Genomic DNA, 72089 nt, shown 5'->3' with positions numbered 1-72089 from the left:
AGTTTCTTTTGACGTTTTTCCACACCACCACTTAGCACTTTTCTCCCTTTTTGTTCACTGATTGTCACTCACATCTGTGCGTGCATGAAATGTTGTGGCAAAGTTCTAAATGTGACGCTTTTCACCATTTTTCTTGTTGTTCACAGGGCGACCGCTACTTCTTAGACTAGCTAGATGCGCAGTCCAAAGAGTAAGTGACCGAAGCCTAGTAGATTTACATTCTTAGACACATGAAGGTCTTCCTTTTCTAGATGGAGAAGTATTTTTGATTTTTTTCGTTGGTCCTGAAGAAGCGTCACCGGGTCCTAGTGACCCATGAGACGCTAAACATGTTGACCCATTAGAGAGGCTGGTAGGTAATATCCTTCCCCCAGGCCATTGACCGATTAGAGAGGGTGTTAGGTAATGTCCTTCCCCACGTGTGACTTATACTGAGAGAGTGCTTGAGCATATCAACACACTCCACCTGCTTTTTAACCTTGGCCTTAACCTCCTGCTGATCCAATAAATTTATGACGAAAAGTTTGGTTTTGAGCCAATTTTTATTTTCCTTCTCTCCTTCCTTTGTTGATCTTGTGAGGTGGCACTGCCAGCCTCGCTGCTTCTCAAGGCACTTAAGGAGTGAACAAGGGCTCCGGTAAAGAGCCCCCTTTATGGGGGGCCCGTCAGACATTGCAGCACTGGTCTGACGAGGAGCATGCCCAATGATGAAGCATGACATCCAATTGGATGTGGGAGGGTACTTGCTCCTAACAATAGGATTGCCCTGTGTCTTCTTTTTTCTGGAACAATGTACCTTATACTTGTACAGTATAGACTAAGCTTGGGAGGTAGTACACTGGACCACTAATCTCCCTGTCACTCTTGTTTGTTATAGTAATTACTGCCAGCCTGTTTGCAGTATTAGCACCACTTTATCACTCACCGCCAGTGTCATAATGAGGGCCATAATGTGTTCCAACATCCTCATGGTCAGTCATATGTTTTATCCATTTTCTGTATATGCAAGGTATGCAGTCTGATGCTTTGACTCATTGCCTTTGTTTTTTGCAAAAGTGCTTGTTCACTGTTTATGCTTTACGTTTAAGTCACTCACAGCATTTCAAGTCAGTGAGAAAGGAATGAAGAGGGGCTTAGCAGATAGTGTGTTGTGTAATATCTGGGATTGCATTTCCAATGTGGACTGAGTTCAGAGCTGGAATGCAGACTCTCACTAGTTCACCTTTCCATATTGGATTGCATTGGAGTCAAGCATCAAGTGTAACCTCTTTCAGGGTAGAGCAAACTATCTGAAAGTAAGATTTAAAATTATCTAACCTACTGTTGGCAACCAAGGAAAAACTAAATGCTGCTGTGCTGGAGGTTTTAAAAAAAATCTTGCTAAATTCCATTAGTTCTACTTCACTCTTCCTCTCCTGCACCAGCCGAAGTTGTATCTCACTTAATGTGTTAATGTGCATGGTGAGTGACAGCTATTCTCAATTCTACAAAGGCTAAAAAAAGGCACTCACAAGCATTCTTTTGCTGTATAAAGAGAAAAAGAATTAGAAAAGTCACTACTTTGCCAGGAACAAGTGTCTAGGTCTAGTTTCCAATGGAGTGACACATTAAACTCTGTCACTAGTCTGGGAGAATGGACAAACTCAGCTGGTTCTTATGCTCTGTCAGGTATATCATAGAGCCTCCAAGTGACCAGTCGTTGCAACTGAGTTTGATTTAAACATATATAAACATATGTTATGCCGTCGGCTGTATTACAAGTGGAACAATTAATGTTGGAATTAAAAACAGAAATAAATAACTATATTGCATTGTGTGTAATTGCACAATATTTTAAGTAGCCCCAAACTATGAATCACTTGTAACTTTTTTTTTTGCACACTGTATGGGTTTTTAGAACTAGTACATTAAAATATAGAATATTTTTAAAGAAATATTTTATAAAATTTTACTGTTAAATATTTTTTATTTGAAAAGTGCTACATTAGTAAAATGTAACCAAGTAAATATGTGCTTATATATGTATATATATATATATATATATATATATATATATATATATATATATATATATATATATATATATATATATCATGATATCATGTTAATTATGTTTTGAATTTAAAAAGTGGACCCATCAGGGTTGAATATTATGGAATATTCATGTTCCTAATTGTTGAATATACTATGGAGTACATATGATACAGTATCATATCTATGATAGGCTTCTGTGGCTATTATCTCCAGGTCAAGAAATGAATGAGGAGGTGTCATTTATGCCACACATGTTTCTCAAAGTATACCAACTTGCGCTACAATTTAATGAAGTATGTCTGATTTCCTGGTCAAATGTGCAATGGAGCAACAATCATGCTGTATACCCAATGTGGAGAGACCATGCAAATTCATTTTTATTTTTTAATATTCAATATTTTTCATTTTCCAAATAACTTATAATTTAGGCAAATATTATTGCTATGATATTATGAGTAATTTGTATGATATAATGAAGTGTGATCCTCTGTTAAAACAGCATCACAATGGTCCGTTTACACTGACTGTAATGATGTCACATGCTGTGGATGTATAAATACTTTTTCAAAATGGCGCCTCTGTGACCAAAGCTGCAGGACAGCCGAAATGCATCAGATGTTGTTTTTTTTGTTGGTGGCACAATAAATTATTTGTGAGAAGCAATTACCAAGAATCCTGCTGTTCTTTCATCCAACATGGGTGCCTCTTCTGGAATTGAGGGGAGAAAGAGTTAATATTGTATGGAGGTGGCTATCTAAATTTCAATCCAACTAACCCTTCGATCTGGTGCACAATGGAAGCCAGCAACTCCAGGAAAAAAAGACACACACACGCACATACACACACACACACACACACACACACATATATATATATATATATATATATATAAATCTTACCTTGTGGTGGTCGCCACTAGGTAGTTATAGTTAGGACTTAGTTTCAACAGATAGAGCACTTTTTGTTTTGCCTATAACTTTGGAACACTTTCATGAATCTTCACAAAATTTCCAAAACTTATACTTTGGTAAGTTCAGGTGCTGTCTTGAAAGTTTCGGGGTGATCCATCAGGTGGGAGCTGAGTCAAAGGGGGTGGTCCCAGAATGTGTTTTTTGCAATTTGGTGTAAATCTGTTCAGTAGTGCCTAGGATATTAGCGTTTAAAAAATATAGATATCTAGCACTGCGGATTCCGATTCGTATTCACGGTTTTGGATTTAGAGGGAAAAGCAAGGCCCTGATTGGCTGGCCCCAACCTGACAGAAACGTTGTGGCCACTACATTGTTTGTCATGTCACCTTGGGGGTGAGAAAAGAAGAGTGACAAAACACATAAGGGGTCAGGATACAGGTATCCTGACCCAATAGGACACATAGAGGGGACCCCTCATGGCCAAATATTGCCCAATTTGTTTTTCATCTGATTCACAGAAGTACAGATCCACAAATCCAGAGAAAAATTGAGAAAAAAAAACCCATTCACTACATCCAAACTCATGATGTGCATGGTCAAAGGCAGCTTTGGTTTGAGTGTGTGCACATGGGCTGGCTGCTTGGCCTGGCCGTAGGCCAGGTCCTATGGCCAACCCCGCCACTCACTACCTTTGGCCGTGCACAGTGATGCTTATATTTACGTCTGTGACTGAAGACCATAGAAATTCACTCAAAAAAAGAAAGGTTACATGGATGTTATAGTTGAGTTCTGCATTTCCTTGCACAAAACCATAGAAATTCTGCAGTTATAATTATGGTTAACTCAAGTAACTATAAGTTGCACCCTAAGATAACTATAACTTGCGCTTTCACCATGCACAGATGATTACTTCACATGTTAAATCATTGATGACACCTTCTATGGCATCATTAACACAGTGTCATCACATTCTGTCCATCCTGTATTGTTTCTAAAATATATTGTATATTGCCCTGATATAGTGTTTTTTCCATGATGGAAAGTATTCACGGAACAAGACAAAGTGCATCCAGAAATCGAAATTAGGATAGCAGGGAAGTCCGTAATTAAGGTATTAATTTTCATGTTATCAGGAACACTTCTTTGTATCATTAGACATAAATACATATTGACCATAGTTACCCAAAGCATCAGCACAGCCATTGATCCACAATTTGAACAAAACTTAGAGTGCACAGCTTGATATATTAAAATCTAAAACAATATTGATTTACAGTCCGGAATTGGAAGGTATACAAATCTTTCAAATTCTGTGACTGTTGAAAAAACATTCAAGCATTGGAAACATTCATGTTTTCAGCAGTGACTTACAGCAAAAAGAGCAGTATATGGCAAAGTCTCATTAGCTGTAATTTCAAGACTAGCCATGGAAAATTCTTATGCATCTTGTTGCCCATTTATTGAGAAACAAACTGTCCCTGTACACACATCAACAATAGCTCGAATATAACTTGTCGATTTGCAAAATTGTTTGTGTGATTGAGGAAGGGAATAGAGATAGGTTACAGTCTAACAAAAAGGCTTATCTGTATTTTATAGAAGCAGTTCTTTTAGTGAAGATCAGTATGTGGCAAAGTCACATTACCTATAATTTCAAGACTAGCCATAGAAAATTCTTGGGCATCTTGTTGCTCATTTATTGAGAAGCAAACTGTGTCCTGTACACACATCAACAATATTTCAAATATAGTTTGTTAATTTGCACAATTGTTTCTGGAATTGAAGAAAAGAATAGAGATGAGTTACAGCCTTACAAAAAGGCTTATCTGTATTTTCTAGAAGCAGTGCTTTTAGTAAAGGTAAATATAAAATCAAATTAGCAGAAGCATTACTATCACAGTTAATACCATTTGTATTTGTACAGAACTGAAAAGGTGCTGTTCTTTTGTCTTTTTTTTACACAGTTGTGTATTTTCCAATGGCTCAGTAGTTGTGAACCGTTCTTTCTTTTTCATATTTTTTTTTTTAGATTTACAGGCTACCGGAAAATTTCTGTCAAACAGTTATATTAAGATAACGAGATGTGTCTGCATGAATTTCAGTGTCATCTAGATATATAATAATATATTCTCCTGGTAATGTTTTAACACATGATAAAGCAACCCATGCCATCCCCTCTTTAAAAACAGTAGAACCCATGTTAAGTAGTGCACAATCTGAGCTTAAACCTTTGGATTTATGTATTGTTACAGCATAAGATAAATAGAGAGGACATTGTTTTCTTCAAATATATGTCTTTCATCGGTAAAAATCTTACCATTGCTCTTGAAAATGGTTTGGGATCCTCAATATTGTCAAAATTTGCAGTACTAAATTCCATTTCATCATTACTTTGTGCTTAACAAAATGTAGTATATGGCCCATTGCTCCAGTTACAAGAATGTGTTCCACATTCATATTGTGACATAAAACGGTAGAGCATTTTTTGCAAAGAAAGTAGTCTTTTTCCAATCCCGCAGTCTGTGACACAGAATTCTCAATTTTCATTAATTTAGTAGATAAGGATTTAGTTATAGGAATATTTGTTCCATACTTTTCAAAACAATCTTCACAAGGTAAATGTATAGTAGTTTCATTTCCCATAGATAACATTTCCGTATTAAAATCACAGCATTGTTTTAGCATTGGCATCAAACATACAAAGGGTATGTTTCCAAAAGAAGATAATGCGTAACTTCAGCTGCTGTTTTTAAATGTTCCTGTTGAAATAATACATTTTGCTGGTCATTTACAATTCCTAGTCTCATATATATGTTAATATTTTACCATATTCGTCATCATTTGCTTGTCTCTTATTTTGGGTAAGTTCACTATATGAAAAATGTAACCAAATAATATTTTAATGTAGTAAAGTGCTTTATTCAGTACTAAGACCATAAAGGTGCAGCAGCAGCAGGAAATACATACTCATGATATAAAATAAATAATATATAGCAGCAATATGGGAACTTATAAAGACCCCATAATAGGGCACTCAGAAGCACCACAAGATATAATCCTGAGAAGTAGCTACCATAAAAAATAAGATAAGCCATATATAAAACATAGCAGCAATATGGGAGTATTATAGAGACACCATAATTGGGCACTCACAAGCAGCACAAGATCACTTAGAAGGACCCTCTCTCTGTATACAACACACAGTTATAAAAGGTGGTGACTGGTCAGACTTTGGAGTATTAGGGCGGTCTTTTGCTATACTTCAGACTGAGACAAGACAAAATGAAAGGAAGGCCAACAATGCAGCACTCTTAGTCTGAGTAACAAATTTATTAAGTCATTTCTCAAGGTTCGTACAGTTAAAACCTATAGGTTAACAACGAAAGTACACTTCTGAAAATAATCACAGCAGCAGAATAATAACGATCATATAAACAAACTATGAAAATACACTTCTTCAGTCACTGATAATATATCTACATATAGCGATTATATATTCATGTACAACGCAAAGCTAAAAATAAGAATTAAAAATACATCACCATGGGGCTTACCCGTGACATCATCTCTTTGCCAACTTCAAGTCGAGAACCCAGACAACTGCCGAAAGAGAGAAAACAACCCTCAATGGGAACCAATGGTGTCCTCTTCCCGGAATGAGTTCCGTCTCACCCCAGTCATCAGGCTTCCCTCTTAAATACCTTAAACAACCTGGAGAGGAGAATTCTAGAAACTCACCCATCCCATACTGTAAGTTGTTCAAATACTGGCCGCACAAGGTCAGTGCTGGAAAGGAGCACGTGTGAGACTGGCCAACTCTCACAGTGTTTTTCTAAGACCGAGCTGTTCCCTGCCTTACCTTAAACATTCTCAGCCTGGTACATCTTATCATCAGTGTTCTTCACTCCTCCATGTTATGTACCCATCCTTCAGTGAGAAGAGTGAAAATATGTTGCAGAAGCTGTGCAAGAAAAAATACCTGAGGGTGTCTGAAGCTAAGCTAAACACAAAATGGAGTAAGTGGTCGAGATGGAGCTGTGGTTAAATACGAATAGCATTATAGGTGGTTAACCAAAAACAGTGATGTTCATTCAGGAAAATCAGCTTTGGTAGTCAGAGGGAAGTTTTTGCATATCACATCATTGCTTTATCCCTGATATTCCAGCTCCAGTAAAGGTATTTGGTGACAGCACAGAGAGTATGCTCTTTTGTCTCTGCCAGGCGCAGGACGGGCCTGCCCTTAGCCTGGGCTTTGCCCGGGTGCATCCTGCATGTGTCGCAAGACGCAGGAGGTGGTAGGAGCTTTAATAGTGTGTGGTGCAGGGAAGCTGTAGGAAGTTTTAGAAATTGTTTCTCCTTTAACTGGAATTGAATTATCACCAAAAACTATCATGTTTCCCTCCAAACAGATTTTCATGTGATGTCTTTGGTATTTCTGTCATACATAAGTGAACAAAATCCATCTTTAAGTTGGAAACCAAACCAACCTCGTCTGTAATCAAAGAGGTACATTTACAATATTTTACTGCAGGGCAGTGCAGCAAGGCTTCCTGCTGCACTGCCATGCGTCAAAAGAAAAAGGCAGTAAAGTTTCCTCACAACAACATGCCTAACGGAAGACATGAGATTGTTGAACCTTCCTTTAGTTCAAATCGGTATTGGGAACCCAAAACAAACTTTAGTGTACTGTTTAGATGTGTATTTTTTTTAATTTTTTGTAAGCAGTATTTTCCTCATTTGTGACTTTGAAATGTAATAAATTGTTCAAATAGATTTCTGGTTATTTCTTTATTTGGGATGTCACAAGTAACATGTTGATTAATACCCTAAAGAACAGAGTCATCTGAGTCATATCAAAATGTGGGTGCATTTCTTACCCATAACAGCATATGAATATAAGGTGCACCTCTCGCTTGGTACTATTTTCTCCAAAAGAAAACAACAACCTCTCCTATAGGATTTTTTTTTTTTTTTTTTTTAAACTTAAGCATTGGTTTGGAATGTGTGATTACAAATCTGAAAACATTGGCTGGATCTAAAGAACATAATTCCCCAGTTGTTTTAAATGCAACACCTGGGAGAATATTGTTACCTTCAAGTCCAAAATGGTATAAATTATCCTATAGGTAGTCTGCACAACTCAAAGTAAGAAGCCAAGTAAGTGGCTACATCTTTCTTCTCCATTTCTCTTGAACAAATATTGATTTGTACCTCTCTGACATGCCATGACATTCATTAAGTTATATTCCAGGTTTTCATCATTGCTTTCCACCTTGTTCTTGAAATCTTTAGCTGTTAAGTTATTAAATCCTGTTCCAATTCACATTACATGTGTAGCAGCATACGAAGTGACAAACAAGGCACTTTCATATGTTATGCCTAAAATGTGGATCCTCTGAATAGAGTCTTGTGGAATGATATCCCGATGCATAAATTTGACTATGACAATCATCAAATCGCCCTCCTTTTCAAGTTAGAAATAAAATTGGATAACATCTAGCCTCTGAAGTTAGCCTCTTAAGTCATAGATTCTAATTGGATCTCCTGTAGCCTCTCTCATTTGATCCAGTTCATACATCATCACCCAGTAATTCCTTAGAATGCAGTGGGTGTATACTATGGTGCTCATATATTTCTTCTGTGTTCTTTAATAATTTTCTGGTCAACTTTAGTTTCATGTGTAAATACCAGGTCATTGGTATCTATCAAGTCATTATTTTTCAAATTTTAGTAATGTATGTTATTTTTTAACAGGTATGAAATAGCATCTTTCATAAATGCTTATTAATTAATTTGTTTACTTTTGTTGGCACTTCATTAACTTATACAATGAAAGGTTCTTCTAATATGTACACTGCTTCCACAGTTTCAATCTATTTATTTAATCTAATGGTAGAAAAGCAATATTTCCTTTTAGTGTATGGACTAATTTTGTGTGGTTGAAATTTCCCAGTTTTAGGCTACATCCAATTGTAGTGCTGATCCTTTAACAAAGTATAAAGTTTGTGCAAGTTTTTGTACACTTGAATGATGAGTTGAAAGCATTTTAATGCCATGAAAATTGAATTACACATTTCATTTTGAAGACAACCTAAAGAATGGCCTTGTAGCTGTCATTAGCTCTTACAGCTTTCCATAGATTTCATCAGAATCTTGCATATGAAGTCCAAATCCATTGGTGAACAGGATTTTTAGCAGCTTTCTCCTCAAAATCCTGTCTTGAGTGTTCTGTTATATGTTTACCTTTTTTTCTAACTCTACCACAGATCCAGGCATAACATCACAGCAACATCTTTCATTATTTACAGATAGGACCCTATGTGTACAGTATATGTATAATAAGTTGCTTCCTGAAAGTATGGTTCAGTACTGGGCATGTGCCTCCAAATATATTTGAAAAGGTTAACTGATTCATTTTTTCCATAACATATAATTTAGATGTTAAAATTGAACGTTAGTGCTTTCATGCAATTTATAGTTAAAATAAATAATTTTCCTTTTACAACAAACACTTTTTCCACAATTAGTTGAACATATTGTTTCTGTTTCAGTTTGTCAGTATGGTAATTTGAACTGGGATAACTTTGGAGTAAATTCACAAGTGCTCTATTTGTAAACTGTTTACATATAATATTTCTAATGCTCTCCTTTCTTGTACAACTGTACAAGAAAAAATTATTTTCTGATTGTTTTTTGTAGGTGTGTTTTCCATACATATTAGCAGTTGTAGGAATCATTTTCACATGCATAACTATATTATCAGAACAAACAGTTTTTTAAGTTAGCTAGCATCTACTAGTAACCTTACCTTTTTTATTTTGGAGCACCCGCTTTCTCCTTTTGTGGCCGTGGTTAAGTTTTGTCTAATAAGTAGTGCATAACAAGCCAACATTTGTTCACCACAGACGCTCAGGGTCAACAGAAACTTAGGGGCCAACCTTGTCTCAGAAGTCCTGGATTTTTGGGCATCCCCAAAACTTGTGGACTAGAGTGACTCTCTGCCAGCAGCTTCGTTGAGAGAAATCGTTGTCAGACTTCCCTGTGGTTCAGCCGGGTCTGTGTGATGGTGGCCCTGTGGAGTAGTTTCAGCAGAACTAATTGGAACCTTCTGTGTATAGCCACCTCCTGTGGCTAATGGCATGTCGCTCCCCAGTCATCATCCTCTAATCTACTCAGGTCCCTTTCCAATTTGTCCCAAAGTCTGTCCAGTAAGGGAAAACTATTATATAGGAGTGTAGGTATATTTGGGACACTCAGTGCTGGGTTAGTGGAGAGTCTAACACCCTGTATTCCAGTGGAGAGTCCTCCATTCAGGTCAGGGAATCTGTCCCCTTTCATCTGCATTAGTGCCTCTGATATTTCAGTCTCTAATCTCCTCCTCCTCCAGAACCTTACTTGCCTCCGGATCCATTTGATGGCCGGGATGCTGGCTACAACTCTCTCCAACTCAGGGGGTTATTACAACTTTGGAGGAAGTGTTAATCCGTCCCAAAAGTGACGGTAAAGTGACGGATATACCACCAGCCGTATTACGAGTCCATTATATCCTATGGAACTTGTAATACGGCTGGTGGTATATCGGTCACATTTGGGACGGATTAACACCTCCTCCAAAGTTGTAATAACCCCCTCAGTCTCCTCCACATTTTTGCCTTCAGATGTACCTCAAGTACAGAACAAACACCACGGTAACTGCAATGGGAGTTTCCACTAACGCTCTTTTCTCAGTCCGGATAGCTTGAATCCATCTCTGCACTTCTTCTTTTTTGGCTAGCCAAGCTAAACGCTTCTCCGCTTTATTACCTACCTTGTAGCCTTGTTTTGCCCTGACCTGTGATCACGCTTTCTGGTGAAGAAGATTTGGCAAGTCCTCCATAGTCTTCACTAGCCTGTGGACCAGGTTTGGGGAGGGAAGGCCATTTATTCCCCTCTCTAGGAGGGTCAGTTTTGTCTCTAACTCTTTACACTCCTTATCCCTCTCCCTCCTTTTCCTGATCACATGAGTGATCAAATGTCCCCATATGACCACCTTATATGGCACCCAAAAGTACTCTTCTGAGTCCATATTACCTGCATTTTCTTGCAAATAAAGCTCAGTATTTTCTAGCAGCATTTTCCTGGAGTCACAGTCAGTTAGAACCAAGGATTCAAGTTTTCATTCACCCCTAGACCCTGGTGTAGACATCAGTATGTGTGTGACCACTGATGAGTGGTCTGAAATGCCTCTCGGCAGAAGGAAGGTGTCCACAAAACTCCCCAGCTGAACATCCGGCACCAAGATATAATTTAATCTTGACTGGAAGTGTATGTTCTTAGATGCATAGGAATATGGTCATGTTGCAAGGTGTTTTTCCTGCCACAAACTAGCCATCCTATGGAGTCAAGTAAAGAGACCAGTCTCAGGTCTGTTCTGGGTCTGTCCCCCATGCCATCACCCTGTCTAGGTCTTGCTGTAATGTTAGTTTGAGGTCTCCCCCAATGAGCAGCAGGGCCTCTGGGGTTTCCGCAACCCGACTACCAAGTTTCCCCAGTGCCACAGCCTGAAGGCCGAGGGGGGCAGTTCCATGATGCTAGTAGCTAAGACTCTCCAGTTCATCTCCGCTCACTGCTGCCTGTACCCAAATTCATCCACCCATGAACAGGTGGCCTGCAGTGGAAGGGACCTGTGGACCAGAATTCCCACCCTCCTGAATCCAGAGGAGAACTCAGAATGAACCAGTAGTTTATATCTCCCAGGGTGGAGGACCCTGCAATTATTACCCCCAAGATGGGTTTCCTGAAGCAGGATGATATCAGGATTGTGTCTAGCCAGATATTCCCACATTACTCCCCTCTTCAGCCTGTTTCATAGGCCATTGAAGTTCTGGTAAAGTATTTGAGGGTCAACCCTAGGGTTACACCCGGTGTTAAGTGTATTGCCATGATGGATGAATTACTTGACACTTGAATAGCCGTTCCAGTCCTTAATGTGAGCAGAAATGAGGAACCATTCACTATTCTATCCCCAGCATTGAGATTCCTTCTTTCAAATGTTTCATCGCAGGTCCATGAATGTTTTGAGGAGGTGTTGATGATATTTTAGCTTTATCCCTTTCACTTATCAGTTATTGGAGGATTTCCTACGCCCTGCCCTGACAACTGTCCCCTTCCCATTGCAAAACTTCCATTCCAAACTTACTGTAAATCTTGTCAGAGACTTATTGCCTTCTCAGGATCTTGCTGTTCCCTTTATGATACACTCCTATTGAAATAAAGGATCCTCCCCTTCCCCATGCTGGAACTAGTAGCCCCTTCTGCTAGAGCTCAGACAGAAGATCTAGGGAAGATTTAGGAATCATTTGCTTCAGTTCCTAAGAGCCCATTTGGAACCTATACTACAAAATGAAAGAGCTAAAGCAGCCTTTTGTATGGTCCTTTGTTCCTGTTTCCCTCCAGATGACTTATTCCTGCAAAGGAATATCAATTATTTAATATGAGACAATGACATCAGGACTTCAGGAGTCATTAGATCTTTTACATCTTTAGTCCTTTACTTCACAGGTAAGTAGGTAAGTATAATTCCTGTGACAATTAACTTGACTTGTTGTGGTAGCAGAGAGAAGGTAGGTGATAGGTGAGCACAGACTCACAACTCAAAATACATCCTGAAACTCCAAAAAATGGCTAGCCAGTCAAATCCTTGATTTTATGTAAAAGTCAACATTTATGTACTACCACAAGGTACACTACAACACACTGCAAACAATATACAACGTTTTCTAAGGCAAGCTCAGTTACGTTACCTGGGTCAACTTTCCTTTTCCATTTTGGCAGTTATAGCTGATGGCTATTCTGCATTCACATGTGGCAACATCTATGCTAAGCCTTGCTGATGCATTCAAGTGTCACAAATTCTATAAAGCTCTTTTGGTAAGATCCCTGAACCCCACTCTGGAGCGCGTTAATTCAGAGCAAGTTACCCCAGGGCTCTGTGGCCTGTTTGTAGGTCTTACTTGATCTCATGGAGTGGCAGTTCACTGCCCCAGGGTACCTCTCTGCCATCTGGCAGTGCCCAGACAGCGGGAAGCTGCAGTCACAGTGGCCGCCATCCTTGGTGCTCCCCTGATTTGGTAAGTCTCTCCTGAGGTCCGAGGCAGGCCTCTAATGCTCCCAAGCAGGGAAGTTTAAGCTGTTTCTCTCACGCTCCATGGGTCATGGCCTGTGGTGTCTTCTCTGCTGGATATGGGGGCAGGGTGATGACGCTCTTTCACCTTCATGGCTGCTCCTTCCTGACACATAGGCAGGATCCCTGCAGGCTATACAGGGTAATGGCTCTTTCTATTCTCTGTGGCCCCCACCTGGCCTACAGGGGTTAAAGGCAGCACAAGCAAGGTGACAGCCCTCTGCACACCACATCGCTGTACTGAGCAAGAAAACTCTATCTCTCACAATGCAGAACAAAGGGTGGTAACCTTTGCTCTTCAAATTCTTCATCGTGGCCCCTCCCTGACGAGGTAGTTATGGACTTTGGTTGACAGTCCGATGATGCACCAGTCCCAAGGAACCAGAATCTCACACTCTGCTCCCGGGATCCATGCAACAGGATCCCAACTGGAACTCCTTCCCTCAAAGTGAACCTCTTTACCTCACAGGGCCCACTGGTCTTGGGTAAGGCAGAAGCTGGTGCTACTGGCTTGAGGTCAGTGCTCTTGATCCTCCTGGGTGATCTCCCCTCACCTAGTTTGGGAGACTGGCAGACCAGTAGCCCCCATTCTTGGTCACAACAGGAAGAGCTTGAGCTGAGCTTCTCCACAGTGATGCACAGCTTCAGTTTCATGACTTGGGAGTCTCAAGCTCCCCTTTTTATAATCCATTTCCAAATACACTTGTGATTTAGTCTGCATTTTAAGTTCAAATTCTGAGAATGTCTCACTTTGAAGTGCCCACTCTTTTGTTGTGCTCTTCATCCAGAGTGCAGTCTATCACAGCAGGACAATCTCCTATCTTGAAAGCCCTGAACACAGACCAAGGGAGTGATTGGAGATTCCCCCCGAATGTCAGCCTCAGTGACATGTGCTTTAAAAGGTTACCACCTCTCCTCTTTATGATTCTCTTATCAGTCCAGTCTCTTTACTCAGATCTGTCTAGGTCCCTTTGACCAGTGACCTCTTTCCGGAATCAAAGAGCTAGTATTGAAGTGCACTGAAGAATCTGACATTTCCTTTGTCCCATGTGTGCCCACCCATCTCTCAGAAAAGCATAAATCGAAACATCTATCTGGGGAGGCCTCCACTATTCCCTGCTCCTTCAGCAAGACCTTGAACTTCCAAAATGGAACCAAGTGTCTACCATGTATAGTGTCAGTCACAAGTGCACACAAACTCCAGTGCACACATTGATTTTATCAAAAGAGTTTCTTGTGAAAATAATTATAGGGCATTACCATGTGTGTATTAAGGATTGCTTTGGAATATGGCTATTGATGAATTATTGTGGTGGGTTTTTGACAAAGTCAACAAATTTACTTTATATAGTTTGATGTGAGGACCCTAGCTAAAGCTGATAGGCCAGCCATTTCTATATTGGTGATATGACTCTTTGACTAAGCCATGAGGTTTGTCTTACTTAAAATGACATCTATTTCTATTCTTACTTTATCTAAAATAAAAATAAAAAAATTGGAATCTCACAGATCTAGGAATAATATAATATTTTACGTTAAAAAAAACTTCAGAAGTTAAGGTTAAATCATGTTATAGTTAGGTGAAGGTGTTAGTTAAAACGGAATGTTTTGCCTGTAAAAAACACTGAAATTCACCAGGTGTAGTTGACTGAAGTAATTATAACTCATGACCATGCCATGCACTGCTTCTGACCTCACGTGGCGCATCATTCATGACATGTACTATGACATCATTGATAACATCACTGATGATATCTGAAATGACATCTTCAAAGACAACTTTGTGCAAGGTGGGAGCGTAAATTATGGTTAATTCAGTTAACTATTGTTGGTGAAATCAAGTGTTTTGTACATTTAAAAGGCTATGTTTTAACTGACATTTTCTAAAAGCTATGTCACTTTAACCTTTACATTTTTTTGTGACTATTTATTTCACAGAGTGGCAGCTGCCACTGTGTGGTTATACATAAGTCAGAGTTTCCATAAGAAACACGTTTTTGTGTTTTGCAAAAACTTTTGGTGCCATTTGAAGAACCTGCATAAAACTTTCTGAAAAAAAGTTCATTCACATCCGCTTCTTCCTGGAAAGTTTCTAGGTGACCCGTCAAGGTGGGGTCCCAGTAAAAAAGGAAATCCCAAAACACATTTTCCTCATGCAATTTCTCATTGGGATTTAAGTTTGTGACACAAAAAAAATGTTTGAACAGTACTACATCAAATTTGACAGAAACCTAGATACTCATATCTGTGCTTATAGTCATTTGGTGTAAATCCATTTAGGTGTTTATGAGAAATTAAGATTAAGATGTTAGTGATAGCTGGGTGTGGCTGAGTGATTTGATTGAGAGGCCAAAACTTGTTTTGCTAATAACTGGTGTCGTTTGATGAACCTTCACAAAATGTTCCAAAAATAGTCCATCCATCTCAACTTCTTATTGGAAAGTTTCAGGGTGATATGACAAGCAGGTGCCAAGAAAGAGGTGGGGGCAAAACAGGCAAGGAAAGGCAGTAGGGACAGAGGCAGCACAATCTACAGCAGAGGGTAGGAGGGAGATGGCAGAGGCATGCACAAAGGCAACAGAAGGCAGACACCAGAACCAGTGGGAACAAAACAGACCATGGAGGGCACGGGTAAGGGGCAGGGACAGGGGCATCAAGGTACACACAAAGGATAGGCTTGAATTGGCAGCAAGATGACTATGGGGGCAGGTGGGTGGGGACAGGGGCACAAAGACAGTAAATAGATTGTGAGGGATTGGACAGGGTCAGCAAGCTGACCACAGAGGCAGGCTGGTATAGGTAGTGGCAGCACAAGAGAAAAAGAAGAGATGGAGCAGGATCATGCACATGGATCATGCACATGGAGGATGGAGGGCGGGGGGAAGAGCGCAGCGCCAATGGCAGCCAGCTGACCACACAGGGCAGGCTGGCAGGTTGGCATCAGCGTGGGTGAGCAGGCCATGGAGGGTGAAAAGGGTGAACAGGGGGCGAGCAAAGGGGGGCTGGGGCAACATGCTAACAACAGAGAGAAGGCCCGCATGTGCATGGGCAGCACAACAGACAATGGAAGGCAAGAGGCATACACATGGGAACAGGGGGCATAAGGGCTGAATAGCAGGTTGTGTGGGTCCCACATACAAATACATATAAAGGGTGATACCAGATCTTAGTTACAAATAAATCATTTATTGGTGGCACCATAATAAGTTCAGGAATTATGGTGTGTAATAGGTGATTTTACTCAGTGAAAAGATCTGATCCTTTGCTGGGATTTATGAACCATGTTTGGAGAAAGCTGTTTTCTCTCATGCTTTTCTCATAGAGACAAAGGAAGGTGCTTAAGAAGCTAAAATGAGGGCATATTTTCTATGAATTTCTATGAATTCACACTATCTTCCTCTACCATGTCACCCTGTTACTTATTCCCCAGTGTTCTTCTGCAGCCTTTCACAAAGTTGTGAAGAACAACTAGATTACTAACATTTTATATTTACCTACAGCCATCTTTATGGATTCGAAGCTGTGAAACTGAAAACATTTCCTTTAGAAATAAACAAAATGAGATGGTTCATTTTGTCATAAAACTTATAGTTAGTGCTCTACTAAGCTAAAATGAAACACATTTTCTATGAGTTCTCAAATGTGCTTCTCACCCATTCCAACAAATCATTATGTCATGCACTTTTAACACCAGCAAAAGTGTCACTTAACTTCTCAGTGTGCTATTGTACCTTTCACACCACGCTCTAATAAACAACAAGAAAACTAACATTACTATTTAGGACAATAGTGTGGCACACCTGAAGCCATCTTGATCGACTGAATGCTGTAAAACCTAAAGCATTTCCATTAAAGGATAACAAAAGTAGTGCCTTTTTTCCTATCATAGAAATGGTTACTGCTCTAGAAAGCTAAAGTGAGGATAAGGAAGTGGTAGGGGCAGTTGCAGTGCAACAGACTGTGGAGGGGATGAGGGAGGGAGCAGAGGCACGAACACTAAGGGCATGGGAGAGGGGGGAACATGTAGCAAACTGTCCAAGGAGGGCAGCCAACAGCGGCAGTGGCTGCACAAGGGACCGTGGCGGGAGGCAGCAAGGCCTTGCATATGGAAAATGGAGTGCATAGCAATGGTCAGGGACAGCAAGCTGACCAGGCAGGGCAGGCAACAGGAGCAGTGCATACACAATGAACCATGTAAAGTAGGTGAGATGGATCAGGATGACAAACATGGATAGCAAAGGACCAGGGGCAGGAGCAGCAGGCTGGCCAGGGAAGACAGGCAACAGGGGATGTGGTGACACAGGCAGGAGAGAGGAGACAGGAGCATGCACACAGACAACGGGGGAGGGAGGTAGAGGAAGCAAGCTAACTATGCAATGCAGGCAGCAGGGTTGGAAAGAAGCACAACTGAGGGCAGAGAGAGGGCCTTGTGCCCACAAGGAGAACTCGGGCAGAGGAAAGGGGGCAGGGAAGCAAGCTACCCAGACAGGGCAGGAAGAAGGGAGTTGACAGAACAACAGACTGGATGTAGGAGAGAGGTGGCAAGGGCATCCACATGGACAACTCAGGGAAAGGGGGAGGGCAGCCAGGGGAAAAAGAAGGGAAAGCCAGCAGAGCCAGCACTATCACCCACAGAGGGATCCGGGCTGATGGGAAGACACAGGAAAGAGAGCGCAGGGGCAAAAAGATGAATGGGCAAGGAAGGACAGCTGGGGCAGTGGCAGCACAATGCACAGCAGAGGGTAGGAGGGAGGTGGTGGGTAATGCACATAGACAACAGAGGAAAGGTGTGAAGGGAGCAGTGGCAGCAAGCAGACCAGGTAGTGCAGTTTCCAGGGCCAGTGGCAGAACAATGGACTACAAAGGGCAAGGGGAAGGACAGGGAAGCAAACTGACCACAGAGGGAAGGCTGGTATGAGCAGGGACAGCAAGTTGACAAAGGAGGACAGACTGGCATACGAAGTCAGGGCAGGAGGGAGTAAGCAGGGGCATGCACATGGAGAATGAACAGCAAGGGGAGGGGGCAGCACAGAGGCAGCAAGCTGACCATGGAGGGCACTCAGACGGTGGACAGAGGGCAAGCAAGGGGGGCTGAGGCAGTATGCTGACAATGGAAGGCAGGCAAGCATGGGCAGGGACAGCACAACAGACCGTGGAGGGAAAGAGGGAGTTGGCATGGCATGTGCATTGAGGACAGAGAGCAGGGGGCTGGGAACAGGAGCAGCATGTTGATCATGGAGGGCTGGCCAGCATTGCCAGTGGCCACGATGGGGGAGTAGGGGCCCGAAGAGGTGGAATAGAAGAAAGGGAGGAGGGCAGCAAGCTGACCACAGACAACAGCACAACATGGTCATGGGGCAAGGGGCAGCAAGCTGGCATGGGCTACACAACAGACCATGGAGTGAGGGCAGAAGGGGAGTGAAGCAGTCACAAAGCGAATGGAGGGCAGTGGAGGGGGACAAGGACAGGAAGCTGGTCATAGAGGGGAGGACTGCATAGGCTTGACCACCATCTGACCATAGCCACCAGGTGGAAGGGGACAGGGAACACAGACATAGAATGGAGTGCAGGCAGATAGAATGCAGGCTCAGGAGCAGTAAGGTGACTTTAGGACAGGCTGGTAGTGGCTTCAAGCTTACCACAGAGGCCAGAAGAAGCGAGGCAGCAGGGGCAAGCAGATGGAGAATGGATTACAGGCAGGAGGGCAGCAACGGAAGCGAGATGAGAACGTGGAGGGTGGGCCTCGGCCATACCCCTCTGCGCATGACCGAAGGCTGGGCATAGATGGGTGCTGCCTGAAAATTATAAAAAAAAAAAAAGAAAAAAAAAATTCACTAAAGAAGCCAAAAGTTAAAGAGATGTTATAGTTAGGTATGGTAATGTGATGTTCAGTTTCCTTTTCACTGAAAAAACAAAGGCTAAAGGTGTTGAAATGGGCTAAACAGCATTTTTAGAAACAAAAAACACTGAACTTTGCCTGTTATAGTTCAGTGAACTAATTTTAACTTGAGTCCCCGTCATGCACTGCTTATGACCACACATATTGCATCACTCCTGACATGTTAAATGATGTCACTGGTGTTGTGTGTGCACTCCAATAACAGTGGATCTCAACCTTACCTTCAGAACTACCCAGAGTTCCTAGCCTTGACTGCATAATTTATACTAGTACGTTACAAGAGCAACCCAAATGTTGACATGAACATGGGCATCAATAACGGAAGAGAAAGACAAGCATTAACGTTAAACTCACCTAGTTATAATATGAGATCAGGCAGGCAGTACTGCATTGGAACAAATCAAGTCTAGCAAACATTACAATTTTAAACACAGAGACAGTTTAAAAATCTGGTAAGTATGGCCCTCATTCTGACCCTGGCGGATACAATCCGCCAGGGCCAACGGGCGCGGGAGCACCGCCGACAGGCCGGCGGTGCCCCTAAGGGCATTCTGACCGCGGCGCTAACGCCGTGGTCAGACAGGGAAAACTGGCGGTCTCCCGCCAGTTTCCCGCTGCCCTGGGGAATCCTCCATGGCGGCGCAGCATGCTGCGCCGCCATGGGGATTCCGACCCCCTTCCCGCCGGCCTGGCTCTGGCGGTTCTTACCGCCAGAACCTGGCCGGCGGGAACGGGCGTCTTGGGGCCCCTGGGGGCCCCTGCAGTGCCCATGCCCATGGCATGGGCACTGCAGGGGCCCCCTAACAGGGCCCAACTAGGCTTTTCAGTGTCTGCGATGCAGACACTGAAAAGCGTGACGGGTGCTGCTGCACCCGTCGCACGCCTTCCACTCCGCCGGCTCGATTCCGAGCCGGCTTCCTTTTGGAAGGCGCTTTCCCGCTGGGCCGGCGGGCGATCTGAATCAGATCGCCCGCCGGCCCAGCGGGAAAGTCAGAATACCCCTCGCGGTCTATTGACCGCGGGGCGGTATTCAGGTGGCTTCCGACGGGCGGGCGGCAACCGCCGCCCGCCTAGGTCGGAATGACCACCTATGTGTCCAAAGAAGTAGAAGGCAACCAGTACCCGAATTTATTGTGTAGGTCAAAGAAGTACCTTTATTCAAAGATAAAGGGACAAACAAAATCACATCGGTGACAAAACCAAGATAGTGAGAAAATGCACTGCAAGTGAAAAAACACAAAATTGAACAATTGGGATTTCTGTTTTGCACACAGTCATCGGTGTATTGATACACAAAGAAAGACAGTCACATCTGATAGTTAGGTGCAGCCACAGGGCAATTGCCCTTGTGGGATAAACACTAGGAGGTTCTGTCTTATTTAAATGCTGATGGTGTTTTGACCCCACTTTGAGTACAAGGGTCTCACCAGGACACAAGATGACGGGGACTAATGTAAAAGATTATGGCCCTTATTATGACATTGTCGGTAAATCCCACTTACCGCCACACTGACTGCCACCAACATACCGTTGCCGCAGCGGATATCCATTCACCATATTATGACATACACATACCAATCCGTCACTCTTCAGCCACATACACAAATACGTCAGACCAAAGGTCAGTGATAAACTGACGGTATCAAAAGCCACAACGTTACGCCAACAGAACAACACCCACCACATTATGACCCACGAATCACTATGGCAGACATTCAATGGCGGTAAACCATTGGCGGTACATACTGCTGCACTCAAAATATACACACACATACAAAACAACAGCTCTTTGGACAATTCAAACAACACACACCAGACACCCATACAACACACCACACTCACACACCCACACACTATAAAACACACACCCACATTACCCAAAACCCCTACCACAAACCATTGGCATGAGAAAGACACCAAGACCACAGACAAAGCCAGAGCCACAGACTACTTACACCTATACACCACTCACGCATCACACACCCCAACACATCACCCTACACACCCTCACCTACACACCTCAAATAACACCCATGGCACCACAAAGATACCCCCGATTCACAGAGGAGGAGCTAAGAGGCATGGTGGAGGAAATCATCATGATAGAGCCACAGCTATTTGGAGCACTGGTGCAGTAGATATCAATAGCTAGGAAGATGGAGCTATGGCGGAGAATCGTGGACAGCACCCAAGAACTAGGGATGACATCAGGAAGAGGTCAAATGACTTACGGGGGAAGTTACATTTCATTGCAGCAAGACACCAACTCGCTGTACAGAGGGCTGGCAGTGGACCCACACCTCCTCCCCCACAACTAACAGCATGGGAGGAGCAAGTCTTAGCAATCATGCATCCTGAGGGCCTGGCCAGAGTAGGAGGAAGACTGGACTCTATTAAGTCAGATCTCTACTACTATCACCCCCCTACCTGCATGCCATCACATACCCCCACCCTCACCCTCACTCCCATCACTTCACCACTTCCCACACACCCCACCATCACCTCTCACTTATCCCAATGCCAAGCCCTGCATGCCATACAAATGCATGGACACCTATCACTAAAGCATGCACACTAGAGAGAATCAGCTAACCCATCATATACCAGCTTACACAAGGGAAAGCTGCCAGGGCAAATACAACCAAAGAGGGCAAGCCACGGATGCAAAATATGTTAGACACAGAAACAATAACACAGCATTTACAACCCCACATGTACCCCAGCCAGTGTCAGCGAAGAGGAGGTGCCAGCAATATCCAGTCCCCCAACAGAACAGGCCCACAGTGATGACAGCAACTCTGGTTTTCTGGATCTGGATGACCAACCTGGCCCATCAGGGACCTCTGGGCAGCTGGTTACCCAGGCCTAGTCACACACCACCTCAGATCCTCCCACATCAGGAAACACCACCACAGCGCCCACCCAGCGTACCCACACGTCAATCAGCAGTGTGTCCACCGCTACAGGGACCCCACACCACACATCATACGCAAGACAATCAGGGACCTCTTGTCAGTGGCAGTGGGCACACGGTTCAGGGGACAAAGGCACAGGCCAACAGGGAAGCTGGGGGGACTGCTGTGAGCCAGGGGGGACAGGCCCAGGAAACCGACTCTCCAGGAGGCACTTACAGAGATCCTGGGAGCATATGAACATTCCCAGGACACAATGGGCCAGATCCAGGACAATGTGCAGGAGAACAAGCGGCTGCAGGAGGGACAGTACAATAGGATTCAGGGAGGACTTGCAGGCCATTAACAACACCCTGATCTCCACTGCAGAGATGCTGGCAGACATGGCCAAAATTGTGAAGGAGGCAGTCTCACACAAGCGGGCCCCTACCACTAGCCAGATATCTGAACAGCCTTCCACCTCCACTGCCGCTAGTGGCCAGAAGGCCCCAACACAGGACTCACAGGCCCCCAGCACCCCTCCCCGTGCAGAAGGTGAACCACCCCGCAAAAGTTCTCTGCGATCCAGACAGAAGCCAGAGACACTTGCCAAGACCCCTGCCAGGAAATGAGACTCTCCTGATTGTCACCCTTCTGTTCCACTCTGTCACCCTGTCCACCTTGTACTGCCATTGCTCCCCTTCCTATGTCCCTTTGGACAATGCATCTGTGCTAAAAATAGACTGGAACTATACCCTGGACTTTCCTCCATCATCACCCCATCCCATTGCACTTGCCCCTCCATATTTGGAGTATGTCAAATCTTTCAATCATGTATTCATTTAAACAGGTACAGACATTGCAATTCAACTGGTCAGAAAATGAGCATAGATTAATGACCTGTAGCTGGCTGCAGTGATCACACAAGGAGCATATGTGAGGTCACCACCATCTGCAAAATGAATTGCCAAAGAGTACAGTAAATGGGCATAGAAGTGGGAAATAACAGCATGCTAGTGCCACAGAAATTCCTGAAATTTTCATTGAAATGTGAAGTAACACTCTTGTATCTGTGTGTCATTGGAAGTACTGTCTGATGACTGATGGTTTGTTGTCCTCATCCTCTGCCTCCTCATCCTCACTGTCCACAGGGTCCACTGCTGCCACACAGGCATCTCCACCCTCCTCCTCCTGCAGAAAAGGCACATGGCATCTCAGGGAAATGTTGTGCAACATGCCACTATTATCTGGCAGACCTTCTTGGGTGAGTAGCACAGGGATCCACCTGTTAGAGGGAGGCACCTGAACCTGGCCTTCAGGAGGCCAAAGGTCCTTTCTATTATCCTTCTGGTTCACCCATCGGCCTCATTATAACGTTCTTCTGCCATTGTCCTGGCATTCCTCACAGGGGTCAGCAGCCATGAGAGGTTTGAGTAACCAGAGTCGCCTGCAATATTGAGGGACAACATTTAGCCACACACTATCCTATATGGCCCACACCATGCCCATACACCAACATCTACTGGGTGGGAACCAGGGCTCACCTATTAGCCACAGCCTGTGCCTCTGTAGTTGGGACATCACATTTGGGATGCTGCTGTTCCTCAGGACAAAGGCATCATGCACCAACCCAGGATACTCAGCATTGTTGTGGGAGATGTACTGGTCCGCCAAGCACACCATCTGTATATTCATGGAGTGGAAACTCTTTCAATTTCTGAACACCTGTTCATTTTGACAGGGGGGTGACTAATGCAATATATGTTCCATCAATCGCCCCAATTATGTTGGGGATATGTTCCATTGCATAAAACTCGGCCTTCACTGTGGCCAAATCTTCAACCTGGGGCAATACAATGTAGTTGCACATGTGTTTAATCAGGGCAGACAACACTCCGATCAGCACTATTGATAACATTGGCTGTGACATTCCGGCTGCCAAACCCCCTGTCATTTGGAAAGAACCAGTTACCAGGAAATGGAGCACTTATAGAACTTGCACAAGAGGGGGGATCCCAGGGGGTGACGGATAGCAGAAATCAGGTCAGTCTCCAATTGGGTGCACAACTCTGTGATTGTAGCCCTGTCAAGTCTATAGGTTAGGATGATGTACCTGTCCTTCATTGTTGCCAAGTCCACCAGGGGTCTGTACACAGAGGTATGTCTCTATCTCCTATTCATCCGCAGCCGTAGCAATCTATGGGGCAAAAGAGTGAGGAGCCGGTCACAAACTGAACAATGGGGCTACAACTCTGAATGCTGTTAACTTGTAATGGGTAAGTGTGATGTGTAGAGTATGTCCAATTTGCAATAGTGACACAGCAAATATCCAGTTCCTGCCCCCACCCTCCCTGAAATGGCATTCACCTGTCCTGTGAGGAGGGACAGGTGGAAGTGAGGTAATTCCGCTGACGTTGTGCACCGTTGCGGGAGGTGGTCGGGAACTGTCATGCAACTCCTCTTTGGGTAACATTGGGCCCTATGGGCTACAGTGACCAATGGGGATCTACGCCGGCGATGACAGTATGCACCGATGTGGACGTGACTGCCATTTTTTATCATATTCCTCACTTGCTACCTGATCATCCACAGAAGAGGACCTACACTGCATGTGCTGCTATGACCTGTGTCTGGAACTTACCATGGTCTGTGTGACTTTGGAAAGGGCCCTTGCCTTCACTTTGGCGGAGTTGGAGAGACTGATGGATGGAGTCCTACCCCAGGACGGACTACTGTATGGGCCTTCAGACCAACAGGTGAGTACAATGTGGGCACGATGCATGTGGCATGAATGCATAGAGCTGTGTGTGAAGGCCTCGGGTAAGGGGTGGGTGGATGTCCTCTGGGTGGTGTATTGGTTGTGTGCTGGGCCATGTGTGTAAAAATGGTGATGTGAAGGGGTATGGTGGGCCATAAGTGTAACAGGCTGGACTATTTGACTAATTCTATTTTCCTGTGTGTATTTCCTCTGCAGGTCAGCGCCCATCAAAAGAAGGGTATATGGCATGCCATCGCCAAGGATGTGCGGACCCTGGGGGTCTATGGCAGACGGAGCACCTACTATTGGAAATGGTGGGAGGACCTGAGACGCTGGGCACAGAAGACGGCAGCTGGGGATGGCCTCCCAACGAGGAAGGGTTGTCTGTTGAACCCTGACCCCCCTGATGGCCTGCATACTGGTGATGGCCTATCCTGGGCTGGATGGGCACTTGAGGGCATCACAGCAGCCACAAGGGGTGAGTACAGTGCCCATCATTACAACTTACGCATGGTAGGGCGGGGGATGTGTGTCAGTGGTTGCCCCTAGGCCAGGCCTGACATTGCAGTGTACGTCCCCTGGGGGCTATGGTTCTTACGGGGATAATCCTGCTACCTAGCTTGTAGGCATCCACTAACGGTCAGGGCTGCGTAGGTCCCAGGAGTGCTGCATTTGGCCGTGTGTGCCCCTCCATGCCTTGGCTGCTAACTTTTTCTATGGTAGTGCTATAGAATATTGTGTAGGCCTGTTCCCTGTGTGTGAGGGTGCTGTGTACACCAACGGTGGTGTTGGTGCAGCCTTTGACCAAGTGTATCCTTTGTCTCCCCCCTTATTGTTTTGTCATCCTATCCTTATGTGCATTAGCATCATCTGGCAGAGGAGCAGAGGCACCGGCAACAGAGGGACCTGCATCCCACAGGACCCAGGAGGCAGATTCCACCGATGCTGAGGGCACCAGTGGGATGGAGGGCGAGGGGAGCACCATGGCAGAGACTGGAGGGGACAGTTCTGACAGAGATACCTCCTCTGATGGAAGCTCCCTGGTGGTGGCAGACACTTCTGTGATCACCCCAGCTACTGGCATAGCTGCCACCCCCGTACCAGCACCGCCCTCCCAGCAGCCCCTCAGCGAGTTGCCCGTGCCTGCTCACCCAGGAGGGTGGGCATCTCATTCCCCCCAGGCACCTCAAGCCCTGCCCCAGTGAGACCTGCTGCCCTGAGCGAGGAGGCCATTGAACTCCTGTGATCCATCTCTGTAGGGCAGTCAACCACTGTGAATGCCATCTAGGGGCTGGCAGCCAAATGCAACAGACTAATGCATTTCTAGAGGGCATTCACTCTGGATTGGAGGCCCAACAGAGATCGATCCAAGCTCTGGCCTCCTCTCTGATGGCAGCCATTGTCCCTGTTTCTAACCTCCCCCTCCAATTTCCACTTCCCAGTCCCATTCTCTTCAACCCCAACCCATCCCAAGCACACAGGCAGATGAGCATGCACACAAGACAACACACAAGAGTGGTAGAGGCAAACACAAGCACCACTCTTCATCAAAGAGGCACTCACACAAACACCATCCAGATGCAGACATACCAACATCCACTATTTCCACTGTCTCCTCCTCCACCTCCTCCTCCACCTCCCTCCCAGTTCCATCTACACACACACACCTGCATGCACCACATCATCATCCACTACCAGCATCACCACCACACCAAGCAGAACACACACCTCACTGGCAGATACCTCCACAACAGCCATGCACATGCTCCCTGTTTCCTCCTCCACTCCCAAACCTTCTCCCTCTTCCCGCCCCACTGTCCCTAAAAAACTGTACCTATCCACCATTGACCTCTTCCCTGCCACTCCTCCCCCGGGCCTGCACGTCTGGCCACGATGGGAATAACCCAGTCAAGCACCTTAGCCACCCAGTCCACGGGCCCAGACGTGTCCTGAGGGTGAAGAAGCCTGCCCAAGCTGCTGCCAAGAAGGGAAAGGAGCCTGCCCAAGCTGCTGCCAAGAAGGGAAAGGAGCCAGCAGGCAGGAAGAGCAAGGGGCCTGGGGCAGGAATTGTGAAGGAGCCCCCACCAGCAACCCTGGTTGTGCAGCCATCCAAGGTTGCAGGGGATGGGCAGGAGCCTCCCCCCACCAGCAGCACCACTACCACCACCTCCAGTGAGCAGCCGTCTGAGTTTGCAGGGGATGGGCAGGAGCCTTCCCCCACCAGGAGCAGCAGCACCACCACCTCCAGTGAGCAGCAGTCCGAGGTTGCAGGGGATGGGCAGGAGCCTCCCCCACACCTGCAGCACTACCACCTCCACTGAGGAGCCATCACCACCGGCAGGCGGTATGTAATCCTGCCTCCATTAGCTGCTCTGTGGTCTGCCCCCTGCAAATCCAGTGGCTATGACACCCACCTGAGAGACTGTGACCTTGCACTACCCAGGGTCAAGAGCACAGAGCACGATGCCCCCTCCAGAACCAGTGGGTAAGACACCCACCTACCCCATACTCCCCAGGATCAAGAGCACGGGGCATGATGCCCACTCCAGAACCAGTGGGTAAGACACTCACCTACCCCAGAATCTCAGGATCAAGAGCACAGGGCACGATGCCCACTCCAGAACCAGTGGGTAAGACACCCACATAACCCAGACTCTCCAGGATCAAGAGCACAGGGCACGAAGCCCCCTCCAGAACCAGTGGGTAAGACACCCACCTATCCCAGACTCCCCAGGATTAAGAGCGCAGGGCACGATGCCCCCTCCAGAACCAGTGGGTAAGACACCCACCTACCCCAGACTCGCCAGGATCAAGAGCACAGGGGACAATGCCCCCTCCAGAACCAGTGGGTAAGACACCCACCTACCCCAGACTCGCCAGGATCAAGAGCACAGGGCACAATGCCCCTCCAGAACCAGTGGACAAGTCACCCACTTGAGAGACTGTGGCCTTGCACTCCCCAGGACCAAGCACAGGGCATGTTGCCCCCTCCAGAGCAATGGGGCAAGTCATCCCCTAGAGGGACTGTGGCCTTGCTCTCCCCAGGACCAAGCACAGGGCTTGTTGCCCCCTCTAGAACCAGTGGTTATTCCCTGTATCTCCAGTGGTGAGTCCTTTCCCTTCTGAGCTCAGTTTCTGGCAGGCTTTTGATGTCGCTGGTACCGCCCTGGAAAAGGTGGCAGTTTTCAGAGTCATAATATGGCGGGCGGAACATTGACTTCCTGGCTGTAGGCAGCTACCGCCATGGTGGCTGTTGGCTGTTGGCTGTTGTTTCCACCCTAGCGGTCGGTGTGGTACATTGGCTGTATATCGGAGATCTTTCCGCCATGGTCATAATTTGGCGGTAATTAACATCTGCCTGTTGGCAGTATTTCCGCCACTTTAACACCAATCGCCAGGGTTTTAAAGAAAGCCTATGTCATTAAGAACTGATAACAAACCAAGTGCATGTGAAAGGAAAAAAGTAAAAACAAATACGTACTGCTTGCCCAAAGTAACAATGGAATTCCAAATGTACAGCTGCATTCAGCTGGGATCATATTCCTAAAATGTAGATGGACACTTCACTTATCAGATTCTATACCTATGAGTGTTGGGGAAAACTCAGGATAAAGAATATTTGCTTACCCTAGTGTTACTGATGAGTCAATAAATCATGTAGATAAGAAGGTACTACGGGCAGACCTTGATATTTGCAACACATCATGCGGATACGAAAAATAAGCTGCAAAATTAATATACGGAGGAAAATATGGGACAGTATTACCAAGTGAGCATACTGACATACTTACAATTAGAGGACAAGGGCTGCAGGCTAGAAGTATCAGAGGGCTATAACCTATTGTAAGTTTAAGCTCCCAGCGCGCACGCTAACTACTTTAGATTTGGAGAATGCCTGAAGGGGCTTGGCAACTGATTGGTTAATGTCTCTGTTAGTGTTTTGTGTACTTGTTTTGTTTATGTGCTGGGTGAGTGAAAGGGGTAAGAGTCTCATATAAAGATGGGTAGTAGTGAATATTCTTCAGAAACTTTGCACATGTACATCTGCACCCTAGTGATCCGGTTGATGTATTTAGAGGGCATATTCATGATGGTCTCTGCCCCATGACGCGTTCCGATTCCTCCACCATCTGACCCATATGTCAGTGGAAAAATCACCCAATTTGGTGGTTCCTCCTCAGCCAAATAGTAGTGTCCAGATCAGAGCTGAAAACACCCAGAAAGGCACTAATGAGATAAATTGTACGTTTTAGTCAGGAGTCATATCGAAACGCAACCCAATCCACCTTCCAACATTGAGCCTTCCTGCAGGGAACCCCCTGGGTGTCATTGCACCTACAGATAGTTAAAGAAACACAAATCACTTGTGGCAGACAAACGAGGTTGCACAAAACACGCAATACATACATCACAACACTGTGACAATCTGCGAATTGGACAGTGATAAATTACATCTAAAAAAACAATATAAGCAAAACTACAAATTCGAGGCGATCACTTTTGTAATTATATGTAATTATATATTTTGAAGTATAATATGTCACCTCCGGGGTAGTCCCAATTATTTTTTTACATGATGTCAGTTTCCAAAGTAGTCATCTAATCAGCACAATACATTGACGCAGAGGAAAACATCACATATAATGGTTTCCTGATTCGTGATGCGTCCAAAAATGCATGTGCCTTTTCAGATTAAAAAAGGGGGATTATGCAAAGTTTCACATGTAAGTGTACATATCAAAGAAAGGAAGAACATTCACACATTAATATAATACCAGAAAAAAAAAACGAAAACATTGCTAGGAAAGAAATGAAACATATTTGCAAGCAAAACACACATGAGAAAAAAGGAAATCAACGGGCACACACGTCCACACAATGACAGAACATACAATAAAAACATCACTTAAGAATACCATAACATATTTGCTAACCAAAAGACACACTGCAAGTACATAATACCATCGTCATTGAAACTCTATCAAGATTAAATTAACAATCCCAGTTTTTCAAAACAAACTACAGGACTGACCCTAGGACTAGCCTCTGTGATGCAGTTGAACAATTACACTAAAAGCCTGAAAACAATGTATGCGGGAGATGTACAAAAAAAAGTGCAGGATCCCTCACATTTTGTTATGCCACTGGACATATTTTGCAAAATATTTTACAGATCATAAGTCACCAACATTGCAACAATGCCCAATTGCCTCAACAGACACAGTTGAGATGTGTGATCAGCAAATTATGAGTACCATGTCCCTTTAAAGTGGTAATCACTGCAATACCAAGATGTCCACAGAAAAAGTTGTGGTCAGATGCACTTACTGTATTGTAATGTATTATAGTTTCATTTGTATAGTGCTAACTACCCCTGATGAGGCAAAAACAAACCAGTGGTGCACACCAAGCAAAACAATATCTCTACTTAAGAGATAGTCAAATATCTTGAAGAAACCAATTAACATATCATAATAAATTCCCCTAGAATACTTGTTTGGTCCTCTCTCTTCCTTAAATGAACTAAACATTCATAAATCTGACCAGAACATACTGTAAACAAATATACAACTAACCAAAAGATGAATATGTCCATGCGAATATAAGTTTTAATACAAAAAGGAAAAATCTTCTTAAATACATAAACATATACATATATATACAAAACATGAAGCAAATAAATGAATAGCCATCAGCCGACACGTGTTTCGTCCTGACTGGACTTCTTCAAGGCTATTCACCCCTCTTTCTATTCTTTTTGTTTACTCTCCAAGCCCGTCTGCTGATAAATCTCGGCAAAGAAACGTCGAGGGAAGTATGTGCCTCCTGTAAGTCTTCTGTGGGCCCGAAAATCAATATGAGCCCTTCGCCGGCATTAGTGCATGATTTATCAGCAGACGGGCTTGGAGAGTAAACAAAAAGAATAGAAAGAGGGGTGAATAGCCTTGAAGAAGTCCAGTCAGGACGAAACACGTGTCGGCTGATGGCTATTCATTTATTTTCTTCATGTTTTGTATAAATATGTATATGTTTATGTATTTAAGAAGATTTTTCCTTTTTGTATTAAAACTTATATTCGCATGGACATATTCATCTTTTGGTTAGTTGTATATTTGTTTACAGTATGTTCTGGTCAGATTTATGAATGTTTAGTTCATTTAAGGAAGAGAGAGGACCAAACAAGTATTCTAGGGGAATTTATTATGATATGTTAATTGGTTTCTTCAAGATATTTGACTATCTCTTAAGTAGAGATATTGTTTTGCTTGGTGTGCACCACTGGTTTGTTTTTGTAGTATTAGAACGGGTTTACTTAGAAACTCGGTTTTACACATCAGGGCAACGATGTGTTTCAGTGTATGAGCACCCATAAGTTTCTTCTTACATAATTCGAATGTGCATTGATTTCAACTAATGAGTTGCCATTTGTTTTTGAATACCCCTGATGAGGCATTGAAGATCTTTATAGCAGGTAGCACGCTACTCCGAAAAATGGGTAATCCAGTAGTTATTAGCTATTGTTGGGTTTTGCTCGCTATTGGGATTAGTTGTGTGCTCTCATGAAACCGTCCCATGCATTTCTTCCATTACCTTTCTGGTAGAGCAAGCTAATAGGAGTTAGGTCTGATCTTTAGTGTGTGTTCATTCAAATGGAAGGTGTGATGAGTAGAAAGGCTTAGGGCAGTGGTGAGATGCAAAATGCAGAATGTGATGCAAGCCCCATGTGCCCCCGAGTCTCCCATATCCTACAGCTATTCATTGGCATTGGACTGAATTGGGGCCCCACTAAGGGTTGGGAGCCCGCGCGCTCTGGGGCTACAAATGGCTGTGTTATGCCCCAGCTCCAGGGGGGCTTTTCGGGGTTAGCTTTTGTTTCATTGCACAGCATAGTTATATAGAAGCAGAGTTTGTGATTTATTATAAAAGTTATTGCCAGTTTGCAGAAATATTGTCGAGAGAGAGGTAAACTGGCATGCAACAGAGTAGGTCACACTAGGGAACACTAAAGCATACAGACGATTTAGGGTAAGGAGAGGTTTCTGTCGTTAGAAAGGCAGCAGAGAGAGCTAACAACAGATTTAATTCAAGGCTAATTGCCAAGCAGGGTGTTAGGAATGTAGTGAGAGGAGGCTTTAGTGGCAGAATGCAATCTGTGGTTGTAGAAACTGTAGAAAGAAGGGTCCATCATTGTTGTCCATAAGTAGGTGATATATGTTGTCAAATGTTTGGTTGTTCTGTAGGGCAGGCAATGATTTTCAAAAGTTTACCTTTGATAGGTTACATTAACAGCAGACACTGTTTTCATTATTTGTTACTTTTACTTGGCTCTTTCTAGTTTCTAGTTGGAGGTTCCGTGTTACGCAGAATGTTGTGAAAACAGGTCTTGTGTGGTTGTCAGGTAGGATTTGGAGGAGCATCCTATCTCTGCGATTTTCATTCATCAGTCTGTTGTGTATTTTTGGAAACAGAGGCATTGCATTATGTTTTTAAGGGAACCTGGAAGCAGTAAAAGGGTTGGTTGAAAACAGATTGTGATGGTTTTATTCTCCCTTGATCTTAGGTGGAGGGGGGTGGGGTGGCGCTGCAGTGGATCTGTCTATGTGAATAGAGGCCAGAATGTGTGATGTTACTCGTTTCTGTGATATAGCTTCTCTGATGGATTACCTTGGGAAATATACAATTCAATTCAGTCACTAACACTTAGCCGAAGTAAAATGGTGAACGTTCACCTGTAGCTGCTGTAACTGGGATCTAAACAGGTAAGAACTCCATACAGGTCGTGTACATGACGCAATATGCTTTTTCTTGAGCAGAACGCCAATAGATGTAAATATTTTTAAATAAAAACGATTGTAGGGCTGCTGTCAGCCAAGATCTTTTGTTTTTACAAAGAATCTTTAAAACCACATAAATATATACATCGATAGAGGGATTTTCAGTCAGACTCCTTCATTCATTTGTCTGGTGTAGTGTAATTCAAGTTTTGTTTCAACCCACCAAAGTTATCATCATCGGACAATGAGTCAGCCCACTTCATCCAGTGGCTGCCCTCACGCTTGCCTGTGCACACTGAGGTCATCTCACATAGAGCACCGCACTTCAGTGTCTGGGCTCAAGGCAGTCTTTCCTTTTCTTAACACTTTTTTGTTACCTGCCAAGGCAGCACTTCACCCACATTCTGCTTGTTTTCTCACAAACCTGGCATTTTCTTGCTAAGGGAAGGACACAACAGCTCTCTGCTGGGTACGGCAATCCTGCCATTATGAGGGATGTAAATGTCACTTAGAAATATACTGCAGATCCTCTCAGGTTGGTAGGGCGAATAAATAAATGCGCATTGGAAAGAAGGTCAAATAAGTGATCCTGTTCCAAAATGGGATTCTATGCGCCTCAAATCCTTCTGCTCCACAATCAACTGATATCAAGAAAACAAACATATTGAGTTACATACTAGCTATTCCTTTTTCAAAAGATAATTTACAATGCATGATAAATGAATGTATTCCCAGAAAATTCCTCGTGATGGACAGAATGCACAGGCTGCATGGTGCAACCTGATACAAAATAGTTTTCAGCAAACTGGAGGTGATGGAGATTTTGCAAGCGCACTCAAAATCCAGTTGCTAGATAGTAATTCAAGAGTAATCTTTGCTCAACAACATGGAAGGAACAGACGCTCATCTGTCCCCTAGATTGGGCCGAAGTCCCATAGTCCGTGTACAGAGTTGCGAGCAGTTGCAAACTAATGTCCTTTAGGCAGTTCCTTGTGAACGAGTCTTCTATCTTGGCACATTGGTATAACATTTTTCAATCATATACATGCTAACACGTTTCATCTTGTCCAATATAAGACAGTGACTTCCTCACTGCTGATTTAATGCAAATTCGCATTGTTCTTCACCTTTGAATCCCAAAGTGGGACAGCAATAAACGTACCCGGTTCGATACTTTACTTTCGAAAGGGATGGTTTTATCCGGACACGAGCATCATTATTAATTGATTACACATATCCATCTTACTGAAAACTGAGCCCTGAGGAAGTCAGTGTTTACATTTAACAAGGCAAAACACATGTTGGCTAGAATATATATGATGCAAATTCTTGGAGAAATGTGACACAAACGTTTTCAATGAAAGTATGTTGTTGTGATGCTCCAACACAGTATTTGTTTCAAGAATCGTTAATACTTAACCTAAAGTGCACAGCTAGGGTAACACGATCCTCTCAGTTCAATGCCAGCCATCAACTGCCCTTCAAGAATCCTCTGACATTCTAGGAAAGCATAACACTCACAAATCATAACAACACAGGAGCCCAATACATAAGCTCATATAGTAACAGCTACTTGAGCCCTCAACACATCCCCTTCCCTTAAATATGAGTACAAAACATTCTATTTCAAAACATGCTATTTAATTTTCATAATATCCCCCTTTTTAAATAAAAAAAACAACATTTCTATTTACACCCTTTAACAGTCTTTTAACCATTTAGGTGGTCTCCTAAATCTTTTTTCTGCTGTGCTCTTTTCAACATTGGGATGAGATTCCACAGTATTCTGAATCTTGCCTGAATCACAATGCAAGGCATCTGTGATCCCGGCAGAGTCATTCAAGGAGGGAGGCCAAGACCCATCATTCCCTGGACTCTCAAAATCACGAGACGAGGGAACACTTGATGCATATGATCCAGAACCCTCAACTCTTTCCACAGCATTTCCCTAGGCCTCAGAATCAATTACAATGTCATCGATATCCAACCAATCCAAATATTTGCTGTTTACCATTACATCACTCCATCCATCCTTATTGCATAAAGCCACACACTTGAGATACTACACCTTGCCATTACTCAGATCACCTCATTATGCAAAACCTCCACCACCTCTCCGGGTTTATAAAACTTACTGTCACCTTTTGTTACAAATCCAGGTTTCCTTATGTGAACCCAATATCCAATTCCAATATTCACCAATTTAGTACTATTCTCGACATCGTCATAAGCTTTGTTTTGTTGATGTCCCTTAGCCATGGTGTTTCTAACCATTTCCACAGACCAAGCTTCAAAACATGTGCTAAACAACCATCAAGGATTGTATTTCATACTAGGGTACCTCCCTCTCATTTTTAAAAGTGGTGATAACCCAATAGCCTCATTACTAGTAACCTTATATGCCCATACTGCCTTTAGTAATTGGACCATCCAATCCTTGTTACTAGCACATGCAACTTGGATGACTCTCTTAAAGACACAGTTGAATCTCTCAACCATGCCATTGCACTTGGGCTGTAAAGTGACATGGTTTTTAATGTGACTTCAATCCTATTGCAGTATTGCTTAAATGCACCAGACTGGAAGTGTACTCTGTTGTCACTCAGTGGCGGGAATCACTTCTAAACTAAACACAAAGTGCAAAAAAATCAATGCAGCATTGGTGTCTGCTTTCTGCACCACCTTGACTTCTGGCCATGTAGAAAACAGATCCATGATCACTATGACATACTCTTGTGATGGCCCAACTGGTCCCATAATGTCAATGGTTATGGATTCCTGTGGATTTTCTGGAAAATGGCCTTCACTCATAGAAGGCCTAAGTGTTTGAAAAGATTTGTTGACTTTGGAGCAGTCCAAACATTCCCTGACCATGCGTTCAATTGAAAAATCTGCCCAGCCACCAAAATAACTACTTTACTACTCACTTAGTGTGTTCAATGCCAAAATGGCCCTCATGACATAATTGCAGAATGCTATTACGCAGACCTTAGGGAGGAACAATCATTTCCCCTTTCAAAATCATACCACCATCAACCGATAGATCTGACCATACTTCCAAAAAAATGTTTAACCTTGTCAGACAAAATTCCTCTTGTTTGGCCATTGACCACCTTAAATGAAGCAATTTCTTGTAATAAGATGTCATCTTTATTTTCTTTCCTCCAATCCTCCTTCTTCACTGCAGAACACGCTCCATTATGTACTAAGGTAACTTGACAACTGTTAGAAATGGGGTCTTTGGTTGATAGTCAGGTTACCCCCTGTTCAAAGCAAGGACACTCACTCTAGTCAGGGTAAAAGAGAATCACCATCAGCTAACCCCTGCTTACCCCCTTGGTAGCTTGGCAGAGCAGTAGGCTTAACTTCAGAGTGCTAGGTGTAAAGTATGTGTACCAACACACACAGTAACTTAATGAAAACACTACAAAATGACACAACACCAGTTTAGTAAAATAGGAAAAATTTATCTAAAAAAACAAGACCAAAACAACAAAAATCCGACATACACAAGTCAAGTTATGAATTTTTAAAGATTAAACTAAAAAATAGCGCTTAGAAACACAAAATGCATCGATGAGTTGTTAAGACGGCGTTGTGACGGAGTCGTTCCCAACAAGCCGACACCAGCAGCACCAGACATGGAGTCACGTAGACCCCCAAGTACAGTACCTTTGGTAAAGAGAGAAACAAGTCGATGCGCGAAGTCGGGGATCATGGCGTCGGTGCGAAATGTTGAATCCACGCACTTCGAGTGGCGTCGGTGACGACGTGGTGCGACGACTTCCACGGGGTCGCAGACTTCAGCGGGGCTGCAGGGGCTACGGGCCTGCGAAGGTCGTCGCGTTCCAGCGAAGATCACGGAGTCGGGTGCAGGCAGCGTCACCGGATTCAGCAGCGGCATTGGTCCGTAGTCGCCCGAAGTCGATTTCCTTGGATTTCCACCAGCTTTCCTTTCAAGGACCCAGCGACTGGATAGGGCACCACTTGTCAGAGCTGCGCCGCCATGGAGGATTCCTGAGGGCAGCGGAAAACCAGCGGGAGACCGCCGGTTTTCCTGTTCTGACCGCGGCCAAACCGCCGCGGTCAGAATGCCCTGCGGAGCACCGCCAGCCTGTTGGCGGTGCTCCCGCCGACCCTGGCCCCGGCGGTCCTTGACCGCCAGGGTCGGAATGACCCCCTATATGTCCTAACTCAACCATACACTGCACCCTGCCCTTGGGGCTACCTAGGGCCTACCTTAGGGGTGTCTGACATGTAAGAAAAGGGAACGTTTAGGTCTGGCAAGTGGGTACACTTGCCAAGTCGAATTTACAGTTAAAACTGCACACACAGACACTGCAGTGGCAGCTCTGAGACATGATTACAGAGCTACTCATGTGGGTGGCAAAACCAGTGCTGCAGGCCCACTAGTAGCATTTGATTTACAGGCCCTGGCACCTCTAGTGCACTTTACTAGGGACTCACCAGTAAACCAAATATGCCAATCATGGACAAACCAATTACATACAATTTACACAGAGAGCATATGCACTTTAGCACTGGTTAGCAGTGGTAAAGTGCTCAGAGTTCCAAAGCCAACAGCAGCAGGTTGGAAACAATAGGAGGCAGGAGGCAAAAAGACTGGGGATGACCCTGCAAATGGGCCATTTCCAACACAATCCCCCACCATCCTAAAGCCAGGGGAGAACAATCAATACCTTGATATAATTCCCTGATTGGGACGATAGAACAGGGACGTAGGCCCACAACAGAAGGGGCATGTTCCAGTTCTATGCCTTCCTGACTCCAGTTGGATCCCTCTGTCCATACTCTCAGGGCCCATTAAGCTAACCCATGGGGAACCCTTCTCCACATCTGCAGATACTATCTGTGTAGCACCTAACCTTACTTTGCTCACAGAAGTATCGCACTGGGCAGATAGCACCATCAGGGCCAACACAGTGGTGTTGCCCACTCCACCCTTGGGGTGTGACTCTCGTTCCCCCCCTAGGGGAAACTCTGTCCACCAGGACAGCAAGCCGCAGTGACCACTGACAACTGTCAGGGATGAGAGCCTGACCTCAGGCCTCTCCAACCAGTGTGACTGTGGAGAGTGGGGGGTGGTAGCCCCGGGTGCCTGACACCCTTTGACCACTCACCATTCTACCAGGTCAGGGATGACAACCCGACCCTGGTCCTCCCCTCTGGGGCTCTGTACCCTCCCTGCAGGAGCGGCACCCCCAGAGTCCAAAATTGTCAGGGTGATTGTAGAAGCTGTCCTGCACAATTCTCCCACCAGGACAGGGATGTAAACCTGCAACTGGTCCTCCAAACTGGGGTCTGTACCTTCAGGTTGGACCAGGGCCAGGGCTGAGGCTTCCCTCCCCCTGCCCTCCTTTCTGGGGTCCTGCACCCCCCAACAAGGAGTGCCCCCCCAGAAGACAACATGGTAGGGGCACTGTTAGCAGTAGCCCCTTCCTCCAGGTCAGACGGGACACCCTGAACCTGGCCTTCCAATCCAGGGTCTGTACCCTTAGATTGCACTGGGGCCAGGAGTGAGGCTCGGTCTACCCTGCCCCTCCTCTCTAATGTTTCTGCACCTCCCACTCTGGGAGAGTACCCCTTGAAATCACACCGGGGGGGTAGCTGGGCAAACCGCCCACCCCTTCAGGTCAGGGTTTACCCCCTGCACCTGATCCTCCAGTCCAGGGTCTGGATTCATAGACTGGACCACAGCCTGGCAACCCAGGACTTCCTGGGGGGCATACCTACCCCCCACCAGGTCAGAGTTTACCCTCTGAACCTGGTCATCCAACCCAGAGTCACCACCCTGTGGTTGAACCATTGCCTGGCACTCCAGGACTTCCAGGAGGGCACACCTACCCTCCTCAAGGGACACACCATCCCCAAGGGCCACACAAGAGTCTGGCTGGTGCAGGTCTCCTGACCTCTACCCATCTGACAGAGTCTGGATTCCCCCCAACCCAGAAATGGTCTCACCAAGGTCATTCCTGGGGGGCTCTGCTCTCAGAGCTGACGCCTGACCCTCCAGGTTCTCCATTGGGGTCCGCAACCCCCTCTCAACCCTCTGTCTGGACTTCTGCACCCCCTCACTAGGAGTGGTACTGCCAGACACCAGAGCTGGTGGTACGCTAGCTACAGCAACCCCCCCCCCCAAGTTCTCCTGGCACTGTGGGGTCTCCCTCAACAGATGGCCCTATGGCACAGGCTAGCCTCCCCTCCTGGTGTTCCCTCATGGAACCCTCCAGGACCTGGGACCGGATCTCAGGCACCTTGAGCCTCAACCCATACCCATTCCCTCTCCTCTCAGACTGGACATGGGATCCCTCACCCATCCCACTACACTGGGACCTACCTGGGACATTACAATCCTTCCCTACCTCACCTGGTTGGGAACTACCTAGACCACTCCTCTCAGGAGCACCCCCCAATGCCTCTTCAGACTCTCTGGTACTCACCCAAAGGTCTGCCTCCAGTGTAAGTTCCCTGGGGTCAGAGAACTCACACTCCACCGGCTGTTGGCGTAGCTCTGGAAAATAAGGACTATACATATGCTCTCCAGCAATTACATCACTCAGCCCCTCACACAAATTAACCAAAGTACCCTTCACCCAACCATCCAGTGACTCTGCTTTGAAAAAGCATCCCACATCACCTGAGACTGATGAGACAGTACCTGACTGTCTCTGACACTCAACCCACAGTCTTCTGGGATGTCTTCACACTCCATAACCAGGATTTCTACCTGGGTGGAACCCCTCTCCTTGTCTCTTTCACCTAGAGTCAGTAGAGTGTCCCTCCCACCAGTAGGAATATGACTCCCCATGCCAGTTCCCCAATCCACCTCAGGGACCCTGTGCATCACTGTAGCTACCTCATACCCCTGAACCTCCTGGCGTGTGTAAACTACCTCCTTCAAGTAGGGCACCACATCTCTGGGCATGTGCACTTCTTCAGCAGGACTGGATATGAAATTGTTGCTGCCACCATTACAGCGGGACTCAGCCCTCCTGACTGCCAGCTCTTCCAGTTTTAGCTCATAAGCCAAAATCATCCTTTTTATCTCTAAGTCTCTTTTCCACACGTCGAACTCCCTTTGCATCCTCAACTTTTCTGCCTCCAACCGGCGAGTCCTTTCTGTCTGTCTGTCCTGCACATCTTTAGGAGTCAGACCCTTAGAGGACCTACTGCTACCACTTCTGGAGACCCTCCCCCCAGGTGTAACAGGTAACTCTACTACACCACTGTGTAGACTCTGCACTTTCCCATCCATATCTTCTGTGTGTCCCCCAGCTTCTTTGGCTGTCACCCAGGCCCTCAGTGCTCTTGCAGCTCCCCCTTCCTGGTGGAGCTCTTAATGGGACAGGCAAGATCTTTACAGAACTGTTTCAATTGAGCAACTGAGTACCTCTTCAGTTTCCCTAATTCAAACACAGCTCCAACTGTTGCATCTCCAGATTGAGACATGATGGCAACAAGTGCACAGTTCCAACGGCAGAAAACAAGTTCCGAATGAAGTAAAAAGAATCAGTCAAGGGATCAGCAAAATCATGGAAGAAGAACAAAAAGGAGTAAGATAAAAAGCAAAATCACCAGACAAGTAGTATGTGGTCATGTAGTGGTCTGAACTCAAAACAGTAATGTACAATTAATCACTGTATGTCAAGTACAAATCCAAATCCAAATCCCAACCGCTGATCACCAATGTTAGAAATGGGGTCTTTGGTTGACAATCAGGTTACCCCCTGTTGAAGCAAGGGCCCTCACTCTAGTCAGGGTAAAAGAGAATCACCCTCAGCTAACCCCTGCCTACCCCCTTGGTAGCTTGGCAGAGCAGTAGGCTTAACTTCAAAGTGCTAGGTGTAAAGTATATGTACCAACACACACAGTAACTTAATGAAAACACTACAAAATTACACAACACCAGTTTTGAGAAATAGGAAATATTTATCTAAACAAAACAAGACCAAAATGACAAAACTCCGACATACACAAGACAAGTTATGAATTTTTAAAGATTAAACTAAAAAATAGCGCTTAGAAACACAAACTGCTTTGATGAGGTGTTAATACAGCGTGGTGACAGAGTCATTCCCAACAAGCCGATACCAGTGGCGCCGGACACGGAGTCGCGTAGACCCCTAAGTATAGTACCTTTGGTGAAGAGAGAAAACAAATCGATGCGCGAAGTTGGGGATCGCGGCGTCGGTGCAAAACATTGAATCAGCGCACTTCGAGCGGCGTTGGTCACGACGTGGTGCAGCGACTTCCACAGGGTCACGGACTTCAGCGGGGCTGCAGTGGCGTCGGGCCTGCGAAGGTCGTCGCATTCCAGTGAAGATCACGGAGTCGGGTGCAGGCGGGTCTCCAGATTCAGCAGCGGTGTCAGTCCGAAGTCCTCCAAAGTCAATTTCCTTGGATTTCCACCAGCTTTCCTTTCAAGGGTCCAGGGACTGGATAGGGCACAACTTGTCAGAGCAGGAGTCTCTCCAGAGACTCCAGGTGCTGGCAGAGAGAAGTCTTTGCTGTCCCTGAGACTTCAAACAACAGGAGGCAAGCTCTAAATCAAGTCCTTGGAGATTTCTTCACAAGATGGAAGGCACACAAAGTCCAGTCTTTGCCCTCTCACTCTGGCAGAAGCAGCAACTGCAGGATAGCTCCACAAAGCACAGTCACAGGCAGGGCAGCTCTTCTTCCTCAGCTATTCAGCCATTCTCCGGGCAGAGGTTCCTCTTGTTTTCAGAAGTGTTCTAAAATCTGTGGTTTTGGGTGCCCTACTTATACCCAATTTCTCCTTTGAAGTAGGCCTACTTCAAAGTAAAGTCTCTTTTGAATGAGAAATCTGCCTTTCCCAGGCAAGGCCCCAGACACTCACCAGGGGGTCGGAGATGGCATTGTGTGAGGACAGACACAGCCCTTTCAGGTGTAAGTGCCCACTCCTCCCCTTCCTCCTAGCACAGATGGCTCATCAGGAAATGCAGACTACACCCCAGCTCCTTTTGTGTCACTGTCTAGTGCGAGGTGCAACCAGCCCAACAGTCAAACTGACCCAGACAGGGAATCCACAAACAGGCAGAGTCACAGAAATGGTGTAAGCAAGAAAATGCTCACTTTCTAAAAGTGGCAGTTTCAAACACACAATCTTAAAATCAACTTTACTAAAATATGTATTTTTAAATTGTGATCTCAGAGACCCCAAACTCCACATGTCCATCCGCTCCCAAAGGGAATCTACACTTTAATCAGATTTAAAGGTAGCCCCATGTTAACCTATGAGAGGGACAGGCCTTGCAACAGTGAAAAACGAATTTAGCAATATTTCACTGTCAGGACATATAAAACACACTACTATATGTCCTACCTTAACCATACACTGCACCGTGCCCTTGGGGCTACCTAGGGGCTACCTTAGGGGTGTCTGACAAGTAAGAAAAGGGAACGTTTTGGCCTGGCAAGTGGGTGCACTTGTGAAGTCGAATTTACAGTAAAAACTGTACACAGACACTGCAGTGGCAGGTCTGAGACATGATTACAGAGCTACTCATGTGGGTGGCACAACCAGTGCTGCAGGCCTACTAGTAGCATTTGATTTACAGGCCCTGGCACCTCTAGTGCACTGTACTAGGGACTCACCAGTAAACCAAATCTGCCAATCATGGATAAACCAATTACATACAATTTACACAGAGAGCATATGCACTTTAGCACTGGTTAGCAGTGGTAAAGTGCTCAGAGTTCAAAAGCCAACAGCAGCAGGTCAGAAGAAATAGGAGGCAGGAAGCAAAAAAGACTGGGGATGACCCTGCAAAAAGGGCCATTTCCAACACAACCCCCCACTGGCCTAAAGCCAGGGGAGAATAATCAATACCTTTATGTAATTCCCTGATTGGGGCGATAGAACAGGGACCCAAGCCCACAACAGCAGGGTCATGTTCGAGTTCTACACCTTCCTGACTCCAGTTGGATCCCTCTGTCCATACTCTCAGGGCCCATTAAGCTAACCCATGGGGAACTCTTCTCCACATCTGCAGATACTATCTGTGCATCACCTAACCTTACTTTGCTCACAGATGTATCCCACTGGGAAAATAGCACCACCAGGGCAAACACAGTGGTGTTGCCCACTCCACCCCTCGGGTGTAACTCTCGTTACCCTCCCAGGGAAACTCTGTCCACCAGGACAGCAAGCCACAGTGACCCCTGACAACTGTCAGGGATGAGAGCCTGACCTCTGGCCTCTCCAACTACTGTGACTGTGGAGAGTGGGGGACAGTAGCCCCGGGTGCCTGACACCCTTTGACCACTCCCCCTTCCACCAGGTCATGGATGACAACCCGACCCTGGTCCTCCCCTCTGGGGCTCTGTACCCTCCCTGCAGGAGCGGCACCCCCAGAGTCCAAAATTGTCAAGGTGATTGTAAAAGCAGTCCTGCACAATTCTCCCACCAGGACAGGGATGTAAATCTGCGAATGGTCCTCCAACCTCGGGTCTGCACCTGCAGGTTGGACCAGGGCCAGGGCTGAGGCTTCCCTGCCCTCCCTTCTGGGGTCCTGCACCCCCCAACAAGGAGTGGCCCTCCCGAAGACAACATGGTAGGGGCACTGTTAGCATTAACCCCTTCCTCCAGGTCAGGCGGGACACCCTGAACCTGGCCTTTCAATCCAGGGTCTGCACCCTTAGATTGCACTGGGGCCAGGGGTGAGGCTCTGTCTCTTCTGCCCCTACTCTCAGGGTTCTGCACCCCCCCACTCAGGAGAGGGAGAGTACCCTTGAAATCACACCGGGGGGGAAATTGGGCAAACCGCCCACCCCTTCAGGTCAAGGTTTACCCCCTGCACCTGATCCTCCAGTCCAAGGTCTGGACCCACAGACTGGACCACGGCCTGGCAACCCAGGACTTCCTGGGGGGCATACCACCCCGCCAGGTCAGAGTTTACCCTCTGAACCTGGTCATCCAACCCAGAGTCACCACTCTGCGGTTGAACCACTGCCTGGCGCACCAGGACTTCCTAGGGAGCACACTTACCCCCCATCAGGTCAGAGTTTACCACCTGATCATTCAACCCAGAGTCACCACCCTGCGGTTGAACCATTGCCTGGCACACCAGGACTTCCAGGAGGGCACACTTACCCCCCTCAAGGGACACACCATCCCCAAGGACAACACAAGAGTCTGGCTGGTTCAGGTCTCCTGACCTCTGCCCATCTGACAGAGTCTGGATTCCCCCCAACCCAGAAATGGTCTCACCAAGGTCATTCCCGGGGGACTTTCCTCTCAGAGCTGACTCCTGACCCTCCAGATTCTCCACTGGGGTCCGCAACCCCCTCTCAACCCTCTGTCTGGACTTCTGCACCCCCTCACTAGGAGTGGTACTGCCAGACACCAGAACTGATGGTATGCTGGCTACAGCCGCCCCCCCAAGTTCACCTGCCTCTGTGGGGTCTCCCTCAAGAGATGGCCCTATGGCACAGGCTAGCCTCCCCTCCTGGTGTTCCCTCATGGAACCCTCCAGGACCTGTGACCAAATCTCGGGCACCTTGGGCCTCAACCCATACCCATTCCCTCTCCCTGAGACTGGACATGGGATCCCTCACCCATCCCACTACACTGGGACCTACCTGGAACACTACAATCCTTCCCTACCTCACCTGGTTGGGAACTACCTAGACCACTCCTCGCAGGAGCACCCCCCAAAGCCTCTTCAGAATCTCTGGTACTCACCCAAAGGTCTGCCTCCAGTGTAAGTTCCCTGGGGTCAGAGAACTCACACTCCACCGGGTGTTGGCGTTGCTATGGAAAAAAAGGATTATACATATGCTCTCCAGCAATTACACCACTCAGCCCCTCATATGAATTAACCAAAGTACCCTTCACCCAACCATCCAGTGACTCTGCTTTGAAAAAGCATCCTGCATCACCCTCATGAGACTGGTGAGACAGTACCTGACTGACTCTGACACTCAACCCACACTCTTCTGGGATGTCTTCACACTCCATAACCAGGACTTCTACCTGGGGGGCACCCCTCTCCTTGCCACTCTCACCTAGAGTCAGTAGAGTGTCCCTCCCACCAGTAGGAATATGACTCCCCATGCCAGTTCCCCAATCCACCTAAGGGACCCTGTACATCACTGGAGCTACCTCATACCCCTGAACCTCCTGGCTTGTGTTAACTCCCTCCTTCAAGTAGGGCACCACATATCTGTGCACTTCTTCAGCAGCACTGGATATGACATTGCTGCTGCCACCATTCCAGCTGGACTCAGCCCTCCTGACTGCCAGCTCTTCCAGTTTTAGCTCATAAGCCAAATCATCCTTTTTATCTCTAAGTCTCTTTTCCACTCGTCGAACTCCCTTTGCATCCTCAACTTTTCTGCCTCCAACCGGTGCGCCCTTTCTGCCTGTCTGTCCTGCACATCTTTAGGAGTCAGACCCTTAGAGGACCTACTGCTACTACTCCTGGAGACCCTCCCCCCAGGTGTAACAGGTAACTCTACTGCACCACTGTGTAGAAACTGCACTTTCCCATCCATATCTTCTGTGTGCCCCCCAGCTTCCTTGGCTGTCACCCAGGCCCTCAGTGCCTTTTGCAGCTCCCCCTTCCTGGTGGAGCTCTTAACGGGACAGGCAAGATCTTTACAGAACTGTTTCAATTGAGCAACTGAGTACCTCTTCAATTTCCCTAATTCAAACCCAGCTCCAGTTGTTGCATCTCCAGATTGAGACATGATGGCAACAAGTGCAAAGTTCCAACGGCAGAAAACAAGTTCCCAACGAAGTAAAAAGAATTAGTCAAGGGATCAGCAAAATCATGGAAGTGGAACAAAATGGAGTCCTTAAGATAAACAGCAAAATCACCAGACAAGTAGTATGTGGTCACGTAGTGGTCTGAACTCAAAACATTAATGTACACTTAATCCTGTATGTCAAGTACAAATACAAGTCCAACTCCCAACCGCTGATCACCATTGTTAGAAATGGGGTCTTTGGTTGACCGTCAGGTTACCCCTTGTTGAAGCAAGGGCCCTCACTCTAGTCAGGGTAAAAGCGAATCACCCTCAGCTAGCCCCTGCTTACCCCCTTGGTAGCTTGGCAGAGCAGTAGGCTTAACTTCAGAGTGCTAGGTGTAAAGTATTTGTACCAACACACACAGTAACTTAATGAAAACACTACAAAATGCCACAACACCAGTTTAGAAAAATAGGAAATATTTATCTAAACAAAACAAGACCAAAACGACAAACATCTGACATACACAAGTCAAGTTATGAATTTTTAAAGATTAAACTAAAAAATAGCGCTTAGAAACACAAAATGCTTCGATGAGGTGTTAACACAGCGTCGTGACGGAGTCGTTCCCAACAAGCTGACACCAGCGGCGCCTGACACGGAGTCGCGTACACCCCCAAGTACAGTACCTTTGGTGAAGAGAAAAAACAAGTCGATGCGCGAAGTCGGGGATCATGGCGTCGGTGCGAAATGTTGAATCCACGCACTTCGAGTGGCGTCGGTCACGACGTGGTGCGACGACTTCCACGGGGTCGCAGACTTCAGCGGGGCTGCAGCGGCGACGGGCCTGCGAAGGTCGTCGCGTTCCAGCGAAGATCACGGAGTCGGGTGCAGGCAGCGTCACCGGATTCAGCAGCGGCATTGGTCCGTAGTCGCCCGAAGTCGATTTCCTTGGATTTCCACCAGCTTTCCTTTCAAGGACCCAGGGACTGAATAGGGCACCACTTGTCAGAGCAGGAGTCTCTTCAGAGACTGCAGGTGCTGGCAGAGAGAAGTCTTTGCTATCCCTGAGACTTCAAACAACAAGAGGCATGCTCTAAATCAAGCCCTTGGAGATTTCTTCACAAGATGGAAGGCACACAAAGTCCAGTCTTTGCCCTCTTACTCTGGCAGAAGCAGCAACTGCAGGATAGCTCCACAAAGTACAGTCACAGGCAGGGCAGCTCTTCTTCCTCAGCTATTCAGCTCTTCTCCAGCCAGAAGTGTTCTAAAGTCTGTGGTTTTGGGTGCCCTTCTTATGCCCAATTTCTCCTTTGAAGTAGGCCTACTTCAAAGTAAAGTCACTTTTGAATGTGAAATCTGCCTTTCCCAGGAAAGGCCGCAGACACTCACAAGGGGGTCGGAGACGGCATTGTGTGAGGACAGGCACAGCCCTTTCAGGTGTAAGTGCCCACTCCTCCCCTCCCTCCTAGCACAGATGGCTCATCAGGAAATGCAGACTTCACCCCAGCTCCCTTTGTGTCACTGTCTAGTGCGAGGTGCAACCAGCCCAACTGTCAAACTGACCCAGACAGGGAATCCACAAACAGGCACAGTCACAGAAATGGTATAAGGAAGAGAATGCTCACTTTCTAAAAGTGGCAGTTTCAAACACACAATCTTAAAACCAACTTCACTAAAAGATGTATTTTTAAATTGTGATCTCAGAGACCCCAAACTCCACATGTCCATCCGCTCCCAAAGGGACTCTACACTTTAATCAGATTTAAAGGTAGCCCCAATGTTAGCTTATGAGAGGGACAGGCCTTGCAACTGTGAAAAACGAATTTAGCAATATTTCACTGTCAGGACATATAAAACACATTACTATGGGGGTCATTCTAACTCTGGCGGGTGGCGGAGGACGCCCGCCAGAGTTCCCCCTCCAGAATACCGCACCGCGGTCAGAAGACCGCTGCGGTTATTCTGTGTTTCCCGCTGGGCTGGCGGGCGACCGCCAGAAGGCCGCCCGCCAGCCCAGCGGGAAACCCCCTTCCCACGAGGAAGCCGGCTCCGAATGGAGCCGGCGGAGTGGGAAGTTGCGACGGGTGCAGTTGCACCCGTCGCGAATTTCAGTGTCTGCTAAGCAGACACTGAAATTCTTTGTGGGGCCCTCTTACGGGGGCCCCTGCAGTGCCCATGCCATTGGCATGGGCACTGCAGGGGCCCCCAGGGGCCCCACGACACCCCATACCGCCATCCTGTTCTTGGCGGGCGAACCGCCAGGAACAGGATGGCGGTATGGGGTGTCTGAATCCCCATGGCGGCGCAGGAGGATTCATGAGGGCAGCGGAAAACCAGCGGGAGACCGCCGGTTTTCCTGTTCTGACCGCGGCCAAACCGCCGCGGTCAGAATGCCCTGCGGGGCACCGCCAGCCTGTTGGCGGTGCTCCCGCCGACCCTGGCACCGGCGGTCCTTGACCGCCGGGGTCGGAATCACCCCCTATATGTCCTACCTTAACCATACACTGCACCCTGCCCTTGGGGCTACCAAGGGCCTACCTTAGGGGTGTCTGACATGTAATAAAAGGGAAGGTTTAGGCCGGGCAAGTGGGTACACTTGCCAAGTCGAATTTACAGTTAAAACTGCACACACAGACACTGCAATGGCAAGTCTGAGACATGATTACAGAGCTACTCATGTGGGTGGCACAACCAGTGCTGCAAGCCCACTAGTAGCATTTGATTTACAGGCCCTGGCACCTCTAGTGCACTTTACTAGGGACTCACCAGTAAACCAAATATGCCAGTCATGGATAAACCAATTACATACAATTTACACAGAGAGCATATGCACTTTAGCACTGGTTAGCAGTGGTGAAGTGCTCGAGGGTTCAAAACCCAACAGCAGCAGGTCAGAAGAAATAGGAGGCAAAAACACTGGAGATGACCCTGTAAAAAGGGCCATTTCCAACAACAACCATTCAATTTCTCACCCTCACAGTCCTTAAGTTGTGTTGGCAAGTAGGAGAAGCAATCAGCCGCCACATTATCCTAGTCAGGCCTCTAAATAATTTCATAGACAAAATCTTGCATCCGCATGAATATACGGGCAATCGTGGCTGAGGCATGTGTGGTTCCTCTCTGTGGTCAACAATTTCACTAAGGGCTTATGATCACAATGAATTGCATCAGGTCTTCCCTATACAAATGGTTGAAAATGTTCTAGTGCCCAGGCACGTGGCAATGCTTCTTTCTCTATCATTGGATATTTTCCTCAGTAGGTGACAATGATCTTGATGCAAAAGTTATCACACATTCCACACCATGTTTATCCACTTGTGACAGCATTGCACCCAGACCCTTGTTGCTTTGCATCAGTAGAAATGATACAGTCTGCACTAGAGTCAAAACTGTACAATTTAGTTGCGTCGTAAATAACGTCTTTTATAGTGACAAAATCATACCCACATTGCTTTGACCACATACATTTGCAACCCTGTTTCAAAAGGTATCTATGCGGCATTTCTCTGCAAATTTGGGAATGTATTTGGCACATTACTCTGCCAGACTAAGAAAGGATTGTACATTGTCTTTTGATTTGGGTTTAACTCTTGACTCATCAATTATGTGACCCACATACGTAACACTGTTTCCGCAGATTTGCTTTTGGTAAATTCCACTCTCAACCCCTTGTTTGCTAGCAATTTGGTGTCATGTTTTTCCCATTTCTTCCCACATACTAAGATCTTGTTTTGAAAGCACATCAACATTTTCTCCTTACCAAACAAATTGAACATCAACCATTGGAAAACAGCAGTGGCTGACACGAGCCCGAAGAGCATCCATTTATATTAACCATTTAGGGAAATGAAAGGAGTGTGTTGGAAGGAGTATTATTAGTAGAGGGAGGTACACACATACCACTAGCAACAAGGCCACCAATCCAATGTTAGGTCCAGTCAAGGTTGCAAACATCAGCCCCTGGCTCAACCCCTGGTACCTTGGCAATGAGCAGGCAGGCTTAAATTAGCAGAAAGGTATACACTAATACTGTAAATAAGTAAGATACAGCACAAAATAAAAATCCCACACCAATTTATGAAAATAGGAAAACATTTTACTCTTTAAAATTACACAAAAATGACACAAATCCAACATAGGGAACCAGAGATATGAATGATTAAAGATACATTCCTAGTGCTTAGAAATTAAAAGCACCGACCGGGGACATCTAGTTGCACTATAACGGGACCAAGTCACAATTTGAGGATGACCATGATGGAGCCCTGCTCAGATATGCTGAGCGAGAGACAACAGTCAAAATTTTACTTTCACACTTTGCAGGAGCTTTTCTCTTTCAATATCATGTGGTCCTCTCAAGCAAGCCGATTTTGTTGAGACATCATCGTATTATGTTTCCATGAGGCCCCGGTCAAATCCTGAAAGTCTGGAACTTGGAGCTTTTAGTGGGACAAGCTTGAAATTCAAGCCAGGTCACGGATGAAGGTAGTCTGTTTGACTAAGTCCTTAAGGCTGCTGTTCCAGTGCGCAACAGGCCAATCCTTCAGAGTGCAGTCTTTTAGGTTTCAGGCCAGGGTTCCAGCAGGGCAGTCCTGAGTTGCTATGCAGCTTCCAGATGTTTATTCAATCATCTTGGGGACAAGCAGGGGGCACCCCTATCCAATGAAATGAAGGGTGCCATCCAAAAGCATGACAGCTCCCTCCAAAGTGTGGCATTTCCTTGTCCAAAAAAGCACTGCACTTTAAAATCCAAGATGGATGATTTCTATCCAGCATAGAAAGACCTGGATGAAAACAAACCTAATGGTGTGGCTCATTTCTATTATTTCCACTCCACTTCCAGACCATCTGAAAATTCCATTACTGGGCCTGCTGTCTGTCTGTGGGGTACAGGATGAGAGGGTATCCTTGGCTGGCATTCCTTCCTGTCCTGTTCTCTTTAAAGCCCAGTTTAAGTTACCCAGCCCCCTTCCTGGCCTCTGCGTCTGCAGAACTCCCCCATCAGATAACTTCTGCTCAGTGCAGGCAACTTATGACCTCATCTAAGCAGCCTGGCTAATCCTGTGAAGGCTGACCAATCAGGCGTGGCCACTAGCAGGCTGGATTTTGGCTCACAGAAAAAAAGTCCTATAATGTCTCTTCTGTATTAGTTATGTTAAATTCAACAGTGGCAAGTTGTTAGATTAGCCATTACCAATCTTTTGAGCCCTTTCATGACACATTTAGCCCCTTCCTAGCAATATTTATGTCTATATGAAATATTCCAATGCTAGCCTATGGAGCTAGGTATCTCCACTGGAGAAAATAAAAGGGTTTTTCCCTCACCAGGGAGTATAAAACATATTTTACAATGTCCCTGCTGATAGTTAAATGGCACTTCACCCCCTGGGGAACCTAGGGGAGACAACAGGGATGATTTATATGTAAGAATAGGGTAGATTATCACTTTGGAAGTACAATTAATTCCAAATTCGAATTTGCACACATTTTACTTTTTAGAGACAGTCTGCAAGGTATGAATCCCTTTAAAAATGACAGCAGGCAACACAGCAGTGCACACTCCAGTGCAGCAAATCTCCTGGGCCTCTAAACTTCCCTGTCCTATTACATACTAGGGGCTTATAGGTAGTTTGAATCCTCGTTAAATACAGTAGGGAATGTCTTAGCAAATACAGGAGTCATGGCCCCTTGCCCAATGGCCAGGCCCAGGGGACTTCTGTCCCTGGGCATGGCCATTGGGCACAGTGGCATGTAGGCGGACCCAAGTTAGACCTCCCCATGCCACTTTAAAAAAAATTAAAAAATTATACTTACCTCAACTTACCTGTACTTACCTGGGATGGGTCCCCCATCCATGGGTGTCCTCCAGGGGTGGGCGAGGGTGGCAGAGGGTGTCCCTGGGGGCAGGGAAGGGCACATCTGGACTGCTTCAATGGCCCATCCCAGGTAAGTACAGTTAAGTACAGGTAAGTATAATTTTTTTATTTTTTAAAGTGGCGTAGGGGGGCCTAACTTGGCCCCTCTACATGCCACTGTGCCCAATGGCCATGCCCAGGGGACAGAAGTCTCCTGGGCATGGCCATTGGGCAAGGGGGCATAACTCCTGTCTTTGCTAAGACAGGAATCATTTCAATGGGTTTTGTGCATCAAAATATGTCGCAAGTCTGGTTTGAGCCATGATTTTTTACAAAAACCTGAGTTGCACCATTTTTTTACGCACAACCCCCATTTTTCCCTATGCCGGCACTGCCTGGTTTGAGTCATTTTTTTTTACTCTGATGTTAGAAATTGGGTTTTTGGTTGGCAGTCAGATTACCCTCTGTCCAAGCAAGAACCCTCACTCTAGTCAGGGTAAGTCACACACAATCCACACAATCCAAAATTATCCTGTGCCCACCCTCTGGTAGCTTGGCACGAGCAGTCAGGCTTAACTTAGAAGGCAATGTGTAAAGTACTTGTGCAATAAATCACACAATAACACCATATAGCACTACAAAAATACACCACACAGTGTTTGGAAAAATATAGAATATTTATCTGGATAATTGTAGGTCAAAACGAATGAAGATGCAATGTGAAACTGTAGAGATAGCACTGAAATGTGATATTAAGCGGGTCATTCTGACCATGGCGGCCGGTGGCCGCCAGGGCCACCGACCACGGGAGCACCGCCAACAGGCTGGCGGTGCACCAACGAGCATTCTGACCGCGGCGGTTCAGCCGCGGTCAGAAGCGGAAAGTCAGCGGTCTCCCGCTGACTTTCCGCTGCTCGGGAGAATCCTCCATGGCTGCGGAGTGCGCTCCGCAGCCATGAGGATTCTGACCCCCCCTACCGCCATCCTGTTCATGGCGGGAAAGCCGCCATGAACAGGATGGCGGTAGGGGTGGTCGCGGGGCCCCCGTAAGAGGGCCCCGCAAAGTATTTCAGTGTCTGCCTTGCAGACACTGAAATACGCGACGGGTGCCACTGCACCCGTCGCACCTTCCCACTCCGCCGGCTCGATTACGAGCCGGCATCCTCGTGGGAAGGTCGTTTTCCCCTGGGCTGGCGGGCGGTTTTTCAGCAACCGCCCGCCAGCCCAGGGGAAAACTTGTAATACCCGCTGCGGTCTTTTGACCGCGGCGCGGTATTTTGGAGGGCGGCATCCTGGCGGGCGGCCTCCGCTGCCCGCCATGGTCATAATGAGGCCCTAAGTGTCTAAAGTCTTTAAAAAGCAAACAAAGGTGGTCATTCTGACCTCGGCGGTAAAAGGCGCCTACCACCGGTCAGAAATCCTCCATAATTCCGCCGCGGTCGCGGTAACCCGCCACGGTCATTCTGACCCGCAGCAGCCAAACCTCCGAAAATCCGACAGCCACAACAGACCGCCAGACCAGCGGTCGGCGGAAAAGTGGAGGTGACCAAACCTCCACCGTCACGCCAACAGAAATACGCCCATGCCATTACGACCCACGAATCCACGCGGCAGTCTTTCAAACGCGGTTTTCCATTGGCGGTACACACCGCCGCGGTCAGAATACACACAAACGAACAAAACTCAGCCACATTGGACGATTTGAATTCCACACACCTGATACACATACACACACCACTCCCACACACACAATACAATATAAAACACACACCCACATCACCCACAAACCCCTTCGACCAAAATCCGAAAAGAAGCACTGAGAGACACATCAGCGATCACAGAATACCATCACACAGAGGCACACTACACCATCACCCACACAATATCCACACACAAAACAACACACACCACCACACTCAACACACTTAACTACACATACTCCACCCCACACATCATACACACCACTCCATGGCACCCCAAAGACACCCCCGCTTCTCAGACGAAGAACTCAGGGTCATGGTGGAGGAAATCGTTCGGGTAGAGCCCCAGCTCTTCGGCACACAGATCCAATACACCAGCATTGCCCGGAGGACGGAGCTATGGCAGAGGATTGTCGACAGGGTCAACGCTGTGGGACAGCACCCCAGAAATCGGGAAGACATCAGGAAGCGATGGAACGACCTACGGGGGAAGGTGCGTTCCATGGTATCCAGGCACAACATCGCCGTGCAGAAGACTGGCGGAGGACCCCCACCTCAACCCCCACAATTTACAACATGGGAGGAGGAAGTCTTGAACATCCTGCATCCTGACGGCCTCGCAGGAGTCAGCGGAGGAATGGATTCTGGTAAGTTGAAGCTTCACTACTGCTTCCCCCCCACCTGCATGCCAAATCATACCCCAACCCTCACCCCCATCCTCGAACCCCACCCTCACCCCCACCCCCATCCTCACCCCCACCCTCACCCCCACCACCATCCTCACCCCCACCACCATCCTCACCCCCACCCCCACCCCCAGCACACCTATTCCCTGCCAATGTCTCACCATCACAACCCACACATCCCAAAACCTAGGCCTGCATGCGTCCACTAAGCATGGACACCCATCACCAAAGCATGCCCAATGCATATACACATCCCCCCCCACAAGCCACCCTCACCAAAGCCCCCACACACGAATGCCAGCACTTGGGGACACGGGAACCCACAGATACACCCATATGCCACACATTGAAACTATAACCATACCTCTATACCCCTGCAGGACCCGACCGTCAACACACCGCCACGGAGGGCCCAGAATTCTCCACACCCCCCACCCAAGAGGCCGTCAGCGATGACAGCAGCTCTGTCGACCTGGACACTGATGACCAGCCCGGACCATCGGGGACCTCTGGACAGTCGGTTCCCCTCACACAGGCACAGGCCACTACAGACCCAAACCCCTCTGGGAACACCAGCACAGCTCCCACCCAGCGGGCCCATGCCTCTGTCTCCAGGGCGCGTCAATCTGCGGTGTGTCTACCACTACAGGGCACCCAGGATAACCCACCACCCCAACAACAACAGGGACCTGGGGGCAGTGGTAGTGGGCATACCGGCCAGGGGGCAGAGGCCCAGGGAAACAGGGCAACTCGGAGGGCAGCTGTGCGACAGGGGGGGGACGGGCCCAGGGAACCCACTCTCCACGAGGCCCTCACCACCATCATGGGAGCATACAACCGCTCCCAGGAGACGATGGCGATGGTACTGGCCCGGTTCCAGGAGATCCAGGTACTGCAGGAGGAACACTATCGGGGGTACAGGGAGGACATCAGAGCCCTCACCTCCACCCTGGTTACCATGGTAGGGCTGCTGCAGGACCTCATCAACACCAGGACGGACACTCAACAACAACAAAGGGCCCCTGCCACTAGCCTGGACCAAGAACAGCCAACCACCTCCGCCGGCGCTAGTGGACAGGAGGCCCCCGCACAACAGCAGCCCACCAGACCCCCACCTCCTGCAGGAGAAGAACCACCCCGCAAGAGGGCCCTGAGATCTCGCAAGAAGACAGTGTAGGATGTCAAGACCCCCGCCAGCAAAGGATACCACCTGATGTCATCCCACTGTCCCACATTGTCACCCTGTCCATCCTTGAACTGCCCATGCTTCATCTCTCCACAGGCCTCTGGACAATGCACCTGTGTGACTGTTACTCTGGACCCTGCCATGGACATTCCTTCACCATAGCCCCCACCCACTTGAAACCACCCATCCCATTTTGAGCACTGAAATAAACACCTATTTTGCACAAAACTATCTGGAGTCTGGCTGTGATTTCAAAATAGTCAACAAACAGCTGCCACAAAGCTGTAGTCCATGGGGAAACGAAGCACAGGACTCGTAGTGGGGACCCCAGATCTGAAATAGGGAGGGAAAAGCCACAACTCAGTCATCATACACTGGGGCAAATAGACAGGCAGCAGAGATGCAGGAGAGTAGTTCACATTTACTAAATTATGTTTGAATTGTTACCTGTGTCCTATTGGAAGTACTGTTCAATGATTCTGTCCCTGTTGTCTGTTTCAGCCCCGTCGTCTTCCTCCTCGTCACTCTCCACAGGTTCCACAGCTGCCACAACACCACCGTCTCGACCATCCTCCTGCAGGAAAGGCACCTGGCGGCGCAAAGCCAGGTTGTGAAGCATGCAGCAGGCCACGATGATGTGACACACCTTCTTAGGTGAGTACATTAGGGATCCACCTGTCATATGCAGGCACCGAAACCTGGCCTTTAGGAGGCCGAAGGTGCGTTCGATCACCCTCCTAGTACGCCCATGGGCCTCATTGTACCGTTCCTCTGCCCTGGTCCGGGGATTCCTTACTGGGGTCAGTAGCCACGACAGGTTGGGGTACCCAGAGTCCCCCAATAGCCATACACGGTGTCTCTCTAGCTGTTCCATCACGTAAGGGATGCTGCTATTCCTTAGGATGTAGGCGTCATGCACTGACCCAGGGAATTTGGCCTTTACATGCGAGATGTACTGGTCAGCCAAACACACCACCTGGATGTTCATGGAATGGTAACTTTTTCTGTTCCTGTACACCTGCTCCCTGTCTCTTGGGGGAACCAAAGCCACATGGGTCCCATCAATGGCACCAATGACGTTGGGAATATGTCCAAGGGCATAGAAATCACCCTTCACTGTAGCCAATTCGCCCACCTCAGGGAAAATAATGTAGCTCCTCATGTATTTCATCAGGGCAGACAACACTCTGGATAACACCTTCGAAAACATGGGCTGAGACATCCCAGAAGCAATTCCCACTGTTGTCTGAAATGACCCACTTGCCAAGAAATGGAGTACTGACAGGACCTGCACCAGAGGGGGAATCCCTGTGGGTTGGCGGATGGGGGACATCAGGTCGGGCTCCAGCTGGGCACACAGTTCATGTATAGTGGCACGGTCAAGCCGGTAGGTCAGGATAATGTGGCGTGCTTCCATTGTCGACAGGTCCACCAGCGGCCTGTACACGGGAGGATTCATCCGTCTCCTCGCCAAACCCAGCGGACGGTGCCTAGGAAGGACAACATGGAGCACACAGTCAAGCAACCCACAGGTACGTACTCACAGCTTGCACAGTAAACGATTCTCTATGCAGTGAATGGCGTGTCTGAGTGGCTATGCAAGGCCTAGGCCTGTGTGACGCAGTTGAAATTGAGCCATGTGGACCCTCGAAATGGCGGCTGCCTGACCTGTGAAGTGTGACAATGGGATGTGAGGTAAATGCGCTGGCGTGGCACACCGCGGCGGTCGGCGGTCGAAGACCGCGGCGCGAAGCCGCATTGGTTAACATTGAAGCCTATGGGTTTCAGGAGCCAATGGCGAAGGGCGCCGGCGGTGGCGGTACGCACCGCCGCGGTACGCACCGCCACGGACGTGACCGCCATTTTCTATCTACTTATTCACTTGCGACTTGAACTTTCACAGGAGAGGACCTATACTGCAAGGGTTGCTGTGACCTCGGTCTGGAAGGGACAATGGCTGCTGCGCCTGGGGAAAAGGCCCCTGCCTTCACTGGAGAGGAGTTGGAGAAACTTGTGGATGGGGTCCTCCCCCAGTATGCGCTACTCTACGGTCCTCCAGACCAACAAGTGAGTTTAATTCAATATGGATTTGGGGCCACTGGCTGGCTTGGGGGCCTGGCGGGGGGCCTGGCGGGGATGGGGGGCATGTTGGGCCTGGTGGGGGGCCTGGCGGGGGGCCTGGCGGGGATGGGGGGCATGTTGGGCCTGGCGGGGGGCCTGGCGGGGATGGGGGGCATGTTGGGCCTGGCGGGGGGCCTGGCGGGGATGGGGGGCATGTTGGGCCTGGCGGGGGGCCTGGCGGGAGGCCTGGCGGGGATGGGGGGCATGTTGGGCCTGGCGGGGGGCCTGGCGGGGGGCCTGGCGGGGATGGGGGGCGTTGGGCCACTGGCAACGAAAATGCAGACAAACTTGAACGTGGTATTTCTCCCTCCCTGTACGTGTCACATAGGTCCGCGCCCATGAGAAGATCGGGATTTGGCGTGCCATCGCCAAGGAAGTCCGGACCCTGGGGGTCCACCATCGACGGGGCACCCACTGCCGCAAGAGGTGGGAGGACATCCGCCGCGGGACCAAGAAGACCTCCGAGTCTCTGCTGGGGATGGCCTCCCAACGTAGGCGGGGTGCCTGCCGTCAACTGACCCCCCTGATGTTCCGGATCCTGGCGGTGGCCTACCCTGATTTGGATGGGCGCGTGAGGGCAGCACAGCAGACACAAGGGGGTGAGTACAAGCATTATCTACTCTGTTGTCGCGCAGTGGAGGTGTCTGGGTGGGGGAGGAGGGCTGTGGGTCCCCCTAGGCCAGGGCGATATCTGTAGGCTGGGCACCCCCGTAAGCCCCTGTGTCCCCAGCCAACACCCTCAGTAGTGTGCCAGTACAGCCATCCCTGGGCCGTGTCATCCATGGGTGCAGTTGTCAACTCTAGGCGTGTAGGGCATGTTCCACGTAATGCGTAGGGGACCCCAAGTGCGCAACTTAGTGCAGGGGGCATCTGTGTCTGTCATGTCCGCTAACTGTACCGGTGATCCATGTACTCAAAATCTCTTTATTTCTCTCTCCCCCCCCCTTTTTGTTTGTCTTTCTGTGCTTGTGTGCATCAGCATCATCAGGCGGAGGAGAAGTGGCATCGGGGCAGGAGGGAGCTGCATCTCACATGGCCCAGGAGGGCCATGCCACAGAGTCTGACTGGACCAGTGAGACGGAGGGCGAGGGGAGCTCCACAACGGGGACGACTGGACCCTGCAGCGACACGGACACGTCCTCGGAAGGGAGCTCCCTTGCGGGGGTGGCACCATCCGTGCCCCCCGCCATTACAGGTACAGCCGCCACCCAGCGCACCATCTCTGCCCTCCCAGCAGCCCCTCAGCGTTCGCCCCGTGCCCGCTCTGCCAGGAAGCCGGGCATCTCCTTCGCCCCAGGCACCTCAGGCCCTGCCCCTGTTACCCCCGCTGCCCTCAGTGAGGAGGTCATTGACCTCCTCCGAACGCTCATTGTTGGGCAGACTACCCTTTTGAATGCCATCCAGGGGGTGGAGAGGGAGGTTCATCGCAGCAATGTGTACCTGGAGGGCATTCATTCGGGTCAGGCTGCCCATCAGCGATCGTTCCAGGCTCTGGCCTCAGCACTGACGGCAGCCATTGTCCCTGTCTCCTGCCTCCCTCTACTAACTCCCTCCTCCCAGTCTCCTGTTCCTCTGCCTGTCCCACCCACACCATCAGACCAGCCTGCACACACCTCAACACCCAAGAGCAGCTCATCCAAACATAAGCACCACAGATCACGCAGACATTCACACAAGCAACATTCCGATGCAGACATGCCAACAGTCACTACCACCTCTGTGACCCCCACCTCCTCGTCTCCCTCCTCCCTCCCTATGACGTCTACACTCACACCTTCATTCACCTCACCATCAGCCAGTGTTTCCATCACCAGCACACCCTCCAGTACAGTCCGCACACGTGCAGTCACCACCCCCACTGCCATTTACACGTCCCCTGTGTCCTCTCCCACTGTGTCTGTCACCCCCTCTTCCACACCACACAAACGCAGCCACCCACCCACCCAACAGCCATCCACCTCACGACAGCCTCCCGCTCCTGCACCTGCACCCAAAGACAGCAAACTTGTCTCGCCTACAACCACATCCTCTCCCTCCACTCCCATTCCCACTGTACCTACCACTATCCATTGTCCCAGGAAAATCTATCTCGCTACTGCTACCTTCTTTCCTGACCCTGAGCCCCCCCTCCTTCTCGTCGGGGTAAGAAGAGCACCTCAGCCACCACCAGCCCTGCAGCCCCCTTGACAAGGGTGCAGGAGTATTGGAGCCCACCAGCCCGCAGGTCTGGATCTTCGCCCAGCAGCAAGGGGACAGCCAGCCCACCCCCTGGGAAGAGGAGCAGAAGGCGGAAGGGCCGCCGCCGGAGCCCGGGTTCTATATCCCCCCAGGACACTAGCCAGCCACCGACAACAGCCACAGCTCCAAAGGGAGGAAAGGGCCACAGACTTCCGACTAAGGAGGGCAAGGGCAGCAAGGCGGAGAAGTCAGGCAGCAGGCCTGCTGCCCATGGAGGACCCGTCACAGCTGCCCAGGAGGAGCCCGCAACCCCCATAGCCGCTGCCCCGGGAGGAACCGGCCCAGCTGCCCCGGGAGAGCCCACCACCCCCATAGCCGCTGCCCAGGGAGGACCCAGCCCAGCTGGCCAGGAGGGCCCCACCACCCACAGCCCAGGTGGGCATTGAAGGAGCACCATCCCCGCTGCCCAGGAGGGCACCACCAGGCAATGAGCAGTTGGCCATAGAATGTCCGCCGTCTCCAGCACCGCTCCGCTGGGGACCGCCGTCTCAAGAACCGCTGAACTGGGCCCTTCAAGGCAAGAACCGCTGAACTGGGCCCTGCCGTCTCCAGCACCGCTCCGCTGGGGACCGCCGTCTCAAGAACCGCTGAACTGGGCCCCGCCGTCTCCAGCACCGCTCCGCTGGGGACCGCCGTCTCAAGAACCGCTGAACTGGGCCCTTCAAGGCAAGAACCGCTGAACTGGGCCCCGCCGTCTCCAGCACCGCTCCGCTGGGGACCGCCGTCTCAAGAACCGCTGAACTGGGCCCCGCCGTCTCCAGCACCGCTCCGCTGGGGACCGCCGTCTCAAGAACCGCTGAACTGGGCCCTTCAAGGCAAGGACCGCTGAACTGGGCCCTTCAAGGCAACAACCGCTGAACTGGGCCCTTCCAGGCAGGAACCGCTGGCCCTTTGGCAGACGTGGCAGGGCAGGATCTGTCTCGGGCAGGGCTGCAGGATGTCCTCTGGCCAACATGCCTCCTCCAGTGGCAGTGGAGTCTGTTATGGACTGTTTGGACTGTGGCTTTGCTCTCCCCAGGATGGCCCAGTGGGCAGGCCACCCACTGTATGGACTGTATGGACTGTGGCTTTGCTCTCCCCAGGATGGCCCAGTGGGCAGGCCACCCACTGTATGGACTGTTTGGACTGTGGCTTTGCTCTCCCCAGGATGGCCCAGTGGGCAGGCCACCCACTGTATGGACTGTTTGGACTGTGGCTTTGCTCTCCACAGGATGGCCCAGTGGGCAGGCCACCCACTGTATGGACTGTTTGGACTGTGGCTTTGCTCTCCCCAGGATGGCCCAGTGGGCAGGCCACCCACTGTATGGACTGTTTGGACTGTGGCTTTGCTCTCCCCAGGATGGCCCAGTGGGCAGGCCACCCACTGTATGGACTGTTTGGACTGTGGCTTTGCTCTCCCCAGGATGGCCCAGTGGGCAGGCCACCCACTGTATGGACTGTATGGACTGTGGCTTTGCTCTCCCCAGGATGGCCCAGTGGGCAAGCCACCCACTGTATGGACTGTTTGGACTGTGGCTTTGCTCTCCCCAGGATGGGCCAGTGGTCATGGAGTCCCCTCGTGGATCTGGCGTTGTGTACTCAAGTGGCTGAGGTGCCCCCCCTTCCCTTCCCCCTGAGGTGCCTGTCCTTTTTTCTTTCTGATGCCCCTGCAGTGTTCTCTCCGTGGAGTTCTTGTCGTGGGACTGGGCCTTGCCCCTTTGCTCAGGACCCCTGTGGTCCACGGACAGTGGTTGGACTACATTTAGTAGATGTATATATTTTGTACATAGTTTATTTATTTATTGGGATTACTGCTGTCCATTTTTCAATATATCTGCCCGTTTAAGATCTCTTCTTTTGGTCTTTGCATTATTTCGGAGGGGGGGGTTTGTGGGTTGTGACACTGATCTGTGGGAATGCATTGATGTGTGTGTTGTAGTGGGTGTGGGTGGGTGGGTGTGTGCCGGTAATCTTTTCCCTCCCCTGTGTCGTAGGTGCAGTACTCACCGATGTCTTCCGCACCGCCGGGCGTGCTCCTGGTACAGGAGCAGGTATAGGAGTGCGGGGATGACCTGGAACTCGGGTTCCATACTGCCGGAATCTCGCGTGGAGTATGTGGAGGTGAGCGTTTTCCCGCTCGTAGTCTGTTTCCGCCGTGTTTTTATCGGCGGTGCTCCCGCCCCGGAAAAGGTGGCGGATTGGTGGGTCGTGATAGGGTGGGCGGTACATTGTCTGCCGCCTGGCTGTTGGCGGGGACCGCCGCGCTGTTTGTTTGTTCCGCCATGGCGGGCGGAGTGTTAATGCGGCGGGCTGTGTTGGCGGTTCCCGCCAGGGTCAGAATTGCATATTTTGGACCGCCGGCCTGTTGGCGGGTTGGCCGCCGCTTTATCACCGACCGCCAGGGTCAGAATGAGGGCCAAAGTCTCTTTCAAGCACAAAGTACCAGGTTTACAGTGGAAAATCTCTGCAAAGGGCCGCAGAAGAAGAGATACGTGGAAAAATGGTGTGTGCGTCGATTTCTCCCCTGCACACACGAACTTGCATCGTTATTTCTCTCTCTTTCTGTGGTTCGCGGAATTACCAGATGTCCCGGGGTCTGTGTGTGGATTCTTCGGCTTGTTTTCCGGCTGTGTGTCGTTCCAGGAGGCTGTGCGTGGAATTTCCGTTCTCACAGCAGGCGTCGCGTCGATTTCTTCTCTGGAAGTCGGGTGGCGTTGTCCTTGCGAGGCCGTGCGTTGAAGTTCCGGTCGCCCGAAGGCGTTGCGGCGATCAGCGTCAGTGTGCGGCGATTTACTCACCGCGGAGCAAGCTGTGCGTCGAAATTTTCGCCGCACAAAGAATCCAAATTAAAAAGAGAGACTTCAGGGAACAGGAGGCAAGCTCCATCCAAGCCCTTAGAGAGCACTTTTACAGCCAGACAAGAGTTCAGCAAGGCAGCAGGCCAACAGCAAGGCAGCAGTCCTTTGTAGAAAGCAGACAGGTGAGTCCTTTGAGCAGCCAGGCAGTTCTTCTTGGCAGGATGCAGGTTCTGGTTCAGGTTTCTTCTCCAGCAAGTGTCTGAGGTGGTAGGGCAGAGGCCCTGGTTTATACCCAAATGTGCCTTTGAAGTGGGGGAGACTTCAAAGAGTGGTTTAGAAGTGCACCAGGTCCCCTTTCAGTTTAATCCTGTCGGCCAGGGTCGCAGTAGGGGGTGTGGCAGTCCTTTGTGGGAGAGCAGGCCCTCCACCCTCCCAGCCCAGGAAGACCCATTCAAAATGCAGATGTATGCAAGTGAGGCTAAGTACCCTGTGTTCGGGGTGTGTCTGAGTGAATGCACAAGGAGCTGTCATCTAAACCTAGCCAGACGTGGATTGTAAGGCACAGAAAGATTTAAGTGCAGAGAAATGCTCACTTTCTAAAAGTGGCATTTCTAAAATAGTAATATTAAATCCAACTTCACAAGTCAGCAGGATTTCGTATTACCATTCTAGCCATACTAAATATGACCTTCCTACTCCCTTCAGATCAGCAGCTGCCACTTCAACAATGTATGAGGGCAGCCCCAATGTTAGCCTTTGAAGGGAGCAGGCCTCACAGTAGTGTAAAAACGAATTTTGGAGTTTTGCACTACCAGGACATGTAAACTACACAGGTACATGTCCTGCCTTTTACCCACACAGCACCCTGCACACTACCAGCACATCTAGAGCCACTATGCAAAAGTGTGCATGAAGAAGAAGTGTGTAAAGTGTGTGCAAGAGAGCCACAAGTATTGGGAGGAAGATTATTTGTAGCAGGAACTGGAGGATGACAATTTAAACATTGTAATGGATGTTAAAGAGAAATTAATATTAAGGCCCATATTTATACTTTTTGATCAATTTACCACCGGCTAACGGCATTCCTATGCACCAGGCGGGCGCCTTATTTAAGTATTGACGTTAGCCAGCAAGGCCTGTGTCTGTAGTTTCACTGCCACTTTGACTTGGCATTTAAAACTACTTGCCAAGCCTTACTCTCCCCTGTTATTACATATTAGTCACCCTATGGTAGGCCCTGGGTAGCCCACAAGGCAGGGTACTAAGTAAATAAAAGGTAGCACATGTTCTCGTAAGCTTTACATGTCCTAGTAGTGAAAAATGTCCAAGCCTGCTCCTCTCATAGGCCAGCATTAGAAATTCCATTATATGCTTTTAAGTGGTAATTTCTGATCTGAAAGGAGTGGCATTGTCATGTTTGGTATGTTGGAATGGTAGTGAGAAATCCTGCTTAATGGAGGAGTTGGATTTACCATTGCTCTTCTAGAAAGGCCACCTTTAGAAAGTAGGCATTTCTCTGCACTTACTTTTCTCTGTGCCTTACAGACTGTCTCCAATCCATGCCTGGCGTTGCCTGTTGACCGCTCCACTTGTACATTCCACCCAGACAGCCATGAACACAGGACACACAGCTGCATCTGCATTCATATGCATACTGACGGGTCTTCTTGGGCTGGAAGGGTGGAGGGTACTCTGACTTACACTTCAAAGGCTAGTGGCCTGACCTCACACAAAGGACTGATAACCCCTCATAGATCTCCTGGCAGACAGGACTGGGTTGAAAGGGGAACTGGTGCACTTCAAAACCACTCTTTGAAGTCTCCTCCACTTCAGAAGGAACATTTGGGATATAGATACCGGGTCTGTGACCCACTAAAATCAGGCACTTCTGGACCTACAAATGGACTTTGTCAGAGGGACTACTTCCTGCCCAAAGTCTTCATCTGGACCGTTTTTCTGGAAGGACTGCTCTCCTGCTTGTTGAAACAAAAAAAAAACACATCATGTGGAGCACACCAAAAAAATTAAATAATTAAATAATAAGTATAATGGATTCACAGAATTCTGTGATCAATTCAAATACAACATACGAATCATCAAGAAATGTCCCACAGTGGTCTGTATGTGGCAACCAAAAACATAACAAAATAGACAAGAATAATCTTTCAATAAATACATATATATGGATTAAAAACTGCAACCCATTTTGGCCAACATATAAATATTACAGTAACACTGAAATATATAAATACAGAAAACCACTTGATTTAACACCATACTAAACAATATAGGCCTGAACCTAATTGGCTCTTATTGATACAAATATGGTAACAAAACAGTCCAATCCAAGATAACTCCATCCAAGAATTGGTTCTACTCATAGATTATGAAATACAGCTGACACGTGTTTTGTCCTGTTACGGACTTTATCAAGGCTGATTGAATAACAACATAAATAGTGATATTATTATGAGCCATACAATTTACAAACATATACCATTATCAAGATTCAATTCTCTCAATATGTTCACACAATATATATTAAATTCAGATGTTAAACTAGTCACCCTACAAACGTTCAATGAAAAAGAGAAAAAAAGGGAAGCCACATACCATGACCGACACCACTTAGTGTTGAATGCATAAACCAAACAAAAATCCCTAACCCAAATGACCAAGTGAATCTCCCAAAGGAAAAGAAGAAAAAATGAAAAATGATCAAAATTAAAATAAATGATTTCCAGATAGTGTCTTATAGATTTTGCGGACAGTTTTGTGTTCCAGACTGGCATAGAATGTAAACAACTTATATTGGTACCTCCTTATGTAAGATCTTCATCCATATAATTTCTGCAAGATCACTGAAGATATATAGACAATAATTAAATTCTGTCTAAAACAACTAAAGAGTTGTGCAACTACCAGATATGCCACACATAATTTCAACTAACTTGTATGAATAAACATATGTCTATGGTGAATATTCCTGTTATGTAGACCCAGTGTTTAGAGCCATGAGGTAAAAGACAACCTAAATCCAATACTCTTCAAGCTCCTGACATGGAATAACTCTAAAAGAAAATCATGTTATAGTCACGTTAATGGAAAATATGTCCCCAGATACAACCTACAAGATAAATATATGTTAGTGCTGCAACATATTATGTAAACCTTCTTTCTATAAGCCATATTTATCCAAATCCTAGTGCAAAACTAGTATCTCTAAGTGTCACTTTAAAAAAAAGTAACCTGATCAGTTAATTCAATCGACAAACAACATATTGTAAAGAAACCCTTACATCTGCTTGACCACGCGTCAAGACTAAAAATTAACCAATACTATCAGTAATTACCGTGTTGAGCCCCATCTCCTCCTTGTTGCCTTGCTGCCTGCTGGACCTTGACTCTGTTGGAAGAACTCTGCCTTCCCCCACAAGTGCCCTCCCAGGGTTTGGACTGAGCTTGTCCACTGTTTCGAAGTCCCAGGACCATCAAAGACTTTATCTGAAGAAGAAAATCCACAAAGCAGGAAAAAATGCAGCCACCCCTGCAAAATTTGATGCAACGCCTGCAGAATTGATGCAGCATCTGTCTTGCAGCTGAGAAATCTCTGCGTCACCTGCTAGATCAATGCAGTTCCTGTTGCCGATTCACAATGCATTTTGATTTTCCACGCTTCGCTGCTGGGTGTCAAAATATCCCAGCATCGAAGTGAGGAACCAAGGCTGCACTCCCGAAAATCAACGCATCACCTTGAGGTGTGGAAAGAAATGACACACCACCTTCGCCTCACCAGAAAAACTGGCACATCGCTTTACTTTCTGATGCATCTCCTCCTTTGTGGTTCTCTGCATCGTATAATTCTTAGAGATTGAGACTCATCTAAACTTTTAAAATGTGACATCTTGATCTGTGCATTTTGGATTTTTGTTGTTTTGGTCTTATTTTATTCACATAAATATGATATATTTTCCTAAACTGGTGTGGAGTACTTTTGTAGTAATGTGGCTCAAGAGATACATAGCTGCCTGCCTGGGTATTGTCCCTCCTGTAGCATGCCGCATGTAGGTCAGCACATCTTCCCAGAACGGGACCACAAGGGAACAACACCAGATCAGTATTTAAAGTCTGCATCACTCACACCACATTGGGCACACCAGGGTCTATGTCAGGGTAAATACTGTGTAGACATTTAGGAGAAAGATATTTCATATGTACAATAAAATACTGGATTTGTTTCAAACATGCGCATATAGATACTCTGTGGACCCCAGTGTGGATCCTGCCCCAGTCCTTCAGTGTTATAAGGTCATCACAGAGGTCTTGCCATGCCTCCTCTACTCGAAATGGCAGCTTCCGTCTGTGTGCTTGAAGGGCCCTGTGAAGGTGTATTATATGCCGGTGTCTGCCTGCCATGTCCAATAGAGTCACAATTGTAAGAGTGGGATCAGGTGCGTCTGAAAACTCGGGCCTCAACTGTCGGGTGGTAGCAGCAGTTTTTGGCATATTGGAGGAATAGGCCACTTCCTCCAATATGGACTCCAGTGACTATCGCCTCCTGTATGGTTCTGAAGCAGTCCTCTGGACAGATCAGTAAGGGATGTGTCCTATTACCCTCTCCTAGAATTTGCCCATCAGGTGAATCAGGAACAGGAAAGAGTTGGGGTCGTTCTGACCCCACATTAGTAACCTACCCAGCTAGTATCCATTGTGTGTGCCCACAAACAGGGATCTCTCCCTGTTCAGTTCCCTATCTAACCAGTGGATCTCATGCTGAAGCTGGACAGCAAAGTAATAGACTTCTAGGTCATGAACCTTCATTCCCCCTTTGCCCCATTCTCTCTTCAACACTGCAAGGCATATACTATGTCTGCTGCCAGCCTAGAGGAAATTCACCAACAATGAGTCTATTTCCTAAAGCACTTTTCGGGAAATCTCATGCATCTCACCCTGCAGCGTGTAAAGGCATCTGGGAATGACCACAATTTTAATTGGAGCTATCTTCCCCATCAGGGATAGTTTGTGGGTGTTCCAGAACTAGATCAAAGAGCTCAGATTACGTATCACCCTGCCCGAATTTAATTCAAGACCTGTAGTTCAGTATGGGTGACATAAATGCCCAAGTATTTAACTGCTTTAAGTGCCCAGGTAGGTCCACCACAGATAGTTGTTGGGCCAACAGCCCACCTACGCTGCCTACTGGAAACAGGAGAGACTTAGGCCCATATTTATACTTTTTTAGCACTGCATATGCCTCAATATTTGACGCAAAAGTGGCACAAACTTACAAAATACAGTTGTATTTTGTAAGTTTGCGCCACTTTTGTGTCAAAAAATGACGCAAATGTGGCACTAAAAAAGGATAAATATGGGCCTTAGTATTATTAAGGCGCAACACAGAGTATTCCCAGAACTCATGCATGACGTTAAGCAGCCATGGAACTGTGATATATGGTTGACATAGATAGATCATTGCATCTTCAACATATAATGATACAATATGTGCAGATTTTCCTATCTGCACATCCCACCCATGAAAGGTCTGACACACTGGAATAGTGATATCTGGTTGACAAAGATAGATCATTGCATCTTCAGCATATAATGATACAATATGTTCAGATTTTCCTATCTGCGCACCTCACCCATAAAGAGTCTGTCGCAGATGACAGGCCAGTGGTTACATAACAAAAATAAGGATCAATGGAGACAAGGCACAACCCTGCCGGGCACTCCACTGTAGTTTATTAATGCCTGACACATATTGACCCATTTGCACTCTATCCCTTGAGGACGGAGAGAATAACCAGGCCCAGCAGATACATTTTCGACCGAGTTCTATCCTATCCAGCACCTGGCAAATATAATCCCAGCAAACCAAGTCAAATCCCTGTTCTATGTCCAAGAATGACAGTCGTCCTGCAGTTTAGGTGCTTGTGGGACATCGGCAAGGTGATTTCCCACACTCCAACTTCTCGAGAAGATCTACAAATGGATCCCAAAGGACTGCCGCAAAACCGTAACTCATGCCCTGGTTGACAGCGGACTCAACTGTGGCAATGCCCTCTACCCCGGTACCACCCAGAAGTACCTCAAGAAATTACAGCACATCCAAAAAGCCTCTGCCAGACTCATCCTGGACATTCCCTGCCATGAACATATCTCCAATCACCTAAGAGACCTCCACTGGTTCCCTATTGAGAAGAGAATTAACTTCAAGTTCCTCGTCCATGGTTACAAGGCCCTCCATGACCTAGTACCCGCCTACCTCAACCACAGCATCACCTTCTACTCCCCGACCAGACCTCTCCACTCTGCTCAACAAGCACTAGCCACCATACCCCGAATACGGAAGACCTCAGCTGGTGGGAGATCCTTCTTCTATCTTGCAGCAAAGACCTCAAACATCCTGCCCCTGCATCTCAGGCAGTCACCATTGCTACCTCAATTCAGGAAGGACCTTAAAACCTGGTTCTTTGACTGAAGCTCATAGTACAAACCCCCTTAGCGCCTTGAGACCCACATGGGTGAGTATTTGCACTTTACAAACTCTGATTGATTGATTGAAGATGCCACAAGGTATTCAGCTTGTTTCTCCGCTGGATAAAGTCTGATTGGTCAGCATGGATGAGACACGGAAGACATGGGAGCAATCTCTGTGCCAGAATATGACTGAGGATTTTCTGATACACGTTTAACATGGAGAGCGGCCTGTGTGGGGATCTCTACCCAGCTTATGAATCATAACAATGAGGGCCTCCCTCATGGAGTCAGGGAGATATCCAGTCCACAGGACCTCATCATACATTGGCAATAGTTTGTCAACTAAGGAGGCTGAAAAGGACTTATAAAACTCAGCAGGAAGTCCGTCATTGCCAGGGATCTTGGCAGTTTTCAGGGCATTTTATTCCTTTAATGAATTCCTGCTTAGATAGTGAGGTCCCTAAGATCTCACCGTCCTGCTAGGACAGTCGCTATAGGGGCAAGGGTGTCAAACATTTGAAGGAGTGCTATTCAGTCCGTGAGCAGGAGCCTCAGTATTGACTTGTTGCAAATGAATTGCAAATGCATTATTAAATCCTTGTTGTGTTTGGACTACCATTCCCTGCTGATTCCAAAGCTATAAAAAAGGCAGAGGCATAGATTTGGAGCGAATTATTTGGACCAGCATATGCCCTTCCTTGTCACCCTTGATGTACCACTGCTGCCAATTTACATTTGTCATGTGCTTTTCAAGTTGATCCCATATCTCATTCATCTTATGCCTGTGCCTATCCCAGGTGCCCAAATGACTTGTGTCAGTCACCAGGGCTTTTTCAGCCTATTTTCACTCCTGGTTACGTCTTTTGCTAGTATTTCGCAGATACGGACTGTTGCAGATAAGCACTCTCCACAAGTCTTTGCTTTCATTGCATTCCATCCCATCGCTCTACAATGTGCACTATTCCAATTATGTTTAAAGTTTTGAGATACGGTCTCAGTGTTGAGACACCACAGCTGTGTTTTGGGCCTCTCTCGATCTAAGAGTAAGTAAGTAGGGCAGGTGAATGGTCCGATATATAGTGTGCCAGATATTGTATGTCAAATACCCTATGGGTTTCAGTAATGTGCACAGAAAAGTAATCTAATCAACTGTGAGTAGCCCCTGATGGTGTAAAACAGGTGGATAACAAGAGTAAGCAGGAGTAAGCAAGCATATGTGGGTGTCCTACCCACCAAATATCTGAGTGATAGGGTGACGAGAGTGCTGCAGCGCTACTGTCATGCAGAGTTTGGGGGGCTCTGTCCAACAATCTGTCAAACATGCAGCTGAAGTTGCCCACCATTAGCACCTTCGTAAAGAGGTGAATTTGCACAGATGCTAGAACACTACAGAAGAACTCGCCATTGTCTGTATTTGGGGCATATATAATAATGAGGCAGACCTCATGTGTGTGAAGGGTACCCTCGAGTATCACATACCATACCTCCCCATCCACAATACTGTAGTGCGTGTATGCTAAAATGGGACCCGAGGGGCCACCCAGATGAGAGCTCCACAAGCATGGCAAAAGTATGATGTAGCATAAATGAAGCCACACCATTGCTTCCACAGATACCCAATACAGTCACACCAAACATGCGTTTCTTGCACAAAGCCACAGCAACACCATAGCATGGTAATACGTGTATACTCTGTTCCGTTTCACAGGATTATTTAAGCCCCAAACATTCCAAGTCAGCAATTTGTATTGGGTACCAATAGACTGAGTGAGCGATCGTGTCTGCAGGAATTGATTGAGATAAGTGTGCATCTGTCATCATGTGTGATTTTGCAAGAGTCCCTGCACTTGGAAGCTTTTCCCAGCCAGAAACCCTATTGAACACCAACTAACGAAAAGTAACATTGCATAGCAATAGGAAACCTACTTAGTGCCAAACCTCAGTCCTGATATACCCTCCCAGAATTACCAACTACTAAGAGGAAGCAAACCCCACCCTAGTCGCCGCCTCTCCCCCCCCCCCACACTGCCCCTTCTGAAGAATCAACTAAAACAGTATCAATCCTACAACCACTGTAGCTAGTTTGGGTGCTAGGCTCAACGTAGGCCCCAAACTCCTATCAATGGAGGGCTCATCTTTCCGCACCAGACCAGCCCCTCAAACCCATCCCCGCTGCAGATCAGAAACAGTGCCCAGTGCAAAAATACAGTCATAAGGATAGAATGAAGGAGTTCCCATCTATCAGATAGGCAGGGAAGTATAGATAATGCTGCTCAGGGAGCCTTAATACACAACCACTGCACCCATAATATTGAAAGAAAACCATCCAAGAAGACAAATATTACACCACTACGAGAAATGTTTCTCTCAGTCCGTCCCAGGTTCGCTGTTCTGGGTGTCTTGCACTAGACATAAAGGAGTGTAGGAGTATTGGGTGAGCAGAGGGGCTGCTTCAGCTTTTAATTTGCCAACCGGGCACACTAGGATATGGTCCATCGTTAAAACCTCCGTCGGGTCAAGTCAACTGTACACGGACGTTGGTGAAGCAAAGTGAAGCATAGGTTGACATCTACAAGTGCCTGATCAAGTGATTGCATTTAAATAAATGTGGTAATATGTGAATGTGCACATTAGATGTTTTGTTACAAACTAAAGCACGTTTTCAATGGTGCCCAAGAATATGCTTTGGTAAAAGGACACTGAATGAAACCCTGTTATGTTTATTATTGAACGCGTTCCACAGTTGCTATGCGCTGTGTGGAACGCGTGTGTGAAAAACGAATGGGAAAGCAGTTGAAGGAGTCGCTTTCCCCAGTGGCTCCAGGCAATAAAGTACTTTACACCAAATACCTTGTGGTGTTTTCACTACAATTTGGTGACGAGCGCCTGGAGCCTAGGACTACGCGTGCTGTGGCGTTAGGAGTTCTGGGGTGCAGCACAGCATTCCTTTTGGGCTGACCACGGAGCGATTCATCGCGTTTTGAGCTGCGCTTTGCCGATTTCCTGGTGGGCTTGACGTTTTGAGCTGCGCATTGCCGATTTCCTGCTGGGCTTGACTGTGTGTTTTTACTGTCGCTTTCTCACTGGACTGCACAACGGAGGTTGTGTTGGTTGTGGGCAACAGTAGCTTGATGCGACGTTCGCACGCCAATGTTGTCATGACAACCCAAATACCAGCTGTGTATTTCGTACTGCGGCCATTTGGAAGGATCCTGAGGCATTCTGGAGTTTCTTAGCAACAAGTAATATCTGGATGTGAACCTTTTGAGGATATCCTGCCACTTGTAACGATTCCTTTGTGCTGCAAAACGTGCTGCAATTCATACATTCAACTTAACAAGTGTGCTTAGCGGTCATCTTCATCTGTTTGGAAAATCTCCATGGAAACCACGGATTACTAGCTGCATTTGGACTTTTCTTCATAATATTATTATTTTTCTTTTTTGGTTTTCAATCTAAGATTGAGAGTAGTTATTTATAATGGCAACGCAGAATTTCAGCATTTCTCCACCACAAGCATTTTGGCCAACAGGTTCTGAACCATCTATTAAGTGGTTAGAGAGGAAGGAGTACTTTATAAATTACATTGATGCAGTGGGTGATTCTGGCAACATTTCAGCAGACCAAAAAAAACGTATTTTGTTACATTCTTTGGGTCCTTTTGGGTTAAGAGTGTACAACCAAATGTTAAAAGCTCCAGTAGTTGGGGATCAGAACATTTTTGAGGCAGCATTGAAAGATCTTGACACTTATTTTGCACCGAAGGTTTGTATAGGTATTACTAGATATAAATGTTTCCAACGTAAGCAAAATGAGAATGAGTCAGTAGATAATTATGTCGCTGAACTTAAAAAATTAGCTATTGATTGCAAATTTG

This window comes from Pleurodeles waltl, chromosome 1_1 (assembly GCF_031143425.1).
Source record: "Pleurodeles waltl isolate 20211129_DDA chromosome 1_1, aPleWal1.hap1.20221129, whole genome shotgun sequence".
Lineage (NCBI taxonomy): Eukaryota > Metazoa > Chordata > Amphibia > Caudata > Salamandridae > Pleurodeles > Pleurodeles waltl.
The sequence above is the reverse complement of the archived record's forward strand: the minus strand, read 5'-3'. Positions refer to the sequence as shown.